The 71,725-nt window shown below is 46.7% G+C and overlaps 2 long non-coding RNA genes across 4 annotated transcripts; one reads left to right on the forward strand and one right to left on the reverse strand.

Moving 5' to 3' along the window:
- Window positions 1–20,641: 20,641 nt before the first annotated feature.
- On the reverse strand, window positions 20,642–45,903 carry LOC123479598 (uncharacterized). Of its 2 annotated transcripts, XR_008426028.1 has the most exons (7): window positions 45,832–45,903; window positions 45,419–45,742; window positions 38,497–38,609; window positions 35,889–35,964; window positions 26,304–26,488; window positions 22,500–23,417; window positions 20,642–21,851 (listed from the first exon to the last, which is right to left on the reverse strand). It is a non-coding gene; the product is annotated as an uncharacterized lncRNA (long non-coding RNA). The 2 variants fall into 2 exon arrangements; XR_008426029.1 differs by lacking the exon at window positions 35,889–35,964.
- Window positions 28,435–49,461, forward strand: LOC123479599 (uncharacterized). Of its 2 annotated transcripts, none has more exons than XR_006655257.1 (3): window positions 28,435–28,605; window positions 36,769–36,842; window positions 49,365–49,461. It is a non-coding gene; the product is annotated as an uncharacterized lncRNA (long non-coding RNA). The 2 variants fall into 2 exon arrangements; XR_008426030.1 differs by lacking the exon at window positions 49,365–49,461 and adding an exon at window positions 41,868–42,270.
- Window positions 49,462–71,725: the final 22,264 nt, after the last annotated feature.

The raw sequence follows: 71,725 nt of genomic DNA on the forward strand, positions 1-71,725 counted from the left end.
CTATTTTTATTTTTTATCTCCCAGCTGATTTTAAATTCTTAGTTTCCCAAAAATGTCACCACTGATTCTTCTTGGGGCCTTAGAGTTTCTATTGCTTTTCTCTACCTGTAACCTCTCGCCTGCAGGCACCTACAGGTCTACACTCCGCCTGCAGTTTGTATAAGCCTTGACTTCCAGATCGAAATCCAGAGGTTTCTTCTGCTCCTCAACCGAGCTTCAAGTCAGGCAAGACAGAAACCAGTAAGCCAAGCAGCCCATGAGCAACCCAAAACTTTCTAAACAACTTTTCCTCTGCTTCTTCCGTCCAATGGATGGAACCAGAAATCGGACTGCTACTTGTCAACTGCTCCCCCACCAAGGAGGGGAAGGGCCAAGGGTGAGAACAAAGGCCACAGGGTTTTCTACTGTTTTCAGTGTGACTTTTTTCTTAGTGGGGTGATCACTTGGTTGCTGCACATCTGTGACTGGTTTACAGAACTGCTATGAAGTAATTTTAGTCAGTCTTTGGTTCTTACTTTGACATTTCCACAGAAGAAAGAGAGTGTGGAGTTTCTTAGTCCACCATCTTGTAGAAATTATCCACTGCCTATTGATTTTTAAGATATGACACTTGGTAGAAATAATTGAAAGTATAAATTTTTTTTTACCTGTGAGAGACTAAAAGTAATTAATTAATTAATTAATTAATGGGATAGATGTCATACATTTTCTTTTCTTAACTTTCAATTTTGTTGCCTCCTGTTCATTAGATGTTTATCTTTTCTTTTTCATTTGTCATTAACAACTTAAGAACCCCCTCCTTTGTTTCCATACTTTAGGGAGTAATAAGCATCTTTCCAAGATATAACCTTACAATGGTCACTCACCTGACTTCCTGTTTAAACCAGCTATAGTCACCTTTTTGTATGTGTGTGTGGAACTGAGGTCGCCTGCTTTTATACCGTCTCTCAAAGTTTTAGAGGAAATAGATTTAGCTTTTTACTGTGTTAATTTTGTACATACCTGGGCCTGGCTTTTGCTCACTTTTGGTTTTTTCCCCTCTCCTTCCCTTTTTCTATCTTTTGGGAAATATTAATGTTTAACTGCTCAAAAATTGCTTTGTTATTATGTGAAAACTTTGGGAACATGTTTATTATAGATAAACAGTCACGAACTCTCAAACAAAAAAGAAAAAAACTAACTGTATGTGTTTTGCAGCATTAAATATGTTGGTGCTCAAAGTTTTTTCCTCACTAAAACTGTACACTGGATGTAAAACTTTAACTATAACTTCAAACAATGGCCTAAGTTTAGTAGGTAACGAAATAAGATTCAGAGTTTGGGGGATGACTTCAAATGTAAAGTGTTTTATTCATTATATTATAAAACAGTTCATGTACTATTCCTTTGGAGAAATCAGAGTGATTTAATTTTGGTGTAATAACCATTTTTGTCATCTCCCTGACTTTCCCACCATGTACAAATGATAAGGATACAATATTCTAGTTGGCATGAGACTTGAGTTCAATTTATGAACTCTTAAAATATTTAAATTTTTTACATTGTATTATAGATCAAATAAATTGTCGATTGGTTTCCAGAACTATTTGTAAATTACTAAAATATAAAATCTTGTAGAACTAAATGAATTTGCAATAATGGGTATATTTTAAAGCCTTTGTCCTGTGAATTTTCGTAATGCTACAAATCATGAAGACTAATTGCATTGGCTTAAATGATAAGTTCCACATGCTTAGTTAACTTTATGTCTTTAAAATTTTATTAAATTGAGTTCATTAGTAAATATTCTTTGGTATCTGGACAATTGCTAAGCAAGGAAACTGTATAAAGCTTTGGTTACTACACACAGTTTTCAACCATTTACACTTTTTAAAAATTTCTATAGCAGCTATAAATTAACAAGGTGAAAGGCTTTGGGTAGTATTAATAGATGTGTCTGTTGTTACTTTAAAATTGTATACATAAGCAACGTGGATCCCACCGGGAGGTCCCTCTCCCCCCGCTGTGTTTGGGTGGCTGGCCAGCACAGAGCTGTCCACAGCCGGGCCTGGACTCTGCACCTGCGCGTTCCCGCGGCTCCTCAGACGCTTGTGCATGATGACTGAGGAGACAAACCACGCAGGAGACATCTAGCAAACATTTTTTTTTTAATACATAATATGAAATGTGTGGTGGTGTACGAAAAAACTAGACAGCTCTTTGCTTCTTGGGTTCTAGTTTTCTCTGTAAGGAGACGAGGTTTCATTGTTTGGTTGGTTCTTTGGTAAAGGTGAACGGCTTCATTGGGACGAGAGACAATAGTTACAGAGAGAAATGAACATAGGGGAGAAAATGAATATAATTTGTGGGGGTTTTTATTAGAAGAATTATTATACCTTTCTTAAGATAATAACCTCAACATGTCATATACATTGTTTTCTTTAATGTTTATAAAGTCTTTTGAAAACCAGATGGAAAACTTAGCCTTATTACATAACTTGTACCTTTACATATATGTCTGAACACACACATATAAAGTTATGTTACGGTTAGAAATAAAGGTGGCTTATGAATTCTTTACTGGAAATCACCACATGAATGGTGCACCGAAAATGAAATCAGAATTTGAGATTGCTTTCTGTTCAAAGACCAACTCATTCTGTACACAGAATACAGGTACTTTTTCTTCTTGAAATATTTTGTAAACTCTCTGTACTTCTAGCTTATATTCAATTACCTTTTAAAAAGTTTCTTATTTTTGGCCCTGGCTGGTGTGGCTCAGGGGATTGAGTGCGGGTCTGCGAACTAAGGGCGGCTGGTTCCATACCCAGTCAGAGCACATGGCAGGGTTGCAGGCCAGGTTCCCGGTGGGGGGCGCGTAAGAGGAAACCACACAGTGATTTTCGTCTCCCTCCCTTCCTTTCTGTCTAAAAGTAAATAAATAAATAAATAATGTTTTAAGTTTCTTATTTTTGGAAAAAAGTGAAGTTTCTAACAATCGTTGCTCATCATTATGTTTTCAAAGTATTAGTCTTAAACATTTCAAAATTCATGCATATTGGTCATTGGCAAAAGTGTGTTCCTTCAATTACAGAATGCTATTTCAACTGTCTATGCTGCAAGTTTATTTAATGTAATGGTATTTTTCTCTTTTAAGTATAGTTTATTGATTATGCTATTACAGTTGCCCCATATTTTTCTCCCCTTTATCCCCCTCCTGCCCTGCACTACCCTCCCGCCAGCATCCACCCCTTAGTTCATGTCCATGGATCGTGCATAGAAGTTCTTTGGCTCCTCCATTTCCTATACTGTTCTTAACCTCCCCCTGACTATTTTGTACCAAAGCTCTTTTCCTATATTTCTTTATTATTTCCCTCCCCTCTTAAGAATTTTATTTATTGCGTTAACACACACAACAATCCACTCTGCCTCCTCCCAAAATCCTGGTTTGTGCTCTGAAAGGATGTTTCTTACAAACCTCTTATCTTTGTGGACAACTGTAGATGCAAATAAAAATGTGCATTTGCCTGGTAGTGCCTTTTCTTGGTTATACGCACAGGAAAACTATAACCTTGCATAACAAGCAAAAGGGAAAAGTGTCTTCTAGGTCTTTCCCTGTTCTAAAGACTGTTTCTTCTGCGTGTCCCCAGCAATGAGAGTTCAGCTTGAAGTCACTGTGAGAGCGTCTGCTTCCACAGGTCCCTCTGCCTTTATAAATCAACGTGGTCAGCGCAGAACTCACCCTTCTTGTTATTGGGTAAGTACTATGACTGTCAGAAAATGTGTGAGATGTGAAATATTGATTTTTTGAATCTTATGAAATGTGAAAGATTACTGTTTTTCAAATGTTATTAATTTTCAAATGATCTCAGAGCAGATACGCCTGCTATTACGGACCGTGACGGTGCGCATCAGACACTGGCAGGGCGTTGGCACTGATGGGGTTCCCGTATACATGTGCAATGTCAGCACTGGGTAACCGCCACTCAGAGCAAGGGGGAAGATCAAGGACACTAGGAAAGGACACATCGAGTTAGTGTGGCTTAGACAAATGGTTGAGTGATGAGAGGCTGTGGATGTGTGTCAGATAAAGAGAATGAGCACTGAAACTGTGCAGAAGAAAAGAAAGACGGAAAACAGCACCGTTGCTTCTTGGCTAATGGCTCTGGACAAACTAAACTCTGCATTTCCGTAGGCTGGCTTTACGTTGTAAAGCTACGCTGTCCAGACAGCAACTCCAGAGGACCACCTTGTTGTGGGGGGATGATGGGTAAACAATATATTCAACTGGATTTCCCATCAGAATCAGACTCACATGCTCACAGAATGTGCTTCTGGAGCCCTTGGGCAGGTCCCTGTGCCCTTATCTCACACAGGAAAACATTAACCCCCTTATGCCCAACTAAATTCCCAGTTTGTGAAAGCTTTTGTTTATTCCACGCTTTACACATAAGGCTTAAAACACTTCTCCTTCCGGAGACCTTAATGTATAATATGGTATTACATGACATCAATTCTTCTAATAATGTTGTTAAATATCTGGATTGCATTAGCTATGTGATGGGGTTGTGCTGGTAGAAGCTGATGAAAGGAGAAAACGAGTGTAATGGGGTGTGTCACGGAAGGGAGCAGACAGAGTCAGGATTGAAGGCACAATGAGGACATCAGGTGTCAATTTCGTCAGTTCTCCAGAGTTCCCCCACTACTTGCAACATAACAACATTGAGTTCGAAAATACCAGATTCTCCAGTTATTTGCTTCACATTATGAAATACTCGTGGGCCACATGGTGAATGTTTGCACACGTGAGATTTGTACATTATAGTTGGATGGCTGATGTGCTTTTCATGGTGACAGGAGTCAGATAAACGTATTTTGTGACATGGTCAGTTTATTTATGAAAGCGATTTGCTATCTCTAGTAACCTGCATAGCAACTCAATGTCCTTACATTTGTTTGTCATTTCTACTCCTTTCAAAGCATCTACATTTACATGTTTTTATTTAACTCTCCCAACAATACTGTGTAGTAGGTGGAAGAGGTGTAATTCCCATTTGACAGTGGAGGAAACTGGAGTAATTTAACAGCTTTGCTTAAGATCTCCGAATTAGTGAATTAACTAGGAACCTGGCTTCCTGATTCTGGCTCCTCCCATCATGCAAGCTCCATATGTTCGTCCTCAAAGAGAAGAATTGCAATTTACATATTCTATGGTGTTAACGTCCCCTTCTTGTGTTGAAGAGCTAAATGAATTGAGACATCCTGGAAGCACTTTACATAGACATTAAGTGTTTCAGTGTGTCTGCCGTCAGGCACATAGCCAGTCAACTCATCTCTCTAGTTGTGAAACCGACAGAGGATTTATCAAAGGGCGTCAAGATCTTGTTTCTGTGGTGTAAGTGTTTGCCCCTTTAGTTGCACTGCGTGGGCGCCCTCCTTTCTCTTGGGCGAGCTATCGTGTTTACACACAGCTGTGCCAACGCGACACATCTCAAGCTCACAGTGTAGAAGCTTCTGGTGTCTGAAAGCGGTGGGCCTATGTCCATTTGATTTTGAAGGGAAAAATATGAATGTAGATGAAAACCTTGGTGTCCTCAAATAATCTTTGCACATAAAAAGAAACCCTGTCTTCAAAGTGAATCAACAAGGAAACACCTTAACAAACCAGTGAACATAACCGCAGAGATAAGGTAAATGGTAATTGATATTACAATGGGAAAGATCTCCCATAGGATCATCTAAGTCATATATTTCATTTTATAATTATAAAAGTTACCCTAATGCTTATACGATATATCTTTAACACACTCAATAAAAATCCAGTGCAAGTATATTTGAATAATGCTGTAAAGGTTGTACAAATAGTTGCTATAAAGTAATTTATAACATCATAATATTTTATGGTATCGTTATCCTCTTTTGTACTGTATAGTTTTACAGGTCCATGAAATAGGTAGGAAGTTTGGTCAGTAGAGCAACCCCCATTCATACTCTACTTGAGATTTGATACCGTAATATTTCTTCTACTTCAATTAGGTCTAAAATAAGCTGTAGCTGAGACCCAAAATAATCACTTACACAAAGAAAAGCTGACTAGGAAACAAGTAGACTGGGTAGGTGGGATTCATAAAGGTACTGGAAACGTGTGGGGAACCGTTCCAAGCGTGGGAAATGTGGCTCAGCCCCCACTCAGAAAACCAGTGGGAAGCGAGGTTGGCGGGCAAGAGCCATGTCCATGGATAAGTTCTCCAGTGGGAAATCAGGCCTGCATTGTACCTAGACTGCTATGAGACTTGCTCTTGCTAAAACTCCCTCACCCTGAATTGAGGAAGCAAATGTTTACTGAGTATCTTTATCTTCCCAGAATCTGACCTAGACCCCCCAGGTATGGGACATAGCCCTTTCAACCATTTACATTGCAAATGTCCTCCTTTGATGTATTCAGTGACATCCTCTCCTGTGTCTGGAAAGATAACCACCCAAAACAAACCTTTGTATAGTAAAGAGGACCTTTAATGTTAAGGGCCTCAAAAACCTATAAAGGCTGGTCACCCCAAGGCTCTTGGCGCTCCCCCCTTGAGGGAGTGGCCGAGGCGCTGAGAGGTGCTCTCCTCTTGAGAGAGTGGCCACGCCATCCCTTTTGCCCCACAGGACGTCTGTAGTCCGTGTGTATGTGTATTGGAATACTGAAACCTCAACAGCAGATCTTGCGGGCCGAGGTCCGCGTCAGAAACACACGTTTTTTTACACTCTTGCTCTGTCCCCTTCAACATGTATCTTCCACCTCATGGTCCAAGATGGTTGCCTAAACTGCCCTTAGTTTCCAGGCTGGTGGAAACGGTGAAGAGTGCACCTCCTCCCTTTTAAAGACATTTTCCAAAAGTTGCATATGATACATGGTCAAATCTACCTGCAGGGGAAGCTAGGAAATATAGTGCTTACTGAGGGCACCAATACGCCCACAGGAAGTTTATGGTTATGCTACTAGGAAGAAGAGGAGGAAGAGTTATGGAAGAATGTCTGTCAATGTGTGTAAGACCTTCTAGAGAAGGAGATTCAGATTTTTGTCTCAGGATGCCAACATAGGCTTGCACCCAACACCCACAGGTGAACTCCATAATTGATGAGGACTTGGCTGATATTTGAAGATTAAATTGCGGGCGTCGGGGCAGCTGTCTGGCTTGTTCAGAATAGCACCCATCTACCTATGGCACCTTCCCTTAATTGAAATCGCCTAAAAATGCGTCTGCCCTTTCTATCGTTGTTCTCCCAGAGTGAGGCCAGGCTACGTCACACCCGTGCAAGGCCATGAAATAGAACTTCTGCAGTAACCACTTGTATTTTGATCCTTTTCCTTTTACCTTACATAATTTTATGTTGACTGCTATAAAAACATAAGAACACAAAACATGTATTTTATAAAATTAAATTAGGACATATTTTAAAGAACCCAATTTAAACTGACATAAAAATCAGCTGAAAACATGTGGAATATTTTCTTTAGGATCACGCACTCTCTAGTCACACACTTCATCAACAGAGGGCATTGCAGGTTGAATTTTTTTTTTTTTTTTGGTTACTCTGTACTTTTCAGTTGCAGCTTCCTTTAATATGGAATTGCACCGTGTTCTCTGGGGTCACACAATGGAGTGGCCTGTTGCACTTGGGAACTGACCACAGACTGCTGATCTACGACAGCACAGTCCAGAACCCCCTGCATGTAAACTGCCATAGTATTTTGCTCAGATCTTGCTTTTTAAAAATTTACCATAGTTAAAATGACTAGACCGTCTTTCCTTTGTTTTAAAAGAGAAGGGACACAGACTACAGATGTGATGATGACCCCTAGTCTGAGACCGGCTTCTGCTCCTCTACCCCCTTATCACCCTTGATGTTGTGATACGGGCAAAATAAAACAAGTAAAATCTGAGTGGCGATGCTGCAAACTGGTATTTTATTTTCAACGACATTGTTTTACTTTAAGTGAAATTTAGAGCTTGTTTAACTGACCTTTGGATCTGTCATATGTTCTGGAAAGAATTAAGGGACTTGGAAGAGAAATTGCTTTCAGCTTTTTCACTGAGAGAATGAGCTGCATGTTCATCTCAGACTGAGACTGTAACTACCCAGTGTGTGTGTCACTGAACGCCTGACATTCCCGTGACCTGGAAAATTTTCTTAAAATATAATTTGTAGCCATTTTATAACTTGTAAAATAGAAAGTATTGGGGAATTTTGATCGTCGTTATGAATGTCATTAGGAAATTTAAGTACAATACATGGTTTTCCGAGTAACATCTATACTGGAATTCTGTAAAGCAAACCACGTTTCTCCCAGGGTGTGCGCGACACACTAGGAGAGATTTGTAGAGCAAAACATGGGACAAATCAGAAACAATAAAACTTCCAAACAAAACCACAAAAAGTGTAGGGAGACTATTCATTACTTTACATGTAGTCAATGAATTTTTACTGAAGACCTGCCCTGTGCCGGACACTGTTCTAGGAAGTCGGGAGTCAGTAGTGAGCAAAACAGACGAAAGCCTTCCTTGTAGCTTATAGTCTATTTGAAGCTATATTTAAATCCCACACTGATTATTTATGAGGGTTTTTTTCATATTTTCATGGAATATGCAATTAGCCATTACTTTAGAAACTCAGATCATGGAGAGAGAGGGAGAACTCTAAAGCAATTTTTGAAGCTGACATAACCCTGACATGTCTTGCCAAATATAGCCCAGAGAATTTAAAAAATGATTTACTTAAAATGAAAAAGTCTAACATAAAGCACTAAGCAATATTAAAAAGAAAATATCACCAAATATAATGTGTTCCACATTGTCAGGATGACAACATGAAGAAATCTTTTAGGATATCATACCCATCGATCCGAAGGAAACTAAATTACAAAAAGGACATTTGCTAAATTTCAACACCCATTCCTGGATTAACAAAAGGAAGCATTAACTTTTTAAAAGCCTAGTCATGAAAAATGGGTCCTTAATATCGTGCTATTCAGATGAACCCAGTAACCCACGTGATCTGTACCAGTGACACACTAGAGACATTATCACCAAAAGCAGGAGCAAGACGAGCGCGCTGCACCACACAGTATCCCACATTCGTATGGTAATTCCAGCGAACGCAATAAGAAGTATGTGTTGAGAAAATCTGAAAGACTCTATGTAAAAAAAATCTTAGAACTAATGAGAAAGTTTAGTGAAGTGACCGGCCATACAGTAAATGCTCAGAGTAAAGAGCTCTGTTACACGCACACTGACAGAGACTAGTCAGACAACACAGCAGGAAAACAAGGCCATTTCAAATGGCCACATAATACACAAAACATCCAGAAACAAACAATAAAAAACTGGCTGAAGAAAGTTACAAAACTTTACTGGAAAGATACAAGATTTATGTAAATGTGGAAGAATAACATGTTCCTGGATAGAAAGACTAAACACTATAAACATGCCAAGTTTTCCAAAATTCAGATGTAAGTTTATTGTAATTCCGATCAAAATCCCAACAGAATTTTGGAAACTTGAGAAAATGATTTGAACATTCATCTGGAAGTTGTAAAACACTAAACAGCCAAGAAATTTTTGAAGAACAGAAAATAGAGGATATTTTCTTATTAAAAAAAATGTATCAAAGAAACACTTTCAGAAACAATGTGATGTTAGGAGTATGTAGACACGGGAAGAGACTGGAAAATTCAGAACAAAGATGAACATTCTTTTTAATTTTTTCAGTTACAGTTTACATCCAATAGTATTTTGATTTAGTTTCAGGTGCGCGGCGCAGCGGTTACACAGGCCTATACTCTGCCAAGTGTTCTCCCCGGAAGACGCCTTTCCTCCCTTCATGTCCCGTTTTCCTCCCCTTTTATAATATACTTGTCAAATATTTCTTCTACATACATTTAAAACCACATCAGAGGGTATACTTTTTGCTTAACCCGCAAACATAATTTAGAAAACTCAGGAGCAGAAGAAAAGCCTGTGGCATTTACCCGCATTTTTGCCTGCCATGTGCTCCTGCCTTCCTCATGTTCCAAGTGTCTTTCTCCATCGTTTCCTTTTTGTTTAGAGACTGTCTTTTGACCATTCTTTTAAAGTATGTCTGTGTTGGCAACAAAGTCTCTTAGTTTTTCTTTCTCTGGAATGTCTCGATTTTTCCTTTATTCCTGAAGGTATTTTTTGCTGACTTAAACAATTGCCAATTTTTTCCTTTCAGGTAATTCTGACATCTGTATCATCTCAACCTTGGCATCTAGAGATCATCTTTTCTCATTCCGTGTGAGAATATCCTGGTTCTTAGTGCAACGAGTGATTTTCTATTGAAAAAGACATTTTCTTATTATATTATGAGACTCTGGATCTCCTTGAAGGCTCCAGGTTTTCGCTCTCTCTTTTCTCTGACACTGCTGTGGCAGAGGAAGAAATGGTGCTGCCCCATCAGGTGACACAGAAGTGAAGTTTCCCAACTTGGCTTCCACTGATGTGCGCGTGTGGGAGGGGGATGCCCTCACTTCTGGCAGTAGGAGTCCACTCCCAGCTCCCCACACAGCCTCCTGGACACCATTGCGGGGGTTACTCCATTACCTTTACATGAGGTAAAAGCCCCGAGTCTCCAGTGGGCTCCTCTGGCACAGCCTCAGCAGGGAGGGAGCACAGTCGCTGTTGAATGGTGGGTGGGGAGCAAGCTCAGGTTCCTCTGTGCTGTTGGCTGACACAATGGCAGTGGGGTTTGTTACCAAAGAGCCGAGATGAAAGTCTCTACCTTCAATTTGGCTTTCTCCGAAGTACCTCATCCAGGGTATTAGAGAGCCTTGTTACAGCTTTGTGAAATTGGATGTGTAGGTTCCCCGTTTGGCCTTTGCTGTCATGGGTAAAGTTCAGGTCACAGTATCGGGTTTTGGGGGGGTTGTTTTGCGGTGGTGTCTGAGTGTAGTAGAATCATTACTGTCTAAAAGTTTGTCTTATTAAGTGCCCCCCTTTCTGGTCCTTTGGCAAGAGAGAGCAAGTTTGTTGACTTTTTTTTTTTTTTTTTTGCCTGTTCTCACTGGTATTCATGGGATAGAGAGATCTGTATCTGGGAATTCACCAATGTATCATTCTTTGCTGCCAAAAGTGCCCAGTTGATTTGCTTTCTTCTCCACTTTCCAGAGTCTGTATGTTTGTTTTTTATATACTTGCATTTTTTATCCTCAAGGTTTGGAATGCTTGTTAGATATGTCATTCACACTTCTATGTCTTTTAATATTTTCATGTAAATTCTGAATCAGTTTAGTTTTGAAATGCAGTGACCCTGTCTATTTTTATTCCTAGGAGTTTTATTTGTCTATTGCAAGTATTTTCCTCATTTTTCCCTATGTAACTTCTATCCCTTTAATGCCTGTAATCACTTTAAATATATTTATCTTTAGGATTTATTTGATATTGTTCTTTTATCTCTGGATTTGTTTTTTGTATCTGCAGAATTTCTTAAGAATAGGTGGCATAGAAAAGAAACCTTGCAGAAAAGAACTGGCTGAGAAAGAAGTATTCCAAGTCATGAAACGCAAGGACCTACATCCAAGATTACTCTATCCAGCAAAGCTATCATTTAGGATGGAAGGGCAGATAAAGTGCTTCCCAGATAAGGTCAAGTTAAAGGAGTTCATCATCACCAAGCCCTTATTATATAAAATGTTAAAGGGACTTACCTAAGAAATTGAAGAAGATCAAAAACTATGAACAGTAAAATGACAACAAACTCATGAATATCAAGAAAGGAACCTAAAAAAAGGAAAAACAATGAAAACAAAAACTATGCAAACACCTAGAACAGGAACAGAATCAGAGAAATAGATATCACATGGAGGGTTTTCTGTGGGGAGGGGAAGGGGAGGAATAGGAGGGAAAATGTACCCGGAAGAAGAAGCATAACTGGTAGGCCTAAAATGGACAGGGAGAGGTCAAAAATGGTATAGGAAACAGAAAATTCAAAAAACTTACAAGTACAACCCATTGAAATGAACTAAGGGGGGGAATGCTGAAAGGATGAGGGTGCAGGGCGGAGAGGGGATAAAGGGGTAAAGTTGGGAAAACTGTAATAGCATAATCAATAAAATATACTTAAAAAAAACAATAGGCAGCATACTTGTGTGACTTGCATTTTGTTACTGTTGAGTGCGCACCTCCACACTGGCATGTTTGTCATGGAGGCGGTATTTCGTTCCCTGTGGAAGTCCCTGGCTCCCTGGTTGTTGAAGCTATCTGTACAAATCATTTTTGCATTTGTTTGATAGAGGTAGCCTCCCACCCCAATAGCTGTCATCTGTTCTCCATCTATGAGTCTGTCTCCATTTTCCTTGTTAGTTCAGTGTGTTCATTAGATTCGACAGTGAGTGAAAACATATGGTATTTGTCTTTCTCTGACTGGTTTATTTCACTTAGCATACTGTTCTCCAGGTCCATCCATGCTGTCACAAAGGGTAACATTTTTCTTTTTTACAGCCGAGTAGTATTCCATTGTGTAAATGTCCCGTAGTCGTTTGATCCACTCAACTATTGATGGACACTTGAGCTGCTTCCATAGCTTGGTGATTGTAAATAACACTGCAGTGGACATAGGGGTGCTTGAGTCATCTCCAATTAGTGTTTTGAGTCCCTTTGGATATATTCCCACAAGTGGGATTGTTGGGTCAAAAGGCAGATCCATTTTTACTTTTTTGAGATATCTCCATATTGCTTTCCACAATGGATGCACCATTCTGCATTCCCACCAACAGTGCAAAATTGTTCTCCTTTCTCCACATCCTTGCCAGCACTTGTTTTTTGTTGATTTGATTGTTTGTTGATTTATTGATGGTAACCATTCTGACAGGTGTGAAATGGTATCTCCTTGTGGTTTTAATTTGCATTTCTCTGATGATTAGTGACATTGACCATCTTTTCCTAGGTCTTGGGCCATCTGTATGTCCTCCTGGGAGAAGTGCATACTCAGCTCCTTTCCTGTTTTTTTTAAAGAAGATTTTATTTATTTTTATTTTTATTTATTTTTTAAACATTTTTTAATGTTCAAGTACAGTTTTCTGTCTTTTCCCACCACCCCTCCCCACCACCCCTGCCCTCCCCATCTCCCTCCCCTGTTTCCACCCCTTCTTGTTACTGTCCATGTGTCCTTTACAGTTGTTCCTGCGAAGCCTTCACCCTTTTCCCCTATAATCCCTTCCCTCCTTCGCCGTTCTTTAAATTGGTTGTTTGTTTTTTGATATTGAGTTTTGTAAATACTTTATACAGTTTGGATATTAACCCCTTATCAGACGTATCACTGAATATGTTCTCCCATTCTGTGGGGTGTGTTTTATTTTGTCGATAGTTTCCTTTGCTGTGCAAAAACTTTTTAGTTTGATGTAGCCCTATTTGTTCATTTTTTCTTTTGTTTCCCTTGCCTGGGGAGATACAACCACACAATGCACAATCGCTATCTATATGCACCTTGTACAACAGAGCTCTGGAACTTTCCCACCTCATGAGACTGAAACCCACTGGACAAGTCTCCATTTCCCTTCCCTCCAGCCCCTGACCACTACTCTTTGTTTCTGTGAGTTTTACTAATTTAGGTAGCTCATAAAAGTGGAATCATACAGTGTTTGTCTTTTTATGATGGCTAATTTTACTTAGCATGTCCTCAAGAGTCATCCAGGTTGTAACGAATGCCCGGATTTCCTTTTGTAAGACTGAATAATATTTCATTTTTATAGGGAACCATTCCAAGCATGGGAAATGTGGCCCAGCCCCCACTCAGAAAAGCCAATGGGTGCGAGGTTGGCGGGCAGGACCCACACCCACCCCCGATAGGTTCTCCTGTGGGGAATCAGGCCTGCATTGTACCTAAGCTGCTATGAAACTTGCTTTTGCTAAAACTCCCTCACCCTGAATTGAGGCAGCAAATGTTTACTGAGTATCTTTAACTTTGTAAAATCTGAGCTAAACCTCCCGAGTATGGAGCGTAACCGGTTTGACCACTTTTCCCTTTACATTTGCAAATATCCTTCTTTGATGTATTTAGCAACATCCTCTCCTTTGTTGTCTGTAAAAGATAACCACCCAAAACAAACCTATGCATAGTAAATGAGGACCATCCTTCATGTAATGGGCCTAGAAAAACAATAAAAGCCTGTCCAGGCAGGGGTCGGGGCCCTCTCTCTGACTTAGAGAGTGGCCCTGCTGCCCCTTTTTCTCCACAGGATTTCTGTAGTCCATGTGTATTTGTCTATTGCAGCCACAACACAGGATCCTGCTGGCCCGGATCCGCGTCACATTTGATCTATATATCACATTTTCTGTATCCATTTACCTTTGATGGACATTTAAGTTGCTTCCACATCTTAGCTGTTGTGACTACACTGCAACGAACATGAGTGTGCAAATGTCTCCGCAAGATCCTGTCTCCTTTTTTGTTGTTGCTGTTTTCAAGATTTTATTTATTTTTAGAGACAGGAAGGGAGGGAGAAAGAGAGGAAGAGAAAAATCGATGTGCAAGAGAAAAATTCATGAGTTGCTTCTTGCCTACTCCCATCCAGGGACCTAGCCTGCAACACAGGTATGGGCGCTGACTGGGAATCAAAGGGCAACCTTCATTCCCACTGAGCCACACAGGCCAGGGCTCCGGAGGGACTTTTCTGTCTTTTTTTTTTAATTATATTTCATTGATTACGGTATTATAGTTGTGCCAATTTTTCGCCCTTTGTCCCACTTCAGCCAGCATCGGCAACTCCCTCAGGCTATCCCCCCACCATTGTTCATGTCCATGGGTCAGGCATGCAGGTTTTTTGGCTACTCCATTTCCTATACTGTACTTTACAGCCCCATGGCTATACTGTGACTGCTATTTGTGCATATTAATCCCCTCACCTCTTCACCCATTGCCCCGCACCTGCTCCCATTTGGCAACCATCAAAATGCTCTGTATCCATGACTCTGTCTCTGTTCTTCTTGTTCGCTTAGTTGGTTTTTTAGATTCAATTGTTGATAGATATGTATTTATTGCCATTTGATTGTTCATATTTTTTATCTTTTTCTTAAATAAATCCCTTTAACATTTCATATAATAAAGGTTTGGTGGTGATGAACTCCTTTAGTTTTTTCTTGTCTGGGAAGCTTTTTATCTGCCCTTTGATTCCAAATGGTAGCTTTGCTGGGTACAGAAATCTTGGCTGTAGGTCCCTTCTTTTTATTACTTTGAATATCTCTTGCCAATCCCTTCTAGCCTGCAGAGTTTTTATTTCAATTAGTTAATCCTTTGTTTCTGACTGGATCTTTTCTATGCTGCTGAGGTCCTCACTAAGTTCCTCTAGCATCCTTATAACCAGTGTTTTCAGCTCTGCATCTGATAGGTTGCTTATCTCCATTTTGTTTAGCCCTTTTTCTGGAGTTTTGATCTGTTCTTTCATTTGGGCCATGTTTCTTTGTCTCCTAATTTTGGCAGCCTCCCTGTGTTTGTTTCTATGTATTAGGTAGAGCTGCTTTGACTCTGTGTCTTCGTAGCGTGGCCTAATGTAGTAGCTGTCCTATAGGGTCCAGTGGCACAGCCTCCCTTATCTCCCAACCTGGGTACTCGAGATGCACCCTTCGTGTGGACTGAGTACACCCTCCTCTTGTAGTTGACCTTGGTTACTGTTGGCAGATTAACGGGAGGTATTTACCCAGGCCAGTCAGCTGCAGTGACTGGCTGTGACCACTGACCAGAAATCTCTGCCATCCTTGGAGGATCAGCTGTGTGAGGGGCAGGGTAGTGTGCTCCAATGTGGTCTGTAACCATCCACTGGGTGTTCAGGTTCTGGGGTTTTGGGGTGGTGTAGGCCAAGGTCAGCCCTTACTTGTGTTTTGCCCAGGGCCACTCTGCCTGAGCCATAAAGCAATCTGAGACGGCTGCTGCTAGTGCTGGGCTTGGCATCACATGGCAAGAAATATGGGGGCTGGGGCCTTACCAAGGCTCGTGGTTGCTGGTTTGAGAGGATTCGGGAAGTTGTGCAGCATGAGCCCAAACCAGCCATTTATATGGAAAAGCAGCTTGGGTGAGCCCCTAAGTTGGGTGGGAAAGAGTCTCTGTGTTACAGAGCAGAGGGGGGGTGGTTCACGATAAATTATTACAGAAAGGATTCCGCCTTTCTGTCTCTGGAGGTTCCTTCCCCCACGCCTCCACCTGCTAGGTTCGAAATGCCCGCCGCCAGAGGAAGGACGTCTCTCAATGCCAGAGACTGGTGAAAAGGAAAGGAATTGTTTATTTAAGTTACACAAACTTAGAATAATGACCTAATGTCTTCAATAAGATACTAAAGTCCTCTAGAATACCCACAGATGCACAGTCCTTCCCTCTCCCTGTGCCCAGTGCGGGGTACCGTGTCTCAGGAAAAGAAGTCGAAGTCCGTGATTCAGGCTCCCGGCACCATCAGCTGTGTGGCTGCTGCAATCTCCAGTTAATCCAAAGCCATGTGGCACCTTCTCATGGCCCACCAGCAAGAGTCCTTCCTCCCCTTTTCTTCCCGGCAAAGTCTCTCCTGCCGCCTAAGCCGCGTGGCAAAAAGAAGCACTGCAAAACCTCGTGGTCCTCTTCCTTTCCCTTCAGAACCGCATGGTCCTCTCTTCCCTTCACCAAAGCTGCCTGATCCTCGCCCTTCTCCTCCAAAACTTGTAGTCCTCTCTTTCCCTTCATCAGAACCGCGTGGACCTCTGTCTATCTACTTGCTTCAGAACCTCGTGGTTCCCTCTCTTCTATGGCTGCCGCGCCTCGGTTTAAATCCCAGTGCCCGTCTTCCTTCGCAGCCCCATTTCCGACTCCTCCTGCAGTCAGTTACACCTGCCAGCATCCCCGTATTCTTCCAGCTTTACTGGGCTGCCAGAGTAAGTCTGGGCAGGTGTGGCCCCATGGCATGGAGCCAATCATCTCCAAGCTCTCACGCAGGCCCTGTAACCAGGGGGAGTTGCCTCCCAGACCCATCTTGGGTGGAAGTCACTCCCATCTCCCTGGCTCAAAGCAGGGCCACAGCTATTTAACATATCCATGAAACCAGTTAAAGGTTATAGATACGTTAAATGACCGTGCCTGGGGTTAGCTGCAAAGCTCTTGCTACCCAAAACAGCTCTGAATGGCCCTGTTCCATGTGTCCCATACCCCTTGGCTCAGGCCTGTGGGGATGAGGACATTCTATATACATTTTTCTAATATTTCCTGGACACCCCGAGTCCTGGACCCCATTACAAATCCCTTCTTGGGGCCCTCCTCTTGGCTGCACCCTGCTTCATCTGGGGATCTCCAGGGCAGGACAACAGTGTTAGCCAGGTTGATGGAGTGTCAGATATGGCACCCGCCTGCTGGCTCTGTGGCTCTTCGTGTGAGGGTTCAGAAAAGGGACAATGGCCTCTGCCCGCCTTTCTGTTTGGGAGAAAGCTGTCCTCCAGCTCTTGCCTTGATGCCAGACACTTCAATTCAGTATCTCCCTTTATGCCACTGCTGCATTTCAAGTCGTTACCTTGGTGCTGGAGCACAAAAGTGAGTCTCTATAATTCTGTGTGTGAGTTCTTTAGTGAGAATGCTTGGGACTCCAGCAATTTTTTCCACCCACCGAATCCCCACTGGTTTTTGCAGCCAGAAGTTGTGGGGACTTACCTTTGTGGCCCTGGAACCCTGGGCTGGGAGTCCTGTTGTGGGGCTGGGACTCCTCACTCACGACATGCCTTTCCTGAAGTTTTCTCCATCCCCACGTGGAAGTGGGATCAGCTCTTTCCACGTCTCCACCCCTCCTACCAGTCTGGATGGATGTGGTTTCTTTAATTCCATAATTGTCAGACTTCCATTCAAGTCCATTTCTAACGGTTCTGACGGATGGTTGTTGTATATTTTAGTTGTAATTTTCATGTAGTTGCGCACGGAGGTGAGCCCTGCTTACCTATGCCACCATCTTGAATGGAAGTTGCCTATTTTCTTTTTGAAGTCCCGGACCCCGGCCTCCCTCTCCTTAGCCAAGAAGGGCATATAAGCCTCCACCACCCAGTGTGTCCTCGGGTCTCATGTTCTTATGGAGCCCATATGTACATATAACAAATTGGGTCATTCTCTCCTGTCCATCTGCCTCACGTTAACCTGATTATTAGTCAAGTCAGAAGGATTTAGAAGGGTTGAGGGAAAATTATTAATCTCCCCTCAGTTTAAATACCCTATGGTTTGCTCTGCATCATTTTCCCAACTTAGATGTGTATTTCCCCTGTGCGGAACTAATTTATTAAGTTAAAATTATGCCTGGTAATTTCTAAGTTGGTGCACCTCCACATAGCGGCCTGGAGATCTAAAATTATTAGATGGCCCGCCAAGCATACTTCAAGTTAGCGGAGTCGAAGAAGTGAGGAAACACAGTGAGGGACTGGGCGGAATGACCAGGGCGGGTCACGTGCAGAAGAAAGGTGGGACCCATCGTGGGCAGTTAGTTCATCTGAAGACAGGGAATCGTGACTGAGATGGAAATGGACCTGCCACAAGCAACCGTCAGTTGGGTGTTAGTTAGGATGAGGATCAGAGCCCACTGCCTATCTTGTCTGGAAAGAGCAGTCGCTATAAAATGTGAGATCATGCCTTAGATGCCTAAGCTCTACGGCTGGGCATTCTGCAATACATTCGCATTACAGCCTGCTCTGCACAGGAGAGGGTAAGCTGGACCCAATGAAGCTCTGGCCCACATTACACAATAAATTTGAAAGGTATGCTTGTCCCCTAGTTTCCATGTTGATCTGGCCCTGGAACTATTGGAGGATGAACTGAAATGAAAAGTGCTTTCAAATATGGGTATTTTGACTAAGGAGAAAAATATTTCAAAGAAATTGCAGTCGTTTCAATTGAAAAAATAGTTCTGCTTATGCTTGTTACTGAGTTTTATATGTTTCAAGATGCTAGTTCTTATGTTTTGTGTTATTTGTTCAACTTTAAGAAATGACTGTGGCTGACGGAATACAGAGAAGTAGGAATTGCTCCGTAAAATGAGCCAGACTTTTTCCTTCCCGTTATATCATATTTATTTCTTGGTCTCCTTCAGTCCTAAGCTGATATTGGGAACTATTTTTCTGGAGTCTGTTTTAAAATAAGTCTATAGTACGTTGGACTTGGAATCCTGCTATTATTGTTCCTTGACTTTGACTCTAAATTATGCTGTAATAATTTAGTAGGGACTATATTAGAATTATACTAAAAACAGAATAGTAAACCTTTAAAGAAATAAGTAATTAATGGAATTCTACAAATGGATAAGAAAATCTGAAGAAATTGAATGCTGATCATAAACTAATAAAACTCCAAAAACAAAAATACCCTTCAACAGGTTGTTACCTTTTTTAAATGAACGTGTAGAGTTTAGAGTTTTAATTAAATATAAAGTTTAAAATTTTTTTGTTTTGCCCTGGCTGGTGTGGCTCAGTGGATTGAGTGCCGGTCTACGAGTCCCCCGTTTGATCCCCAGTCAGGGCACATGCCTGGGTTATGGGCCAGGTCCCCAGTTGCGGGGCGTGTGAGAGGCAACTGATCAAAAGTATCACTCACACATCGATGTTTCTCTCCCTTTCTTTCTCCCTCCCTTCCCCTCTCTCTCAAAATAAAGAAATAAAAATCTTTAGAAAAATAAATAAATGAAAATGGCCAGGCTTACTAATTAGAAGTCTCAAGAGCAAGCTTTTAATATTCCCCCCCATTATGGACTTGCACTCTAAGTTCTAGTGATGTTAAATAACTGGCTTGAGGTCATGAGGATAATAATTGAAACAAAAAGAATTTGAATACTGATTTTTTCTCTCTAGAAAAAAACTATGCTGTCTCTACAATGTAACTGTGCCTATGTGATAACTGGAGAAATATAGCAGAGACCTAGACTAAAAACTCATTCTGTACATTTAAGATTTTTAAATGTAACTATCAGGTAGATGCAACTGGATTCCGGGGGAAGGGAAAACAGCATTTGAGAATTCATTTCGTAATAACACACACGTACACGGGGAAGAAAAACTCCTCTGCGACGTTCTAAATTACAATTACAGGTGTGCGGTGGGAGGAGAGAAAGAGAGGAGTGGACCCGCGCTGACAAGACTGCTCGCAGTCCTGTGTGTCTGCTGGAATTTAGGATGAACTTCCAGGCTATTTCTGAGATTATCTAACAGAGAGAACAGCCAGGCGCCATGGAACTCCAGGAGGCTTCACTGCTCTTTGACACCTGAGCTTCAGGGATCTGCTGGCTGCTCCCGGAACTGCCCTGCTCCACCTCCCCCACTCCCTTTGCTATAGCTGATGTAAATCCTTTCAGAATGGCTTACTTTTCTCTCCCCCTCCTTGATGTATAAAAGCGCTTGCAAACTCCTGGTCTTCAGACCTGTTGTCTTTTCTACGTTGCCAAGCTGCTGCTGGTTTACACTCTACCCGCCAAGACCAGTCTCCTTCTTCCTCCTCTCCTTGTCCTTTTTTGTTGTTGTTACCAACGGTCTGATAAACCTTACCTTTTAAAAGGACTTTCACCCATGAAAGTTAACATTTTTTAACACCATACACACACACGTGCATATAATACTAACAAAACACATTTTATTTTATTTTATATTTTTTTAAGATTTTATTTATTTATGTTTAGAGAGGGCAAGGGAGGGAAAATAGGAGGGAGAGGAACATCAATGTGTGGTTGCTTCTCACACACCTACTACTAGGGACCTGGCCTGCAACCCAGGCATGTGTCTTGACTGGGAATAGAACCAGCGACCCTTTGGTTCTGTGTCTAGCTGGCAACAGAGGTGGACAATAGTGGCAATGGAGCTTATATTTATCAAATGTATCCTGTATGTGACAACACTTTAAACATACAGATATTTAAGCATCACAACTCCTTATGTGGTAGGTGTTACCCCACTTTTTGGAGACAAAAAAATGAGGCTCACAATAATTCACTTTTCTGTGTCACATAGTGAGGTATAGACTACTGATCTATTTGATTCCAAACCCCATGTTTCTTAACAACAGCACCCAGTACCCCCATTCTCCCGATTTCTACTAAAGTGTTCCATGCTGACATCTTCCTGGGAATAACAGAACAAATTTGGTAGAAACATTTTTATCTGAAGGGCAGGTATGTTCCCACTGTTGCAAGCATGTTTTGCAATACAGCCTTTCCTATAAGTCAGCCCTCGGTACCCGCTCAGGTTGCCTGACCCCGGCCTCAGGAATCGAAAGCAACGGGCTGCCTGTATGACCACGAATGCTGCAGGTGACTACGCTCGTAACTCACCTTTATTAGTGCAGACTCAATCCAAATCCATACTAACCTAATAGCAATAATCACCACTCAGGAACAATCGTAGTAACATCACACAAGAGAACTGGGGAATAAGGAACTCCAGTCCCAGTGTAGCCGTGCAGACTGGGATTCAGCCACTTGTTGCCCTTATGTATGAGCGAACAACTAGTGTGGAAGGAAAGAGGTTTTATTTACAGGGCCCCCACTTTTGGGGTGGAGGGTGCTGAGAGCACCCCTGCTCTGAGCCCTTCTCTCGCAAGAGACCCAGAACTTCTCTAGCTCCCCAACAGACTACGAGCCAAAGTCATGCCTGGAAGTTCCCCATTTCCTCATCTGTCTTGAAGCCGGCCAAGCAAACAGATCTCCATCCCCTCTGGCATGTGCGCTTGTGGGTTTCTTGTGAGAGTCATCGCCTTCTCGCAGCAGCTCTCCCCTTCAGGGTCCAGGGTGCGCTGCTCCCAGTCTCCATGTAGTGGCCAGGACCCGCGTGCCATGCTGCACTGGGTCACAGTGTCCCAGAGGCTGGAGCCCAGTGAGGCTTGCCTCCCAGGACGGGTCCCTGCTGTTAGGTTCGGCAGAGTAAGGGGAGAGAAGGTGGAACAGGCCATGAGTTTATAAGATTTAATCGGTGAGCTGGTAACCCGCGGGCGGAGTCCAAGCAGACTGCAGCAGCGAGGGCACAAGGCTGGGCGTTTATATGAGTTTAGGGTTGAGTGTTAAGCGGTGGGTCAGGGGTGAAGCATGAGGTAAGCTGCCTAGGAAGGGGTCAGGGTTGACTAGCTTCTGCCCAGTTCTAGCTTATTCACCAGCCCATTGTTTAGCAGGGAATGTGCTGTGGTCAGGAACGACTGGGTGAGCAGGAAGTGTGTCCCCAGGCTGGGACAATAAACAGGGGGCAGGAGTTTGGGGATTACAGGGAGTCAGGCGTAACCACGGGCCAGTGCCTGTCTGATGAATTATTAGGAAGCAGGTCACAGGGCGGGCAGAATGGTGGCTTCTGGCTCTTACACCTGCCTCCAGGAGCAGGCTTCCACCCATGCAGGGTCTAAGCCCCTGGTGGGCCCAGCACCTGCCTGGTCCCACAAATACTCCATCCGTGCAGGGAGCAGGGCCAGAGGCCCAGCACATGAAAATGCCAAAAGCACAGAGAGAGAGCTGGCACCAAGCTCCAAAGCCACAGTCCTGAACCAAAAGAGCGACTTCTCCTTACCAAGAGAAAGCAAGCCTTTGCACATCCTTGCTTTTAAAAGAGCTTCCCCAAATCCCAGGAGCACAGGAAGCCAGTGGGAGTGTCCAGCTTTTCTGGTGGTGCATCAGTGTCCACAATTTTTGTCAGCTCCCCGGTGTCCTTGGCCCTTTCGGCTTCCATCTTTAGTAAGGGCGAAAGCTTCCTGGCCATGCACAGGCACACAGGCATCTGTTCATCCAGGGGTCCAGGGTGGGGCATCCACCCCTGCAGCTCAAGCAGGCACAGTGTGAGCTTCCCTCCCCCACATCACCAGGGGCTCTGCCTGAGCATGTTTGCAAAGCCACACTGTCTGTTTGCCCCAGGCAGCAGCCTCCTTGGGCAGCCCCTCCCTTCAGGAAAGCTCAGGCAGCTTAATCTGCCTGTTATGCAATGCCCTTAAGCACCATGCCCTCTGCTCCATAGGCACCCTTCCTGCCTTGGAGAAGGCTTGGTATTTTTAATCTGCCGCCTTGGCACCCTTCCCGCCCCCTGCGTCTTTGCAGGATTGGGGGGCTTCCCCTGGACCTGGGGTCTCCTGTTTTCTGTGGACCTCTGGTCTGACCTATTCTGTTACACCAAGAGTCCAGATAAGGTGTGGGTCCTGGAGGCAATTGGCCAGGCCAGGCCAGGCCAGGCCAGGTGGCGGATGTCTTGCAAGGCAGAGCCAGAGGGACGGAAGCGCGGCAGAGCTCTCTCTCCTGAGGGAAATGTGCGGGACGGCTCACAGTAACTCACTCGCTGGATGCATCCTCTGTGGTCTGAAGTCCTCTGCTTTTACGTTTGTTTTGGTTGCAAAGTCATGTTGATTTTGCGGCTTCTCCTAAACATGGTTTTCTTAACTTGGATAATAAGCACATGTTGTTTTCCTCAGTCCTGATAGGCACGTGTTGTATACGTTATCTGTGATAGGCACATATTTATGTCAGTTCTGATAGGCAAGTGTTGTGTTGAGCAACCCTGGCAGGCATATGAAGTTTACCTCACTCTACTGCGCATGTTCTGAGAGGGTGGTGTTACCCTTCAGATAAGCACCTGTTGTCTGACTCCCTGTGCTGCGCATGCTGAGGGATTGCATCATTCCCTCCCCCCCACCCCACCGCCAGTCATTGCTCTACTGAACATGCTCTAAACGTGGCTTCAGGTCCTGCTCTCCACAGCCACACTGTAAACAGATGGAGAATTTATGTGCTTATTGGCGAGGCTAGGGAGCGTACAGAGGTACGATCTGAGCGAGATGCAGCACGAACCGAGAAACACAGACTTAAAGAGGTGGAAGAAGGCAGCTCTGGATAGAGCACAGCCAGAGCCATCACACAGTTAGGGAAAGGTGGGTTAGGAGTTGGCAGATGGGCGGGAAAAGGGCAACTGGGAGTCACCAAGGAGGACTTGGTCTTTGTAATTTTTGTGCTGTTCTTTTTCTCCTGATCTCTTTCTTTCTTTTTATTGTTGTAAAATAGGCATAACGTGAAATTCACCATTTCAAAATGTGCAGTTCAATGACATTTAGTGTATTCACAATGTTGTGCAACCATTGTAACAGGGTGCAGCCAAGAGGGGGCCCCCAAACAGGGATTTGTAATGGGGTCTAGAACTCAAAGTGTCCAGAAAATATTAGAAAAGTATATATAGGATGTCCTCACCCCCACGAGCCTGAGCTGGAGGAAGGGACATGGAGCAGGGCCATTCAGAGCTGTTTTGTAGAGCAACAGCTGTGCAGCTAACCCCTGGCACGGTCATTTAACGTATCTATAACCTTTAACTGGTTTCATAGATACGTTAAATAGCTGTGGCCCTGCTTGGAGCCAGGAGGATGGGAGTGACTTCCACCCAAGATGTGTCTGGGAAGCAACTCCCCCTGGTTACAGGGCCTGCACGCACGAGAGCTTGGAGATGATTGGCTCCACGCCATGGGGCCACACCTGCCCAGACTTACTCTGGCAGCCCAGTAAAGCTGGAAGAATACGGGGATGCTGGCAGGTGTAACTGACTGTAGGAGGAGTGGGAAATGGGGATACAGAGGAAGATTGGCCCTGGGATTTAAACCTAGGCGCGGCAGCCACACTGGAAAGAGGATCATTCGGCTTTGGCAGAGTGGGGACCCCATGGCAGCAACACAGCTGACGGTGCCGGGAACCTGAATCACAGACTTCTACTTCCTTCCTAGATACGGTACCCCAGACTGGGAAGAGGGAGAAGGAAGGACTGTGTGCATCTATGGGTATTCTAAAAGACTTTACTATTTTAATGAAGACATTAAGTCATTACTCTAAGTCTGTATAACTTTTAAATAAATAATTCCTTTCCTTTTCACCAATCTGTGACACTGAGAGATGTCTTTCCTCTGGTGGCAGGAAAGGTGGACCTAGTAGGTCGGTGGGGGGGACCCCAGAGAGAAAGAGGGAGTCCTTTCGGTAATAGTATATTGTTCCCCCCCGCCCCGGGTCTGTTCTGTAACACCATTACTACTATTTAGTTCCAGAACTTCATTGTCTTAAAAGGAAATTCATACACATTAAGCATAGATTCCATTCTTTTTAAAGTCAAGTTAGGGAGCATCAACTCACCCTGGGACAAAAACATTTAGCTGTAAGTAGAAAGCTTCCTGCTGAAAAAAATCCAAACCATCTCCATGTTTCCCAGTTATTCAACATCTGCCCTCTTTACATCCAGCCCCTAAACTAAAGGTAAGTATCAGGTGAAAGGGTCAGGCCAGTTTCCCAGCCAGACAAACTGCTTATGACCCAGTCAGGCCAGTTTCCAACCCACTGGACTGCCTATGACTCAGTTGTCCCGACTCGCTTGATAGCCCGTGGCTAAGTCAAAACTCTCTCCCTCCCCACACAGAGACACCTGGCTCCGGCCAGAATGGCCCGTGCTCAGACTGACCCTCCTGTACCTGGGAACAGCCCGCCCTTTACCTAACCTTTGTCCCGGCTCACATCCTGGAACCCTGAGGCACCCGCCTGGAAGAACAACAAACTAACCCCTCCTCTATCCCTTCACAAACACTCCGCGCATTTTCTTTTAAAAACCCCATTCCTGCCTCCCTTCGCTGCTGCAGCCATCCCCAACTCAGCCCCCGGTAAGCGCAGCATCAGATAAAGGCACTTAGATCAGATCATCTGGTTCCTCCTGCCTCCATTTCTCGTGCATTTCTAACATCAGGGAAGCCATTCTCTCCCATCAGTCCATCAGCATAGACTGACAGAGAGGGGGAATTTAAGAAACCAGGTTGGTTAAGTCCCCATTCTTGTCCTGAATGAAGAGAGTCCCCTTTATAATGTGACATAACACTCTGTTGGAATAATGCACCTTGGTCATTAAAACCTTGCCCCCCACACACATAGAAAGCCTGACAAAACTTGGTGTGTATGAGTGAGAAGATGTAGAATCTCTTGTAATCATTGCTTAAAATGAGAGAAAAGAAGATTGTGATGGGATGTTAACACACGGCTTAGAGTTTCCAGACCAAAAGAAATAAAGAAAGCACCTACATGGATGGGACTTGGCAGGCTGGGTGGAAAAGGGTGAGGGATTAAGAAGTACAGATCAGTAGCCACAGAGTAGTCGCAGGGGGCGAAGTACAGCAGAGGGAACGTAGTCGGCAATGTCGTAATAACTGCACGGTGCGCGGTGGGTACTCGGGTTAAGGGGGGGGGGGACACGACTCTGTAAAGTACGGGATTGTCTAACCACTGTGCTGTGCGCCTGAAACTAATACAAAGTAATATCGAATGTAAACTGCAATTGAAAATAAAAATTTAAAAAAATTTTAAAACAAATCACCCAAAATTTTGGAGACATTGTGCACGGTAGTGTACATGCAGGAGAACAGAGACCAGTGGAATGAGGAGGGAACCGAATGAGGAAAGCGGGGCCTGTATAGCTGAAGTCCGACAGGAAGCTGCATGGAATGGAAGCTACAACACGGTCCACGGGAAGGTTTCTTCACTGGAGCAGAGCGATCCTGCCTGCAAAGAGAAAAAGAAACTGATAATTGATTTTCTTCCCCAAAAGGCAACACTCCATTCACAGGACAGTGCAGGGTATTGTCTGCAAAAACTCGCCAGATGGTGCGAGTAGGGAGGGAAAATAACAAGATGATATGAGGGGAATACAAACCAGTCCCTTCCATTGCCGCGTTGTTCAGGGTTTGATGGGAATGGCAGACGGCGAGAGGGTTTTCGTATGTGTTTGATATCTTTCTTTGGGGAACCAATTTATTTTGATATTTTACCTCAAACATCAAAATGATACACAGAACCCAAGGCTCTCAGCAGGATTTCTTAGCTTGTCCCCAGAACTGGGTCAGATCCAGGGTCACAGCCTCTGGGTTGCAATTCACTACAAAGCAGAACAAGGTGACTAACAATTTGAGACAAACGGATCGAACATTTTAAAAATTATTCTACCACTCTGCATATTATTCTTGGAAATTTTCACTAGGAAAATAGAGAACAATTTTGACTGTAACATGGCTTCGAGAATGTTTTTTTAATGGACAAAATAATCCTAAATATTCACCTTGAGAATGCCGGCAAAGAGTATGTTTGCATCTTCCCACATCGGGTCACGCCGGGGAAATTGAAGTGTAGTTCTCAACCTAAGAAAACGGGGCGGGGGAGGGGTGGCTCCAACAGGCCCCTGTGTGCTGGTTACTTGGAATTTGTAATACGTTTTCCTTGTAAGGCTATTAACAGAGTCAGTACCCAGGTCAACCTCCAGGCCCGGAATGTAATGCCAAACTCAGTTTGAGGTCCTGGTGTGTGGTAATAAAACAATGAGAAAATGGGTGAATCATAGTTCGAGGTAAAATTTTAAAACAAGCAAGCTTAGTCTTTGGTTGGGAGCACATACCTTGTCCTCAGAGCCACATAAAACAATGCGTCTCGGCTGCCCTGCACACTCCTCTGCCCACTGCTGCGGGATTTCAAGGACACCTGACCTGCTTCTTAAAGTGCTGCAGGATCCAAAATTACCTATTTTATTTGCCTCCAGTAAAATTGCCATTCTTTCATTTCAGGTAATTCATCTTATACTCCAATGTCGAGAAGAAAATCTGCTTTAAGTTCCTCTTAATGCGTGGGTGACCAATGACCCCCCCTTTTTTTGGCGTGGATGTTTCAGTTACTTCAAGAGAATTCCTGTTACTCCAAAGACATCTCTTATCAACAGGCTTCGTTTGTGTTAATAACATGAGGTAAAACTTTTCAACCAGTGTAGGCAAAACATTCGTTTACGCTGCAGGCAACCAAATGGGTTAGTTATCTCTGAGTGGTTAGCTCTCTCAGAATACTTTTCTCTAAGATGTTTCTGATTTTTAGGTTCTTTCTCTTTTGTTACTTTTGTGTCAATAAACCACCCCAGCCCTGGCTGGTGTGGCACTGTGGATTGAGTGTTTGCCTGTGAACCAAACCATCGCTGGTTCGATTCCCAGTCAGGGCACATGCCTGGGTTGTGGGCCAGGTCCCCAGTAGGGGAAGCATGAGAGGCAACCACACAGTGATGTTTCCCTCTGTTTGTCCATCCCTTCCCCTCTGTCTAAAAATATATAAACAAAAAATCTTTAAAAAATTGTTTTAAATCATTTAAAAAAATACACCACCCCAAACAACTTTATACAGTGACATCGTGACTCCTAAGGCAGCACTGGTGACAACATCACTCTCAGGGACTCTCGCAGAGCTGAGGCAGGGACAGGATAGTAATCTTGATCTGTGAGGTGGGTATTTCAACGAGGAGAAACTGATTGCACACCCTCTCATGGTCAAATTCACTGGCTTTCGAAATGAATCTAAGAACGCATGAGGGAGGGAGTTTCTTTTGTCTGACTAGATCCCAGTGAGTCAGCAGCAGCACAAAAAATGCATGTGTAGCGTTTGACAATAACAAGCTGTGGGATGGCAGAATCGTGTAGCATCAATCCTGCGTGAGGCAGAGTTGTTCCCCCCGGTGGGGTTATTTTTGCTGGAACGCACCGGGGAAAGTCATGAACAGGCAGCATGAACTTAGTGCCTCTTCAGCTGCCCTCCAGGATCAGGGGTTCTCAGATGGAGCTCCGCTTATTTTGCCTTCCAGGTGGAAACTTGTGAGTTGTGAGAGTCTCCAGATTTTTGCCAGTGACACTTAGTGAGCCTCAACATTTAGGTTTGTGGCTGACCTCACCTAAACATGTGGTCAGTGCCTTTGGGCTGCTGTTTGGGGTTTTTTTCCCCAAATTATAAGAGAAAGTTTATTTACAAAGTTACAGAAGTAGTGGGAGAGCTGTGGGAGAAATGGGCTAAGAGAACAAGTTACAGAGGCAAAAAAAAAAAAAAAGGAGGGGCCCTTGGAGCTTAGGAGAGTATGCTTGGAAGATTGGAGCGGGCATGCTCTGGGAAGGGAGAGAGAGAGAGAGAGAAGAGAGCTGGGCTGTTGTTTAATCCGGCGTGTGCTTGTGTTTTTTCCATTCTTCTAGTTTTGTGTTAGTGTGGCCACAAAATGCTCTTCATATAATTTCAATCTTCTTGAATTTACTGAGTCTTGCTATGTGGCCTAATATGTGGTCTATCCTGGAAAATGTTCCTTGTGAGAAAAGTGTGTAATCTGCGGTTTGGGGAGGAAATGTTCTATAAATGCCTAAGTCGATCTGATCTGAGGCGGCATTAAAGGCCATTATTTCCTTTCTAATTTTCTGTCTGGATGATCTTTCCATTGAGATAAGTGGGGGCATTGAAGCCCCCAACTATTATTGTGTCAGTGTTCATTTCTGGCTTCATGTAGAATAATATTTACTTTTTATACGTGGGTGCTCCTGTGGTCGATGCATAGATAATTACAATTACTATATCATCTTCTTGGATTAATCCCTTTATCATTCTGTCATGTCCTTCTTTGTCTCTTTTTACATCGTTTGCTTTAAAATCTATTTTGTCTGATATGAGTGTTACTACCCAGCGTTCTTTTCATTTCTTTGTGCGTGGAATATCGTTTTCCACTCCTTCACTTTCAGTCTGTGTGTATTTCGATCTAAAGTCCGTCTTTTTTTTTTTTTAAGATTTTATTTATTTATTTATTTAGAGGGGAAGGGAGGGGGAAAGAAGGAAGGAAAGATCAATGTGTGGTTGCCTCTCTTGTGGCCCCCACTGGGGACCTGGCCTGCAACCCAGGCATGTGCCCAGACTGGGAAACGAACTAGTGACTCTTTGGTTCATAGCCCGCGCTCAATCCACTGAGCTACACCAGCCAGGGCTAAAGTCCGTCTTTCGTAGACAGCATATACATGGATCTTCTTCTTTTGTCTATTCTGCCTGTTTTGATTGAAACAGTTAATCTACTTATATTTAAAGAAATTATTGACAGGTACCTATTTATTGCCATTTTGTTAATTGATTTTGATAGTCCTTCTCTATTCCTTTATTCTAAATTCTTTACTTCTAAATTGCTGGTTTTCTGTAGTGCTTTGTTTGGGTTCCTTCCTCTGTATTATTTTTTGTAGGTTTTTGGTTGTGCTTACCATGAAGTTCATGTGTATCCATCAGTATCTATAGCAGTCTTGTTTTTTAAAATATATATTTTATTGACTATGCTATTACAGCTGTCCCAATTTTCCTCTTTTGCCCCCCTCTGCCTGATGCCCCCTTTCCTCCAGCATCCTCCCCCTCTTAGTTTATGTCTACAGGTCATGCATGTAAGTTCTTTGGCTTCTCCATTTCCTATACTGTTCTTAACCTCCCCCTATTTTGTACCTGCCAATTATGCTTCTTATTTCCTGTACCTTTTCCTCCATTCTCTCCCTGCCCCTGCCCCACCGCCACCCTGCTGATAACCCTCCCTGTGATCTCCATTTCTGTGGCTCTTCCTGTTCTCGTTGTTTCCTTAGTTTGTTTTTCTTTTGGTTTTTTAAGATTCAGTTGTTGATAGCTATGAGTTTGCTGCCATTTTAATGTTCATAGTTTTGATGTTCTTTTTTTTTAAAATAAATCCCTTTAACATTTCATGTAATAATGGCTTGGTGATGATGAACTCCTTTAGTTTTACCTTGTCGGGGAAGCAATTTATCTGCCTTTCCAGTCTAAATGATAGCTTTTCTGGATAGTGTAATCTAGGTTGTAGGTCCCTGCTTTTCATCACTTTGAATACTTCTGGCCAATCCCTTCTAGCCTGCAAAGTTTCTTTTAAGAAACCAGTTGACAGTCTTATGCGCACTCCTTTGTAGGTAACTCTCTGCTTTTCTCTTGCTGCTTTTAAGATTCTCTCTTTATCTTTAACCTTTGGCATTTTAATTATGATGTGTCTTGGTGTGGTCCTTTTTGGGTCCCACTTGTTTGTCACTCTCTGTGCTTCCTGGACTTGTATGTGTATTTCGTTTACCAAATTAGGGAAGTTCTCTGTCATTGTTTTTTCAAGTAAGTTTTCAATTTCTTGCTCTTCCTCTTCTCCTTCTGGCACCACTATGATTGGAACATTGGTATGTTTGGAGATGTCCCAGAGGGTTCTTATACTATGTCCGTTTTTTTTAATTTTTGTTTATTCTTGATATTGTGGTTGAATGCTTATTTATTCCTTTTGTTCCAAGCCGTTGATTTGAATCCCAGCTTCCTCCCCTCCACTGATGATTCCCTGTAGATTTTTCTTTATTTCACAGTGTATCCTTCACTTCTTCCTTTGTGCTGTTGCCATACTCAATGAGTTCTGTGAGCGTCCTGATCACCAGTGTTTTGAACTCTGCCTCTGATAGGTTGGTCACTTCCATTTCATTTCATTCTTTTTCTGGGGTTTTGTTCTGTTCCTTCATTTGGGCCATATTTCTTTGTCTCCTCAGTTTGGCAGCCTCCCTTATTTGTTTCTGTGTATTAGGTAGAGCTGCTTTGACTCCCTGTGTTAGTAGTGTGGCCTAATGTAGAAAATGCACCTGTAAATTGTGTGGGGAAGAGCCTTAGGTAATCACCAGGGTGAGGCAACCCACTTTACCACTTTGTGGCTCTGTGTGGAAGGAGGGCTCAGAGAGGGGACAATGCCACTACCTGCCTTCTGGAGGTTTCCCTGGCACTCGCCCCCTTTTCAGTCACTTCACCCACTGCCCATATGTGACTGGCGCCCTTCCAGCTGTTCCCCTGGTGGTGAATCCCAGAGTGTATGGCTTTGCGTATGTTCTAAGGCCATGTGGCCCCTTTAAATGGAGACTCTTAAAAATCTGGCAGTTTCTTCTGCAGCCCCAACCCCTACTGGTTTTTAAAGCCAGAAGTTATAAGGATTTATCTTCCCTGTGCGGGAACCCTGGGATATGCAGTGTGCCCTGGAGTTGGGATTGCTCTGTCTCAAGGTGTCCTTCCCAATTATTATCCAGCACATGTGAATGTGGGAGCATCTGTTCTGCTGCCACTGCCTCTGCCTCTTTGCACCACACTGTGTCTCATGCCCCTGCGCCCATTTCCATGACTCCACCCCTCCTATTTGTCTGGATGAATGTGGCTTCTTTAAATACTTAGTTGTCGAACTTCCATACAGCTTGCTTTTCTGATGGTTCTCGGTGTTATTTGTTTTGAAATGCAGTTGCAATTCTTTCTGTGGTTGCACAAGGAGGCGAAGCATGTCTACCTATGCCTCCATCTTGACCGGAAGTGTCCTGTAGTAGTCTGTTTTAAACTGATAGGTGTTTAAGTTCAAATGAATTCTAAAAGCACTATCGTTTTAATCCCCCCGATTTCTTTATGTTTTTGACATCATTTTATATATTTTTGTTTAGTTTATCACCTATTTATTATAGTTACAGTTAATTTTGCTACTTTGTTGTATAGCATTTATATTAGCTTTTTTAAAGACTTTATTTATTTATTTTTAGAGAGAGGGAAAGGGAGGGAGAAAGAAAGGGAGAGATACATTGATCAGTTGCCTCTCCCAACTGGGGAGGCACATAACCCAGGCATATGCCCTGACCAGGAATCAAACCAGCAATCTTTTGCTTCATGGGTCAATGTTCAACCAACGGAGCCAAGCAGGTCCGGGCCATATTAGCTTTTTAAGCACTTAATTCACTGTGTGGAAAGTAACCTCATAGGGTGACCCGATCATAAATTCCTAACTGTACAGGTCAGGGTGGGTAGTCATGTTGCAGACATATAACTTTGTAGTAAAAGGTTTATCTTTTCCTTAAGGAAGCCCTGGCCATTGTTTTTATTCATCTAGACTAACACATCTTTGAAATGACCACCCTCAAGAAAGCACATAATGTTATTAACTATTTTCTAATCCAGCCCCTATCTTGCTTTCTCCCTTCATTTAATTTCCCTTACAGTACCTCCTTAATTTTAAATGCATAAAAGAAATTGCAAAACTGTCATTTTCCAAAGCTTTTGAGATCTTCTTGGCAATTGTCATCACTTTAGCTCAAATAAAATCTTATTTAAAATCTTTCAAGTTTAGAAGTTCCTTACATTAACAACTATCCTTTTTATGTATTTGCCTTTACCGGTGAGGTTTTTCTTCTTTCTTTTATTTTCTTATTTCTGATTTATGCCTTTTTCTTTTTGACATTAAAAAGACCCATTAAGGCTAAGGGAACCAAGATGGCGGCGTAGGTAGACACACTGCGCCTACTCGCACAACCAGAACTGACAGAGAATCGAACAGCAAGGGGGACCGACACCAAGGAAATAGAAAATAAACATTCATCCAGACTGGTAGGAGGGGTGGAGACGGGCACCAGGGTGGACAGGACTCGCGTGGCTGTGGCGGGACTGAGACTGGCGGAGTGTGGGACAAATGGCGCAGGCAGTCCGAGCACTAGCAGACCCTGCGGCCCCACATTTGCACAGATAAACCCAGAGGGCCGGACTCAGAGTGGCGGAGAGTGGGGCAGGCAGAGTGGCGGGTAGCACCCTGCGCGGCACCACATTCGCCCACAGATAAACCGGACGAACGGCGGCGGGCAGCGAAGCAGACCGTGCAACCCAGGGCTCCAGCTCAGGGAAATAAAGCCTCAAACCTCTGATTGAAAGCGCCCCTGGGGGTTGGGGCGGCAGCAGGAGAGACTCCCAGCCTCACAGGAGAGGTTGTTGGAGAGACCCACAGGGGCCTAGAGTGTGCACAGGCCCACCCACTCGGGAACCAGCACCAGAGGGGCCCAGTTTGATTGTGGGTAGCGGAGTGAAAGATTGAAATCCGGAGGACAGTGAGGCGGGCGCCATTGCTCCCACTCGGCCCCTCCCCCACGTACAGCGTCACAGCCCAGTGACCAGCATTACCCCGCCCCGGTGAACACCTAAGGCTCCGCCCCTTAAAGTAACAGATGCGCCAAGACAAACAAACAAACAAACAAACAAAAAAATGACCCAAATGACAGAACACTTCAAAGCTCCAGAAAAAATACAACTAAGCGAGGAAGAGATAGCCAACCTATCGGATGCACAGTTCAAAGCACTGGTTATCAATATGCTCACAGACTTGGTTGAATCTGTTCAAAAAACAGATGAAAAAATGAAGCCTATGCTAAGAGAAACAAAGGAAAATGTACAGGGAACCAATAGTGATGAGAAGGAAACTGGGACTCAAATCAATGGTATGGACCAGAAGGAAGAAACAAACATCCAACCAGAAAAGAATGAAGAAACAAGAACTTGGAAAAATGAGGAGAGGCTTAGGAACCTCCAGGACACCTTGAAACGTTCCAACATCCGAATTATAGGGGTGTCAGAAGGAGAAGAGGAAGAACAAAAAATTGAAAACTTATTTGAACAAATAATGAAGGAGAGCTTCCCTAATCTGGCAAAGGAAATAGACTTCCAGGAAGTCCAGGAAGCTCAGAGAGTCCCAAAGAAGCTGGACCCAAGGAGGAACACAACAAGGCACATCATCATTACATTACCCAAGATTAAACGCAAGGACCTACATCCAAGATTACTGTATCCAGCAAAGCTATCATTTAGAATGGAAGGGAAGATAAAGTGCTTCTCAGATAAGGTCAAGTTAAAGAAGCTCATCATCACCAAGCCCTTATTATATGAAATGTTAAAGGGAGTTACCTAAGAAAAAGAAGATCAAAAATAGGAACAGTAAAAATGACAGCAAACTCACAGTTATTAACGGCCACACATAAAACAAAAACGAGAGCAAACTAGGCAAACAACTAGAACATGAGGGTTGTCGATAAGGGAGTAGGAGAGGGGGGGAAGGTACAGAGAATAAGTAAAATAGATGATAGGTGGAAAATAGACAAGGGGAGGGTAAAAATAGTGTAGGAGATGTAGAAGCCAAAGAACTTATAAGTATGACCCATGGACATGAACTATGGGGGGGGAATGTGGGAGGGAGGGGGGTGGGCAGGATGGAGTGGAGTGTGGGGCAGAAATGGGACAACTGTAATAGCATAATCAATAAATATATTTTTTAAAAAAAGACCCATTAACATTTCTTGTAAAGCCAGTTTAGTGGTGGTGAACTCCCTTGGTTGTTTGTTTTTGTTTTTTTTTTTAATTTATTGAGTTTAGAGAGAGAGAGGAAGGGAGAGAGAAAGAAACATCAATTTGTTGTTCCACTTGTTTCTGCATTCATTGGTTGATTCTTGTGTGTGCCCTGACTGGGGATAAAACTTGCAACTTTGGCATAGCGGGACAACGCTCTAAACAGCTGAGCTACTTGGCTAGGGCTACTTTAGTTTTTCTTGTCTGGAAAGCTCTCTATCTCTCCTTAAATTCTGAATGATAACTTGTTGGGTATAGTATTCTCAGCTGTAGGTTCCTTTCTTTCAGCACTTGATATATTTCTTGCCACTTCCTTCTGGCCTATAAAGTTAATGCTGAGTGATCAGCTCGTAGCCTTGTCAGAAATCAGCTGTTTACCTTGTACATGACTTGTGTTGCCTTCTTGCTACCTTCAAGGTTGTCTCCTTACCTTTAAGTTTTACTACTTTAACTACAATATGTCTTGGTGTAGCCTTTTTAGGTTCAGCTTGTTTGGAACTTTCTGTTCTTCCTGGACCTGGATGTCTCTTTCCTTCCCCAGATTAGGAAAGTTTTCAGCCACTATTTCCTCAATTATACTTTCTGCTTCTTCTTCTCTCTCTTCTCCTTCTGGAACCCCTATAATGTGAATTTTGCAGGAATATGTATTCTTATAGGAGAGAGCAAGGTGGATTTCACAAACAGACGCACAGAGGGGATGGCAATGTGAATATGGAGCAGAGAGAAATGTTGCTGCAAGCCAAGAAATGCCAGCAGCCACCTAAAGCTGGAAGAGGGAAGGAAAGGAGCCTCTAAAAGGAGTGGTACCAACACCTTGATTTTGAACTTAAAGCCTGCAGAATTGATTTTAAAAATTGTTGGTTTTTTGAAGCCATTTAGTTTGTAAGAATATATTATGGCAGCCTTAAGAAATGAACACAATTGTCCTTACCTACTTTATTAATTCCTCTTTGTCTTCCACATGAATTTCATATTCTCGATGGGGTTTAAATTATCGGGATACTACACTGAGAGAGAAAGATAAGATGGTGAGCTCACAAAGGAAATCAACAGTCAGCAGTCACTGCTAGGGCTTAGGGGCAGGGTGAAAGAATGACTATATAGGAGCAGCATGAAGAATACAGGGAGTTCTTTGGGATGAAATAAAAGCTCTCCATATTGATGGAAGTGCTGCTTATATGAATGTACACATGTGTTAAAATTCATAGAACTGTCCCTTCCAAAATGTCAGTTTTACTATGTAATTTAAAAAATTTTAAATTGCCTATTAGGCCCTGGCTGGTGTGGCTCAGTGGATCGAGCACTGGCCTGCAGACCACAGGGTCGCTGGTTCAATTCCCAGTCAGGGCACATGCCTGGGCTTCGGGTCAGGTCCCCAGTAGAGGGTGCATGAGAGGCAACCACACATCGATGTTTCTCTCCCTCCCTTCCCCTCTCTCTAAAAATAAATAAATAAAATCTTTTTAAAAATTGCCTATTAGACAGGTAAGAATACTTGCTTTGTGAAAAACTGTTTTAACATTAGTATATGCAAGCCCGAATACTAGTTTTGTTTGCTTTGTGTTATATATAAGATAATCTTACAGTCAAAAAAAAGTCAGCAGTCATATTCTCTAACCTTATATAATGCTTATACACAGCTATGCATTTTCACACATTTATGACCAGTGGCCAGAAGGTGCCAAAAATTCTACTTAAAGTTTTCTTTTTGATCAGTTGATTCTCTTAAAGGAGAATCAAGTCATGCATTTCAAGAATCAATGCATCGACTTCATGTTTGTACATTTATTTCTGCTTTGTTTTATAAACAGCACTGGGATGATCCTACAGGAGGAAATCCTGGAACAAAAGTAATGGTGGCGGTGGGATTTATCACCTATTCCAGGTAAAGGAGTTGGAGTTGGAGGAGCAATTCCTCTGCGTAGAGGTGGTGCTGGCAGAAGTAGGGGTGGGGGTGGCCCTCCATATGCTGTGGATGCAGTGGAAAATGTCCTGAAATTTAAAAGGAACCTGAGGGGCCATGTGCCTGCAATATAGGGAAATCTACTGTTTAAATGCTTGTAAGAAAATAAATACGCAACAAATAATTCCTAACAGTAGACATTTGTGTTTTCCATAAATTATACACTGCTTATTTATCAACATTCGAGAACTTCACAGTACCTGGAAGAGACTTGTACAGATATTTGGTAAGTATTTTAAACACTACACAATGACTACTTCTGCTAATGCTCTAATGCTAGGAGAGGTGGTACACCATAAAAGCTTTGTGAAATACTACTCCAAAACAATTAAAAATCTATTTCATGATAGACACATACAAAGAAGAATTACTCTAAATTCGTGAAGTTAGTGTGAAACATGAGTAAGATTTTTAATGAAGTTCTTAATCAAAATTAGTTCCCTTACTATAGCTGGCTATCTCCTCATGGATGCATGTCATTTGTTATGAGCTGAGGACAAGTAAATGCTCTAATTTGTAGAGCAAAAAGAGAGAGAGTAACTGACTTCTTACAGATGTGAAAACTGTAGTGAATAAGTGAACTGTAGGAAAAAGTGAAAGCTTTATTTAGAACAAACTGTCAGCCCTGGCTGGTGTGGATCAGTGGATTGAGCACCAGCCTGTAAACTAATGGGTCACCGGTTCAATTCCCTGTCAGGGCACATGCTTGGGTTGTGGGCCAGGTCCCCGGTTGGGGCGTGTGAAAGGCAACCGATTGGTATTTTTCTTGCACATGGATTTTTCTCTCCCTCTCTTTCTCCCTCCCTTCCCTTCTCTCTGAAAATAAATAAATACTTTTTTAATGGGGGATTAGTTTAAAAATAAAAATAAAAATAATAATAATAAAAGAAATTATCAAATATAATGAAAGAGAATGAGGCAGGGAAAAGGCCAGTAGATTGGGTCATTGGAGTTTACTGGTAACTTTTGATATGATTTTTAGTAGAATGGTAGAAACAGACCATTTTAAGAACTAAATGTGTGGTGAGCATCTTATATTAAGATACAACTTTCTGCATATTCCTTCTAAACACAAGCTCTCTTGAAGACAGTACTTAATAGGTTATAAAGTTTAGACGCCCTGATAAAGAGTTTAAGTATACATGGGAGCTTTTGTCAAAGGCGGATATATTGATATAAAGTGTATAAGTTGTTAAACAAAAGCCATTGAGATTCACAGAGGTATACAGACTACTTTGGGGAACCACTAAAATGAGGATTTTCTTTTTGAAAGGAAATAATGTAAACCCAATTATTCACATTGTGAAAGTTTCCTCTCAAAAATGGTTTTGCGGGTGTAATACATTCTGTCACAAAACTTTCAATGAAGTTTAAGAAACTAATGCCCGAGGTTTTTTCCACACATGAAAGTTGTTTATTGTCTTGGAAAATCAAATCCATAGAGCCATTTAAAATAAAGTACTAATTTGCCAGGAAGTCTGCTTCTGCTCACATTTTCCTTCCATCTGACAAACGCATTTTCTACCATAGAATTAACTGTATTCAATGATGAGACAATACATGTGTAGTTTATTACCTGAGCTCAACATTGCTGGACTTCCATTCCAGGCTCTTTGATCTTTGCTTCCTTTTTTTTTTCTTTTCCATCTTGGTTTGAGCTTAGTATCAGGTTCTGAATTCTTCATTTTCCTGCAATGATCAGCTTCATTAATGCACACCTAATAATGTAGTTTTACAAAAGCTGCAAACAATATTATATATAAAACAGAGTATTCAATTTCAGGCCCTCAGTCATGATTATTTTCATGACAATTAAGTACCCACGTGGGAATGAAGCTAGTGCTGGTGGTGATACTGGTTGTTATGAATAGGTCCCCAACCCAAAGGCCAACAAACCCGTGTTCACCCCTGGAAAATAAAAAGGGGCAAACGGGTGAACCAAGGAGTCTTCCTTGATTTATCATAGACATTTGTACTGGTTTTTCGGTTGAAATGTTAATCTCAGAAGTTTAAGTAGAGTTTTTTTTAATATTTCATACCATACATTTAAGTTTAATGAATTAGAAAATGGGACCTAAAAATAAGATGTCCTTCAGCAAGTGCATGGATAAACAAACGGGGGTACAGCCACGCAATGAATTAAAATACATTAGTGTAAAAAGAAACGAGCTATCATGCCAGGACATGGGGAAACCTTAAATGCTTATCGCTAAGTGTAAGAAACCAATCTGCGCAAGGCATACAACTGTAATCGAATAACAATACAAATTTTTTTAAAAAAGAGATCTCTGCTGACACAGGAGCACAGATTGGAGGCTGGGAGATGACAGCCCGCCCACTGCTTTCCCCTGTGAATTTGGGAATGGAGTGGAATGGGAAGAAACTGAAAGGATGGTGGGAATTAATCATTCGCTTCTAAGGCTTCCTAGCTCTCTAGTCTCACACTAACCATTCTGGGTCACAACCCACCCCCCCAAAAAGAAACCAATCTGAAAAGGCTACATACTGTAGGATTCCAGCTATATAACATTCTGAAAAAGGCAAACCTATGCAGGTATTTCAAAGGTCAGTGGTTGTGAGGGGTTCAGGGTGGAGGAGAGAGAGGGAGAGGAAGAAATCAGCAGAGCACAGAGGACTGTTAAGGAAGCAGAGCTGCTGTGTATGATACTCTAGTGGTAGATACACATCACGTGTTTGTTAAACCCACAGAATTTACAACACAAAGAATGCTCGTGTGAACTATGGATTTGAGTTCATCATAACGTATTAAATGAGCTCATTAATTGTAACGAATGTATCATGCCAATTAAATACATTAACCTTTATTTTTGCCGTTTTTATTCTTTATTACAGTTGTCCCATTTTTCCCCTTTTGACCCCCTCCACCCAGCCTACCCCTCTCTACCCCAGTCAGTCCCCTCTCTGATGTCCATGTCCATGAGTCATTCACACATGTTCTTTGACTAGTCCCTTCCCCTTCCTTCCACCATAATCCCCCCGTCCCCTCCTACAGCTGTCAGTCTGTTCCACATTTCCATGTCTCTGGTTCTATTTTTCTCGTTAGTTTATTCGGTTCATTAGATTCCAGTTATAAGTGAGATCATATGGTATTTGTGTTTCACCAAATGGCTTGTTTCACTCAGCATAATAGTCTCTAGTTCCACTCATGCTGTTACAAAAGGTAGGAGCTCCTTTTTTCTTTCTGCTTTGTCGTATTCCATTGTGTAAATGCACCAGGGTTTTTAATCCACTCATCTACTGATGGGCACTTGGGCTGTTTCCAGAAATTGGCTATTGCAAATAACACTGCTATGAACATAGGGGTGCATAAGATCTTTTGAATTGATCTTTGGGGATTTTATGGTATTATTCCCAGCAATGGAATCACTGGGTCATAAGGCAGTTCCATTTTTAATTTTTTGAGGAGATTCCATACTGCTTTCCACAGTGGCTGCACCAGTCTGCATTCCCACCGATAGTGAACAAGGGCTCCCTTTTCTCCACATCCTCGCCAGCCCTTGTTTGTTGATTTGTTTATGATGGCCATTCTGACCAGTGTGGGGTGGTATCTCACGGTGCTTTTAATTTGCATCACTCTGATGGCTAGTGATGCTGATCATTTTTTCATATATCTATGGGCCCTCTGTATGTCTTCCTTAGAGAAGTGTCTATTCAGGTCCTTTGCCCATTTTTTAATAAGATCGTTTGTCTTCCTGGAGTGTAATTGGGTGAGTTCTTTATATATTTTGGAGATTAAACCCTTGTCCAATATATCATTGGTAAATATCTTTTCCCATACAATCAGTTCACTTTTCGTTCTGATGGTGTTTTCTTCAGCCATGGAGAAACTTTTTAATTTGATTTAGTCCCATTTGCTCATTTTTATTGTTTATTTCCCTTGCCCTAAGAGGTCCATTGGCAAAAACATTGCTATATGGGAAGTCTGAAATTTCAGTGCCTATGTTTTCTGCTAAGACTGTTATGGTGTGACAACTTATATTTAAGACCTTTAAATATATTAATAATAGAGGAAACTGGGAGTAGGGAGAAGAGTATATCAGAAATCTCTGTACTTATTTCTACTTGTTTTTTAAATTTTTTTTTTATTTATTGATTTTAGAGAAAGAGAGAAAGGGAGAGAGAGAAACATTGACTTGTTGTTCCACTTACTTATGCATTCATTGGTTGGTTCTTGTACGTACCCTGACTAGGGATCAAATCCACAACCTTGGTGTATTGGAATGACGCTCCAACCAACTGAACTTCCTGGCCAGGGCTGCACTTATTTCTAAGAAGTCTATTAATTTTTTTAAAAGCTCTCAAGCAGTTCAACTTAACTGTATTTAACCTTGATAAGAGATTGCACTTCCAGAAGGCTCAGATGGACTCACATTAACATATATTAGAAGCTCCCTACTGCACTGTGAATTATCTACCATGCAAAAGAGAGGTGCTCTACAAAATCAGACCCCAAAATGATACATTTGCTGCAGATGCATTGTCCTTGAGATGGCTAACCAACGCATTTGTATAAAAGGTTAAAGGTGGAACTGTGAGCAGTTAAGATGCAGTGTTAAGAGGTCATCTGGATGGTAGACATTCTTCATTTATGACCAGTTCCACCCCCAGCTTCAGTCAAGCAGGCAGGACTCTCAACAGGTCCAAACAAGCCTGAAGTCTTAGAAGGAACCCTGTCCAGTCCAGCTCTAAAAGACAATATTTACATATTATTTGACCTTTGCTGTCAATGTCTTTTCAAGGGATTTTAGAAGAGTATACACCTGTCCAAGTGATGTTACTTCTGTTTCTAAAAGTGGCTCATCTTCCTATCTAGAATTGTCTTCAGAATTTGGGGAACAACATGTAAATATTAATTCACAGGGTAGAACTGACCTTTGGAATCTTTTTATAATTAAAAAACAAGATTTTATGTATTTATGTTTGCAGAGAGGGGAAGAGAGGGAGAGAAAAAGAGCGAGAGAAGCTTTGATATGAGAAAGAAACATCAATCAGTTGCCTCTTGTATGCACCCCAACCTGGGACCGAACCCACAATGCAGACATGTGCCCTGACCAAGAATTGAACCGGCAACCTCTTGCTTTACAGGAAAATGCCCAAGCAACTGAGCCACACTGGTCAGGGTGCTTTGGAAATTTTTAAATGTCGTACAATGTCATTTGTATCCAAGTTTGAAGAAAGAGCATGTGAGCAATATGGACAATGATAGAGTTTGGAGTCAAACCTGAAATGCTACTTACTAATTCATTAATTCCTGCTCACCTGAGTCCTGGAAAATATCTCATGTGGCTGCTCCAGAACTTTTTTAGTCTATTTAAATTTCAAATCCACCAAAGAGCCTTCAGGGACAGTAAATGAATTTATTTGCTAAACCAATAAAAAGGTGGAGACCTTCCAATGTGAGCTGCTTCAGGTTGACTGTTATCTACATTAAGATTTCTCCAATCCATTCCCTCATCTTACTTCCTAAATTTATCTTCTCCGTGTGTTCTGGGCTTGTTTTTTGTCTTTTTAGCGTGGTGCCTACACAAGCACACTCTGCACCATGTCCTTCTGAACATGGTTCATCAGTACATTTGCAGAGAGACGATCAAACTTTCTGCCTGTAATTTAAATTAGTTAAATACTCTGTAACCACACATACAATCAGAGTGACCACATCTGCAATATGTGAACTGGAAGCAGCTATCCCAGCAGTCCGCTAATCTCATTCTCTCCTGTTAGTGATGAAGAAAATAAGATGCAAGAAGTGTAAGTGACTTAACGCTACAGCTAAATAGTGACAAAGCTGAGACTTCTTTTTAGGACTTCTTTTAACTACTTCATGTTGTCAGGGAGCCTCTGGGAGAACACACGTCCTTTCGTTATTATTATTTTTCAGTGTTTCTTTTCCCAAAATGTATGTTTACAGAAAGCTGTGAGAAATAGCTAGTCACCATTTGCTCCATTCTTGAATGTGGTGACAGCAACAGCCCCAAATTAAGTGGGTTCTAAGATTCTCCAAGGGAATTTTGGAAGTGCTCCTTGAAACAAAAACATTAAATGTGTGAATATCTATTAATCAAAAAAAAACCATGCAGTTTCTTCAACCAACAAAACTGACAATTTCATGCAAACATTTTATGCTCAAAATCTTAAAATTTATTCTAGCAACAGAAAAAGTAAGAAAATCCCGAAGTAACTTCAATGAGACTTTATAATTTCTGGAATGATAGAAACCTTGATTATCTCCAAGATAAGTCAAACTCTAAAGAGACGGAATGGGTAGGCACTTTATCTTACTGTCAGTGGCTGAAAACAAGAACTTTCAAACTTGTGCTTCTCTGTTCCGCCAACAGAACAGAAACAATATACTACAGTTTCGTAAGATCTAGAATAAAAAGAGGAATGAAACTTTTGGTAGAACCGAATATAATTGCAGTTATGCTTTCATGAATAAAAGCAAAAGAAAATCCAGATAGAAATTACATTAAGATATCAACAAAGCCACATAGCATTGCAAGGCCTTTGTGTAAGTCATTCCCATGGAGAGAAAAGGCAGAGTAAAACCTCGGCCAGTCTGCCTGAAGTAGCATAAGCATTCGAATTTGTATTTAGAAAGTTCAAGGAAGCCAAGTGGGTTCACTCTAAGCAGAAAAAGAAAAAGATTTTGTTGCTATCAAGAAGAGTGGCTTTACAATAGTATTGTAGTAACTGCGTATGGAGATGGGGGTCACTTGAAATAAGAGAGGGAACACTTTGTAAAGTCTATCATTGTCTAACCCTACGGTGTGCACCTGAAACTAATACAACATAACATTGAATGTAAAAAAAAAAAAAGAGAGTGACTTTAGACACCATAGCAGATAGAACTAGGTAACTATCTCAGTTTCATGAGAAACTACTATTGTAGTCATAAGGAGCTGGCACACCACACACAAAGCCCATGTCTGCTGAATCCTGACCTGCTCACCCAAGTCAGCAAGAGAGAGTGTGACAATGATATGTTCATAAGAGGTGACAAGTCAGTACAACTATTGGAGAAGCGTCCCTACAACACCCTTATCAAACTTGTATCACTTTCTAAATCACCTACATGCATGTTACTATTAAAATCACAAAAGAATAATACATCATAAATAGTCACAAGCTACTCATCTTTGATATTACTCTGAGCCTCCATATAATATAGACCAAAAGAATAACATACATAGAATTGGCATTTGATAAGTGTACTTTTCTTCCTGTAAAGAAATAACAAATGAGGTCATGCTGGATCCTTCCCAACAGAGATTTCAACTAGGAGTAAATAAACCTGCTGAACTAGAAGGCCCGATAGCAAAGTGCCTTTCACAAGGGAGGCTGCACCACATCATCCTTAGGGATTCTGATAATACACGGTCCTTCCCTCAGCAATCAGACGGACAAACAGGATCAGCTTGAATGCTTTCCCAGCTCTAGGGCTTGTGAAACTATCAGGCTACTCTGATAGCTTTAAAAGGCCTCAGGTTATAACAAGTACCCATCAGTAAATGAGTGGATCAAGAAACTGTGGTACATTTACACAATGGAATTCTATGCAGCAGAGAGAAAGAAGGAACTCCTACCCTTTGTGACAGCATGGGTGGAACTGGAGAGCATTATGCTAAGCGAAATAAGCCAGGCAGTGAGGGACAAATACCATATGATCTCACCTTTAAGTGGAACATAATCAACAAAAGAAAAAAGCAAGCAAAATATAACCAGAGACATTAGAATTAAGAACAATCTGACAGTAACCAGAGGGGAGGGGGAGGGGATAATGGGGGGAAGGGTTTTCAGGAACTACTATAAAGGACACATGGACAAAACCAAGGCAGGAGGTGGAAGCAAGGGAGGGAGGTGGGTTTGGCTGGGGTAGGGGGGAGTGGCGGGGAGTAAATGCAGACAACTGTGATTGAATAACAATAAAATATTTTTTAATTAAAAAAATACAATATTTTTCAGACTATAAGATGCACTTTTTCCCAAAATTTCAGAGTAAATGGGGGTGTGCCTTATAGTCCGAATGTAGCTTACCTGGCTCACTACAGGATTTCTGCTTTAAAGGATGTTATTAAATATTTTACCACATTTTTGGTTCAAAATTTTTTTTCCTATTTTCCTCCTCTAAAACTTAGGTGTGTCTTATGGTCCAAAAAATACGGTAAATAAAAGGCCGCAGGTTATTGAAATAATCCTGTGTGCCTTCCTTTGCTCAAGCCTGAGCACTAAGAACAAAGCTGTAACACTTGTCGGAGCCTAATGCACACACTATTTCTAGCAATGGCAAGCCACCCTGGCACCGCTCGAAACTGGATGAAAACATTTGAGAAAGTCACGCTTGTAAAAATCGAGGGGGTAAAACACAGAGTACAACCGATATAATCCATACCTATTAGATGTGTGAAATCAGTTCTAATAAAATAATGGCCTTTTCTGGGCGTTGAGATTGAACTGAGGTCAAGGGCAGTGGAACTTACCAAATGGACTAATATCTCCAAGGGCGCAGGCAGGACTCTCACGATCGTCAAAATGAACCAGGCAGCAACAGAGGATGCCCTGGCACAGTGCCCAGCCAGATCTTCGCAGGGGTAGTTCAGCGAGAGACCTACCTTGAAAAAGGAGCTTCTCTTACCCAGGGGGGTGACGCGGAATCCAAGTAGATCTGAGAGCTGTGTTACAAACCTAACACAAGAGTGAGATCAGCATGCGGTGTTCATCTGGGCTTCACCTTTGGGTCAAGCCCACGGCAGCACCGCAGGACCTCTGGGTCACGCTCTTCGGTTTCCTTACAAAACTGTGACCTGAAAGGGAGAGAAAGGATTTTTGAACACCTTTGCTACAAATCAACGTCTCTAAGGAAATAGCATAATTATAAAAAGAAAAGACACACCAGTCTATTCCAAGTTCTGTAAAAGAAGCCCTTCCAGCTACTGCACACACCCCCAGAAGAAATGAGCCCGGCCTCTGATTACCCACTGAGATGTAGTCGAAGGTGACCATGAGTCACATCACACAGTAAACCAATCGCTGGGGTTCAGGCTGTGGCCAAAGATATTCTCAGCCTTTCTGCTGACTTTGGCTATTGTCCCCGAGGTTAATGAGATAAGGAACCTGTTAGTCCCACATCCAGGGATACAGAACTCATTGATTCCAGTGAGGGATGAGTATCCAGGCACCGGGTGCCACTTGACAGCTGGGTTTTGTACGCCACTGGCTCTCAAGTAGCTCTGAACAGCTTACAAAACTGGGCCAAGCCACTTAACATGCTATGCAAAGACGAGTTTATACGCGTATTCCAAAAAGACCCATTTTATAGAGGCACCCACACTGAGTATGTGTGGCTAGAAGCTCGGCTTATTCAGAATGGCAAAGGTCTTAAACCATATCCTAATTATGTAAACCATCGAGGTAATTCTGGCCTTAAACCTGACCAATCACATGCTGCCAAAATACAACAACACAGCACCTCTTGCACCGAACAAACCTGGTGGGGAAATGACTGTTTGTCAGCGGCTGAAAGATTGTTTAACAGAGTCACAACATCGCTAAGAAGCACAGGGTATTCCCGCTCATTGCAACTTCATCCCCAAGACCTCCACAGGGCTCTCCCTTCCCCTTGCTTCCTTTTAGGTCTTTATTTCACCTTCCCAGTGAGACCTTTACCGCACAGCCCAACAGAAGGTGTGAATCCCTACACCGTCCCCAGGACCTGTTCCACCCCTCACCCGTGGTTTGTGCAGAGCATGTATCATTATCCAGCATGATATTTGTGTCTTATTGATCTTATTTTTCATTCCCCCCCCACTAGAATGTGGGCCCATCTGAGCAGGTAGCTTTTTGTCTCTGTGCTTGCTGTTTTTCCAGCATTAAGAACAGTGTCTGGCACATATTAGGTAACCGGCGAATAGCAGATGTCCCCTTCGTCTACCAGCTGTTACTAATGCTCATGCCCTTCCCAGAGGCAACCTGGTTAATTGTACAGTGTGCATCTTTCAGAATTTTATTCCACATATTTACATTTTTGTAAAAGGGATCATTAAAATAGCTACCCTGCACTTTAATTAAGTGGTAAAATATTTCTATAATACTTAAAACAAGTATCACCTGTCTCCAGTCCCAAATGGAGACACAACCAACTACAGTTCTGTGAACGTAACCATAATCAATTCTCTTAGTAGGTATTTTCACCTGTAATCTCAATGACATACTCAAAATAGGGTTACTTAATTAGTTTTCATTGGCATAGTTGTTTTTGTGAATCTTTTCAGCTCTTTAACATGGATCATTTTAAACAAAGCAGTAGAACAATATAACAAAAATCTAGGTATCAACCATCTTCAATAAAATAATCAAGACCCGAAACCATAAAAATCCTAGAAGAAAACACAGGCAGCAAAATCTTGGACACTGCTCATAGCAATATTTTTTTCTGATATGCCTCCTCAGACAAGGGAAAAAAAGAAAAATAAATAAACAGGACTACATCAAACTCAAAAGTGTTTGCACAGCAAAAGAAACCATCAACAAAATAAAAGACAACCTGCGGAATGGGGGAACATATTTGCAATACATCTGAAAAGGGGTTAATATCCAAAATTTATAAAGAACTTACAAAGCTCAAAACCGAAAAAACAAAGAATCCATTGAAAAAATGGGCAAAGGGCCTGAATAGACACTTATTCAAAGAGGACGTACAGAGGGCCAATAGACTCGTGAAAGATGCCCAATGTCACTCATCATCAGAGAAATGCAAATGAAAACCACAATGAGATATCACCTCACACCTGTCAGAATGGCCACCATCAATATATCATCGAACAACAAGTGCTGGTGAGGATAAAGAAAAAGGAACCGTTTTTGCACTGTGGGTGGGAATGCAGATTGGTGCAGCCACTGTGGAAAGCAGTATGGAGATACATCAAAAAAATTAAAAATGGAACTGCCTTATGGCCCAGCGACTCTGCTTCTGGGAATTTATCCCAAAGAAACCCAAAACACTAATTCAAAAGAACATAAGCACCCCTGTGTTCATTGCAGTATTATTTACAATCCCCAAGATATGGAAGCAGCCCAAGTGCCCATCAGTAGATGAGTGGACAAAACAACTATGGGACATTTACATAATGGAATACTGCTCAACCGTAACAAAGAAGAAAATTTTACCCTTTGCGACAGCCTGGATGGACCTGGAGAGCATTACACTAAGTGAAGTAAGCCAGTCAGAGAAAGACTAATACCATATGATATGTGGAGAGACACCCACCACCAAATTTGGGGAGTCCTGATTAGGAGCGATTGATCTTGGACATTAGAACATTCCAAAAGGTTGTGTAAACAAGCCCAATCAGATCCTTCCCTGCTTTGCAGTCCTAATTTACCAACCCCCTTGTCAGTTGGTATATAAACCTCTCTAACGAACAAACTGAACTAACAAGCAAAACAGAGACAGACTCATAGAGAGCAGGCTGACAGCTCTGGGGGTGGGGGTTAGGGGTGGAGGGATTGAGCAAAAAGGAAAAAGGACTCACAGACGTGGACAACAGTGTGGTGATTGTGAGAGGATGGGGTAAAAGGGAGATAAACAATAATGGAAAAATACAATAAAAATAAATAATACTCATCAACATTTTGCCGGTGCTTTTTATTTGCTGGCATATTTTGCTGGCATATTTGAAAGCATATGCCATATACCACACGGCTTCATGCATAAATAAATCCACAGACGTTACTTCCTGCCCATGCTCTACTGTAGCATACCAAAATTACAATTGTTGCCTAATGCCCCGTGAAAACATCCATGTCCAATGAAACTGCTTCATCTATAGATGTCTCTTAAATTTGATTTGTTCTTATTTTGATCCAAACACGAATCATACATAGAAGTAACTGGAGTAGGATTTTATCCTGTTTTAACCGATAACAGCCCATGCACTTTTTTCTTTGCCATTCCTTCGGCGAAAAGACGGGATTGTTTATCCGGTAGAATGACTCACATTCTGGACAGCTGTGCAGGCCATGTTCCATTAGAAACAGAACGTTCTGTAGGGAGACCTAGGGACTTGGGTAGATTCAGGCTCAATTGCTTCAACAAGAACAAGTCCCGGTGGATGCTTTGTACTGTTCTTACATCATATCAGAAGCACGTGATAGCTGTTGTTCACGTTTTTTGTGATGTGAAGGTTGATCGAATGGTTACAGTATTCTTACCTTGATTCCCCCACACTGTAAAATTCCCTGCTCATCTTCAACCTGAACTTTATTAAAGTCACGTGCTGGTTTACATTTTTATTATCAATATGCTATTCACACATTATAATTCACCATATTAAAGTAAACAAGTCACAATACAAAATAATATTGAATGTAAACTGTAACTGGAAAAATAAATTTAAAAACTGAAATATACAAGTCACTCTTTTTTAGTAAATCCATAACATCGTGGACCCATCACCCCAAGGAGGACATTTTCACCCCCAAAAGAAAATCCGTGCTTATCGTCAGCCATTGCCCACTCCCCTGATGGGACCGACAGCCCAGCTGAATAGTATGAAGATACTTCAGAGTGAAAACCTCTGAGCTACAACAGAAGCGGAAGTAAGCCTTTTCTGAGCTTCCCTTATCTGACTAAAGCACAGTTTCATAAGAGACACCCACCACCAAATTTGGGGAGTCCTGATTAGGAGTGATTGATCTTGGACATTAGAACATTCCAAAAGGTTGTGTAAACAAGCCCAATCAGATCCTTCCCTGCTTTGCAGTCCTAATTTACCAACCCCCTTGTCAGTTGGTATATAAACCTCTCTCTCTAGCTGTTTAGGGAGCCTCTTCATCTGAAACTTCCCACACAATAAATAAACTTTTCTTCTGTTAATTTACTGTTAATTAATTTGCAGAACCCCAGCCGCTGGAGCCTGAGATGGTAGAGGAAGCAGGTTTCCTCCCAACATGCTCCTGTCACTACCCCCTGGGCAAACAGTAATTGACTTTGTGTCTCTGTAGATTTGACTGTTCTAGACATTTCTGCAAATGCAATCTTACAGTGTGCTGTGTGGTGTCTGGGTTTTTTCCCCATATGTCATCATGTTTTCAAGGTTCATCCATGTTTTGGCATGTGTCAGTACTTTATTGCATGTTTTACCTAAACATACTCTGGTTTCTCTTCAGATTGTATAAATCTTTCGCCTTTTACTAAATAAAAGTCCATGGTGTGGATGTGGCACATTTCGTTTACGCATCCCCCAGTCAATGGGCATTTGGTTTGTTTCCCCTTTGGGCTTTTGACCAATAAACATTCATGTGCAAGTGTTCCTTTGAGTGTGTTTTCAGTTCTCTGAGCTATATGCTCTGAGTGGAATTACTGATCACGTGGTCACTCTGTGTTTAACTTTTTGTGTGAAAATGCCAAACTGTTTTCCACACTGTCCACACACCGCTCAGTATTGTCACCAGCAGTGTGTGACAATACTGAGCGGTGTGTGGACAGTGTGGAAAACAGTGTGTGTCAGTGTGTGTCAATTGCTCCATGTCCTCATCACACGTGTGATTTTCCATTTTTTCTATACTGGCTGGCCCATGATTTCAAATGCCCCGTGACCGTTTGATGATAGTCTTTGGGGCATGCTCATTGGCTATTTGCAAGGAGACAGCAATGGGTTTGAAGCCTGTGTGTGAATCGATCCTTTGCCGCCCTGCTACACAATGGCAAAGCCATTTAGACCTCAGTTTCCTGGCATAATGACCAGTTACTGAATCTGTGACTGTCCAAGGGAATGGGGACACAGAAAAGGCTCTGAGCGGGATCTCTGCATGCGGAAATGGCCACTACTCCCTAAAGTGAAGGACAAGAAACACGGGGAGGAATGCAGCGGGGCAGCTGACACCCAGAGCCCAGGCATTGATTGGTCAGGCAATTCCACCTGGGGAGGAGGTGGAGGCTCTTTCACGTTCCACTGCACAAGGCAGGGAAGTTGGGGCAGAGCATTAAGCCCTCCCTTCACCCCCTAGGAGTTGAAGGCAGCTAGGTTTTGGCTACTGTGTTGACCTGAAATGTAAAGACGCAGCTTCCTGGCCAGGACAAAGCACCTCACGCCTCTGGGTCCTCACAGTCCTCCTCCCTCCAGCCCTGGAAAATCCCACCCACCTCTGCCCAAACTGCAAAGGAATGGGTGAGAAAAGAGCTGAGTCAGAGCCTGACCGCTAGGCTGGGAGTAGCCGGACAGCAGGTGGTCTGGGGAAACCTGAGCCTGCGCAGGTTCTTTGTGGCCAGTGTACTGGGAGCAGGAACTTCGGACGCATTAGGAGCCGTCGGCACGCTGGCTGTGTTGCCCGGGGTTTGATGTAATGCCCCTTAATTTCTTGTAAAAGTGGTTCACTTAAGGGTGCTTACACTGGAGAGTGGATCTGGGAAAGGGTGACTTCAGTTCTCCCTTGAAACCGTTCTGTACTCCTGAAGATGTATTTTCCTTAAAGAATAATCAACGAAGGATTACATGTCTCACAGGAAAGAGTCAACAAACATCTTCTCAGTCAATTACCGATTAACCAAATAGATGGAGGTTACCCATGGGCCCACGGAACTCCTTAGACTATTGTTTTCAAATATCTTTATTTGCATCTCTGGCGCTCTCTCTCTCTCGGTACACGCCTGGAAGGAACACCTCGTCTCCGAGTAGCGGCATTACGTGCTGTCTTCATTTTCCTCTCTCCACTACACCCTTCTCCCTTATGTGAACATGAATTTTCAAGAGGAGCGTGTTCCTTTTCCAATAAGAAGGGAGATATAAATCAAGGCACTGGTCAGGCAGGAGAAACCTGCGAGTCGCTGTGCCGCTTTCGGACCCAGCACATGCCCCGACCCCCACCTAGGTGGCGTGGACGCCAAGTGCAGCAGCCCCGGGGGAACGGAAGAAGGGGCACTGGCTCCCTATCAGGTCCTTGGCAAGAAAGTAGGTGACGGAGCGCGGGGAGTGCCTGCTCTGGGGCATCTGCGTCTCACCTGAGGAGAGAGTACTGAAAGTTTTGATAACTTCAGGCACAGGAACGATGCAAACCTGTAACACCGTTTCCAAATATTACTCGTTGAAACATTTTTTTTCCTCTAGTTTTGCGATTGTTGAACAGTACATTTCCCGTTATATTGTTCCATCACATTCACCATTTGCCCTCTGGCTGGCAGGGCCCCTACAAGAGGGACAAATTTGTTCTCCTAAGAAAATGGCAGGGGACTGGAGGTCTTCCCCCTGACTTTCCCAAGCCCACCTCTCCCCGCCCCTTCGGGCCCCAGGGACCATCTGAAGAAGTTCCAACCCCTCCCCTGGGCGGGGCCAAGACCGCAAAACCGGCTCTACCCCCTCCGAATACCTGCAGTCCCCACCCCCCAGAGGAACCGGAGGATCGCGGCCGTGGGGGGGAGGGGTGGCGCCCTCAGCTTAAGGGCAGGGCTGGGTGAGGGGCGCAGAGAGTCCCGCCGGCGCCCGCGAGGAGCAGAATCGACCCGCTCTTTCCCTCCGGCGCATCCTCAGCCAGGTGGGTCCCCGCCGCCTTTCTTCCTTTGCCTTTCTTGGCCTTTCCGTGACGCGGGGAAACGCGGGGCTAGGGGCTGGGGTCTGGAATTGGGTGGGACCTTGCCGGTCCTGCAGCGAGTGGGCAACGTGCAGCCTGGGCCAGTGGTGGCTGCTGCCCAGCCGGTTGGGCCGAGGGGTTTTCGGTGGGGGTCTGGAGTTTCCTCGAGGCTAGCTGAGTTCTGGACCGTGATGCATGTAGGGAGAGCCTCTAAGTAGATCGCCTCGGGTGTCCCGCGTCCTGGGCCTGGAAGCGGCTTCCTGTGGCCTCAGAGAGCGGCTGCTTGAGGATCGGGTGCGCCTGCAATCCCATCTCTCCTCTCTCTTCCGCCCCGTTTACAGGACCACCCGAGGGTCTGCCTCGTGGGTTTGGGTGGAGTGCGTTGCGCGTAGAGACTGAGCTCCCGGGAGTGTATCTCTAGAGAAGGAACCTTTCCTTTAATAGATATTGGGACTGAAATATTAAATAGCTCTCTTTCCTCACATGCATTTAAACTACATGGAAGAACAAGTCTCCAGATCTTTAGGGGCTTCCCCGCGCGATGGGAATACTGGTGGGTTACGTTTTCATCTATTCACAGCTCTGTGCAATAGGAGGGATCTAACAGAAGGATGATTATTAATGAAAGAAACGATGAAGTTTTTTAAAGAAGTAATTTCAGCCTTTGCTGGTGTGGCTCAGTGGACTGAGCGCAGTTTGATTCTCGGTCAGGGCACGTGGGTTGCGCGCCAGGTCCCCAGTGGGGTACGCGCAAGAGGCAACCACACAGTGATGTTCTTCTCTCTCTTCCTCCCTTCCCCTCTCTAAAAATAAATAAAATATTTTTTTAAAAAAAGCAATTTCACGTTGTCAAAGATAATAAAAGAGAGTGGTAGTAACACTAAAATATGTTTAAGGAGAATCAATTTAGATGTACACAAAAAAGCCCAGGAGGAAAGAAAACAGTAGGGGAATTGTTCAAAGGCATTGTTAAGGGTGTGCGTGTGCGTGTGCGTGTGTGCGTGTGCGTGCACGCATACGTTTCTAGTTACTCTAGTTACTAATGATGAGGCAGACGACTGGCTTTATTTCCAAAACTTAAAAACTCAACTTGTGCAGAGAAGATCTGATGACAGGAGAGGGCGATCGAGATATAAGAGTCAGGGATTTTCACATAAAGGATTTCACCATGTTCGCAGAGGGATTATAACCATTTCATGGGTGAAATAGTCTTGGGGCCACTTGAGAAGAGCCAGACCCAAGAGACGTCAAGAAATGGCAGGTGATTCAGGCCCCTCAGATGGGCAGGTTTTGGTCGGGAACTCAGTTATATAAGAAATTACGCAGGAGTGTAGTTTTTGTTTGTATTTTCCTTGTATGAGTGGCTGGGGAACCTTTTTTATTTGCCTTGTGTATGTGTGTGTGTTTTCTGTGAACTGTTAATGTCTATTTCTTTTTTTTAAGATTTTATTTATTTTTTAGAGAGAGGAAGGGAGGGAGAAAGAGGGAGAGGAACACAGTGTGGTTGCCTCTCCAGCGCCCCTTACTGGGGACCTGGCCCATAATCCAGGCATGTGCGCTGACTAGGAATCGAACTGGTGACCCTTTGGTTAGCAGGCGGATGCTCAATCCACTGAGCCACACCAGCCAGGGCAGCATCTATTTCTATTGGGTTGCTACTCTTTCTCGTAAGTGGTATCTAGAACCTTGCTATATATGAGGAAGACCGGTGATGTGACTTGAAATATTTTTTCCCATTTATCATTGCTTTTCTAACTCTGTTCTTCAATGTGCTGAAATTGATGTGTTCACATTTATCTGTTTTTAATGGCTTTTTGAGTCAAATGTACAGGAGGCTTTTCCTGCTCCATGTATTTTCCTGCCCAGTATTTCATCTAGTAGGTGTAGGGGTTCATTGTACACTTTTTAATCTTTCAAGCTTTTATTTAAGGGCAACGAACTATGATGGATTTTTAGATCTTGTTGAAAGCAGCCACATGCGTGGACTGTACATAGACCTCAGGAGCAGTGTGCTGCTCCTCCGGCATACCCTCCCGAATGTATTGTCTTGTCCTGCACACTGTATTTGCACTATTCAAATTCCATACGCCTGGATCCAGTTCAGAAGAGCCCCGGACCACGCTGTCTAATCTAATGCTCCTGGCCCACTCCTCTAACGTTGCTGTACCTGTCTCCCCATCCCAAGGTTTCGCACCTAATAAGATGGAAGACTGGACAGCAGGTGCACGGTTTTTGATTTCTCTGACTCACATTCAGCAAGGGGTTTTCCTCTTAGCCTCCTTGCTTCTTTCCTCCTCTTCATGAGATCCGAAGAGATCAATGACACTTCCTGTGGTGTCGTCCACAGGGGCCAGGCCATGCTTGCCCAAAGCTTTCTTCACTCCGGGTAGGTTGGCCTTTTACTTTTCGTAAGACTTGATGTGATTATGCCAGTATAGGGCATATAGCGTGATATACGTTGTCAGGTGGTGGGCCGGAAACTGCTTCAAATGCTGCCACATCTGCTACTCATGGCACACATAGCCCTCGCTGTAGCACCTGGTAGTTTTTGAGCACCTGGAGGCCTGCGGGGCCTTTCACGTCTCCAAAGCCTATGGCCTCCGCTGCTCCAGGATCTGGGTGGCAGCAGAGGAAAAAGGAGCACAGGCAGTTGGCGCCGAGCGCGAAGAGGGGGAAGAAAGTGTTTGTTGTACATTTAACTCTTCAATCTACGCAGAGTTTCTCCTGGCTTATTGTGACGTGCGTAGAACTAAGAACTTATTGTAGATGGCTACCCCTCGTTCCAAGACCATCTTTATTCTCAGTGATTTGGGAGGGTGTCGAATTGTGTACTAAATTCTTGTGCGTCTTCAGGTCTATTCTGGACTTTGTGCTCTACTGTATACAGGGGTGGACAAAATTAGGTTTACAGTTGGGAGTTTTCTCTTCTGTTATTTATTAGTGATCATCATAACCTGCGTGTCTTTTTCCTGCATATAAACAGCTCACCCTACTCCCCCCTCCTGCCCCACCGTGTTTTCGCATATGGCAAGGCTAGTTCTCTGATGCCATGGCTATTCATTGTCATAACTCTCCTGGATATTCCCGCCTGTTTGTCTTTCTTTATGAACAATGGACAACAACAAAACCTACAGAAAGCCTTTTAGATTTTGCTTGGGATTAGTTGATTAATTAACTGATGAAGAATTGATATATGTTCATGGGGTTAAGTCTCTTTATTTGTGAATATAGCACATCTTTTCTTAAGGATTTTTTCTTTATGCTATTACAGGTTTCTCAATTTTTCCCCTTTTATCCCCCCTCTGCCCTGATCCCTCCAGCATCTCCCCTCCTTAGTTCATGTCCATGGGTTGCACATATAAGTTCTTTGAGTCCTGTTTCCTATACTATTTTTATCTCTCCCCATGTATTCTATGCCTACCAATTACGTTTCTTCTTCCCTGTACCTTTTCCCCCCATTCCTCCCTTCCCGCTCCCCACTGAAATCCCTCCACGTGATGTCCATTTCTCTGATTCTGTTCCTGTTCTGGTTGTTTGCTTAGTTTTTGTTTTTGTTGTTTTTCTTTTCTTTTAGGTTCATTTGTTGATAGTTGTGAGTTTGTTGTTATAGAATATAGCTCATCTTGACTCTTATTTAAATCTACTTTTCGATCCTTCAGAAATTTAAAAGTTTTCATCAGGTAGATTTTCATGTGATTTTTTAGATTACTCCTAAGCATGTAATCAGTCATCAGTGCTATTTCTAACTGGATGTTTATTCATGGAATTGGCTTGTAAAGGTATTGTTAAAGCCCTTGATGGTCAAGAATTCCTTTAACGTTCTCAGTATCAGCCGGTGGTACAGTTTCCATATTATAATCAATCCTGGGGAAGGTTAAAGCATTTTGAAGCATGCCACTCTGAACGTTGGCTTTTGAGCACTGGGTGGATAAAAAGAAGTTATAAATAAATGTCTCGGAAACGTTTTCCCTCTTACGTGCACTGTTGCAAACATTGTTCCAATGTCACTACTTTTTTAAAAAATGCCTCATTGGAAAGAGTGAAGCCCTTGAATTGCCCATATTTTTTAGAAACTTCCAAGATCGTAACCCGTTAAAACTTAACATAAAGGGGGAAAGATGTTGTCTGAGACCTTATTTATTAAGCCAGCAAGTAAGCCCTGATCTACAGGAACACATGGTCCCTACCCCATTGCTGGGAGCCAGGTGGTCTCAATGAGCCCCTTTGCCCGAAGCTAACACTGGTCCATGATGGAGGTAGAGAATATAAACCACCTGCTTGAGTTCCCAGGTGTCTTTCCAAACAGGTCATACTTTATGTCAACTGGAAGCAGGGAAGTAGAGGACCAATTGACTGTTATGGACAAGTTTGGACAGCAGTTTTCATGCAGTGACTCCAGAAGATGACGACTATCTCACTGAATGCATAATGAAAGGGTATAGACACTTATTAATACATAAGATTGGCTGAAGAAACCATGGATGAGATGGCACATAGGTAAACAAGGCTCACCTCCTCACACAACCACATCAAAATTACAACTAAACTACAGAACAACCATCACTCAGAACCATCAGAAATCAAGCTGAATGGAAGTCCTACAACTACAGAATTAAAGAAGAAACCACATCGACCCTGGAAGGAGGGGTGGAGACAGAACAAGCTGGTCTCACATCCATGTGTGGCGGATAAAAATCGGGAGGGGTATTGCAGGAGTGAGAGGTCCCAGCCCCACATCAGGCCCCCCAGCCCAAGGTTCTGGTGCCAGGAAGTGATAACTTCCGGTTGCAAAAACCAGAGGGGATCAAGACTGTGGAAAACAAACTGCTGGAGTCTCAGGCAGTTCCTCTGAAAGGGCCCACGCACAGACTTACCAGAACTTACTGCCTCTGAGCTCCAGCATAGGAACAGCAGCTCGAAAGGCATCAGAGACATACAGGGAAGACATGAATCGTCTGGCATCAGGGCGAGAGCTGGGAAACAGATTTGTCCCAGACAAAAGTGCTGGCAGAGGCCATTGTTCTTTTTTAGAGCACTCCCCCCACAGAGCCACAGAGCCGGCAGGCAGGGGCCATATGTGACGCTCTGTCAACCTGGCTCACACTGTTTGTCCCACCCTGGTGATTCCCTGAGGCTCCCCGCCACCCGACTTTTGGGCCCACCCAGGCTGTTTCCAGTGGCTTTTCCATACAAATGGCTTGTCTTGGCCCATGCTTCACATCTTCCTAAATTCTTTCAAACAAACAGCAGCTGGCCTTAGTTCACATCTTTGACTCACTTAGGCACCTCCAAGCCCAGCATAAGTAGCAGCAACCTGCAGATCACTTTGTAGCTTATTTGGGTGGCTCCAGAGAGAACACAGGAGGTGGCTGGCCTTGGCCCGCACCTCTCAGGAGGCCCCAGAGCCTGTGCACCCAGTGCACAGCTACAGACCATGCGGGAGCACCACCACCAAACCACCTCTACAAGCGACACACTCAAGGGCAGACTCACTGGGCGCCAGAGCCCTGCTGAAGGAAGTCCTGCTCTGCAGAGTGGGGGAGTGGGCCCCTGCACAGCTGATCCTCCACTGTGGTCAGAAGTAGGTTGTCAGCAGTCACTGACAGTCCTTGCAGGTGATAGGCCTGGTAAATCCCTCCCATTGACTGGCCAACAGCAACCAAGACTTGGATGCAGGAGGGGGGTGTACACTGGTTATAAGGATGCTCAGTGAACTTGGTGAGAACCTCAACAGCATAAAGAAGAGCATGGAAACCTTAAAAAATACCCAGTCAAAAATGAAGGATACACTAACTGAAATTAAGAACAATGTACAGGGATTAACAGTGAAGGGGATGGAGCCTAGAATCTAATCAGAGATTTAGACTATATATAGAGGCAAAAAACACCCAATCAGAACAAGGAGAAGGAAAAAGAGTCCAAAAAAATGACGGTAGTGGAAGGAGCCTCTGGGACAGCTTGGAGTGTTCCAACATTCACATCATGGGACTGCTGGAGGGAGAAGACAGAGAGCAAGAAATTGGAAGCCTACTTGAAACAATAATGACAGAAAACTTCATGGCGAATGAAGTAGACATACGAGTCCAGGAAGCAGGGAGAGTCCCAAGTAAGATGGACCCAAAGAGGCCTACACCAAGACACATCATAATTGAAATGTCAAAGATTAAAGACAGAAAGAGAATCTTAAAAGCAGCAAGAGAAACGCAGTTAGTTACCTGCAGGGGACTTCCCATAAGACTGTCAGCTGGTGTCCCAAAAGAAACCTTGCAGGCTAGAAGGGACTGCCAAGAAATATTCAAAGTGATAAAAAGCAGGGACCTACAACCAATATTATTCTGCCCAGCAAAGCTCTCATTTAGAATCAAAGGGCAGATAAAGAGCTTCCCAGACAACAAAAAGCTAAAGGAGTTCCTCATCACCAAGCCAGTATTATACGAAATGTTAAAGGGTCTTCTTTATGAAGTAGATCAAATATATAGACAATAAAATGGTGATAAATACATCCCTATCAATAATTGAATATAAAAACCAAATAAATGAACGAGCAGGACAGAAACAGAATCATAGCTACGGAGAACCGTTTTGACGGTTGCCGGAAGGGAGGGGGTCTGGGGAATGGGCAAAAAAGGTATAGGGATTAAGAAATATATATTGGTGGTTACAGAATAGCCATGGCGATGTAGAGTACAGCATAGGGAGGAGAGCAGCGAAAGAACATACAGGCACGACCCGTGGACATGGCATGGATAGCGGTGTGGGGGTAGACCGACGGAGTGGGGCGGACTGGGGAAAATCTGAGACCACTGTAATTGCATAAACCATAAAATACAATGTAAATTAAAAATAAAAATGGAAAACTAAGTAAATCAATAATACATTGTGGTGATTACTACCCAGACATTAAAGAGAATTAAAAGAAAAGAAACTGTAATACACTTCCACTATCCTGCTTTTTTTCATGGGCTGCTGGAATGGGAAAACATCTCTATGGAAACGGAAGCTGACCAAATGCTGATCATTTTCTTCTTGAAAGTCTTCCATTGATATTATTGGCTCTTTTATGCTACACTAACCTTTCTCTAGTAATTAAAACTAAAATAATAAATACACAAAAAATTTTTTAAAAAGAGAGGCTAGTTCTAACATCGCATAAAGGCTAGGGCTTTTAATACTTATTGGGAGCTATTTATATTTAATTAATGGTCTTGTATTAAAAGTGAATAAGATAGTGAACTTCTCCCAGTGCTACTTCCCTTTTGCGTCTCTAGTAGGAAACCCCAACTCCTACACAGAAGACATCTGCATTCAGTCTTCCCTCTCAGTGACCCTCGAGCACGCCGCCACTGAGGAAGTGCCCAGCACAGCACTGGCTGAGAGTGGCGTGCACTGTGTGCCCGTGCTCAGTGTGTTTCCTGAAGTGTGGTACAAACTTTCTCCTCTAAAGATATAGCCGCCCATAGGTTCAGGTCCACTGCTAGATGTCCCGATGAGGGGCTGTTGGTTTTTGGTCACGAAGGCAGGCTAAGAGGACTCACAGGGTACGAGGCACTGCTCCATGGAGCCCTAGAAGCAGGTGTTTTCCCCCAAAACTGGCCAAAATGGCGAGCTGCCACATTGCAGCGACCTTGGTCAAGGGTTGGCGTTTTTTCTTCAGCAAAGGGCGGAGGGAGATGACTTGGGGAGGGTAGATTGGCATTTCTGGTGCAATACTGCCACCAAGCGGAACTCGTTTGCTCATCCCGTGAGCTTTGGCCCCTTGCTTCCGGGTTAGGAGCCTCAGGGCTGAGAAGTCAGAGGTCCAGGAGGAAGTGGGGACTGGCCTTCCCTCCACACCTCTTCCGCCAAGGCCCAAAGCTCCGCCAGCCATAAGGTTTGTATAGGCTAAGTCCCAAGGGCCTGGTAACTGGCGGGTCCAGCACAGGAAGTGGAGTCTTGGTAGGAACCTGGTGGACACCATGTCTGGGCTGCACCGGCACAGGCCACCCTCCCAGAAGGAACCCAAAAGCTAAACCCAGGTGCTGTGTGTATTTGGCCAACCACCCCTTCCACTCATAGCAAGAGCACATTTGACCTCGGGCAGGCTTAGGGCCCTGGAAGCTTCTCGTGGCTGCCCTGCAGCCTGGCCACAGACCACTGCAAAGCTGCTCTCATTGGCCACTTGGGTGGAGGCAGACAGTGATGTCCTTCTGTCTGTCTCTGCAGATCAGCTGTAGAGCCTGCCTACCCAGTGTCAAGGGGGCTTGCGGTGCTTACTGGAGGTGTGTTTTTTCGGCAGGGGTGTGCGGGTGGGTGGGCAGCACTTCAGGGCAGTGTAACCTGGAGTTGGGGGTGAGGGGTGATCTCCACAGCAGAGGCCAGCAGGCACAGGCCCTAAATGGAATGAGTCAGTGAGGAAGCAGCAGCAGCCCCTCCTTTGAGGCCTGGGTAGAAGAAGCAGTGCCTAACACAGGCGGGACGGCTGCAGTGCCATCTCAAGGAGTTTCACCCCTCTCGTGGACGCCTGTCCTGAGTGCTCCAGACTCAACTCCGGGTTAACGGGTCCCAGAGGCCATTGCCTTTTCAGACTTCAACTTCCTGGGCCATTCCTTCCGAGATCCCATGAGAGTCTTCGGGACATGGAGAAAGAATGATTCGTGTTTCTGCATCTTAATCCAGTGGTTGCTTCAGAGGGGGTGGTCAATGCACCAAGATAGAGGCTCAGCACTGTTGGATGTGGCCCTGAGCAGTGGGCACAGCCGCTTTTCACCATATGTACCAAGGGTCAGGCATGCCTGGCAGACCCATGAAGGGGACCCACACCCCTGGACACACGGACCTTACTTCAATAACCGGCTGTCCCACTTGAGCATTTCTGAAGTCCTATGGCCAGAACTGCTCTGTGTGGGGGAGTAGAAGGTCAGCATTTCTGGTGCAATACTGCCATTAAGTGGAACCCCTTTGACAATTCCCTGAGCCCTGCACTTGGCTTCCGGGGAAGGAGCAAGGAACCAGTGAAGTCAGAGAAGCTGAGAAGATTAGGAAGGAGCTCAGCCTCCACCACTCCTCTGAAGTCCGGATCTCTGCCAGCCAACGTGGATGGGCTACAGCCACATTGGCTCCATGCACGTGCACTGAGAAAAGGCCCAAGGCTGAGGTGCCTGGTTGGTGGGGCACAGGAAGTGAGGATGGAGAGCCTTGTGGCCGCACTGTCTGCTGTACCGACTGAAGCTGCACTTCAAAAGGGAACTTGGCCAGTGGCTGTGGGCATTGGGCCAGCATCCAACCCCTTGGAGTAAGAGCAACTCAGCCCGGGTCGGTGGAGTGCCCTGGAAGCCTCTCTTGGCCACTATACAGCCCAGCCAAAGAAAGTGACACTTTCACTTCAGAGACTCTGATTACCTGGCAATTATACCCATTTTAAGTGTAAAGGGCACAAAGGGACTGGCCCCACAGTCATGCAAACACATCTGCCTGCCTGGTGGCATTTAGCTCTGTGTGTGTGTAGGAAAATTCCCTGCAATAGAGTAGCAAGTGATGACTTGGGGACACTTGAGACACATCCATGACAGGGCAAGAAACAACAGGCAATACAGGCCCCTCAGAGGATCAGGTCATTATATACGAGAACTTGAACAACACTGCAAGTTTTGTTCACATTTTCCAGATAGGAGTAAGGGGGGAGTATTGTTGCAACATTAGCAACTATTCGAGTTTCTTTCCCTGGGAATGTTCATATCTCTTCATATTTTCCTTGATACGTTTTCAGTCAAGGATACTGACATTCCCTTCCTATTGAAAGATTATAAAGGAATCAGCGCATGGGTTTCGTTTCCTACTAGTTCCATGATACTGTTTATTATATATTAAATTTTTGTAGCTTATACTACTTTCTTCTGTAAAGTATAAGAATAGGATAATTTTCTACATGACTACCTCTTGGGCCTAAATTGGTCATTACCCTAAATATTTGGAAGACAACCTTATTAGGTCAGAAACCATTTTTGTCTTCTTAGGCCTATTCCTGGACTTTGGATTCTCCTATATAATAACAGGAGAAAAACTCATCACACCGCTTTGCACTTCATTGGCAAAATTAAAATGTAGACTCATTGAACTTTTATTAACATTTGCACAATATACAATGCCCACATATATTCCTAAAACTTCATAACACCATTGTTTGTTGTAACATGCAAAGCATCTAAATAATCGTACAAATTGGCTCCACCAACACCACCAAGAAATTCTCACTAAGGACTATAAAAAGAGGCCCGTAAATAGCAAACAACTAGGCCAAAACCTTCCCCCTCAAAACCCGTATCCCTGGCGGCCTGCGGCGGGAAGGATGAGGGGGACACAACCCAGGGAGACCCCCAGTGGACCTGGTCAATTCTCCCACCCTCCCCCCACACCCCTGACAAAGATCCCGGCCACCGCGCCCCGCAGTCGCCAGCTCCAGGGAGCTTCAGCCGGTTGCTAGGGAACATGGCGCCCGCCGAGGCCACGCCCCCTCAGCCCCCGGGAGCCTCCCGGGCCCAGCGCCGCCCCAGCCGGGTGGCTTGCACAGCCCGGTTCGCTTCGGGGGAACATCCCGGGGGTGGGCAGGCGGCCCGGCCGGGCACGGCGAGTCCCCTGCGGGGCCCCAGACCCTCGGCGCCTGCGCCGCAGGCCCTGCGCCCGCACCGCCGGGACCGGGAGCCGCAGGCCGAGCTGCAAAAGATTCCGCTTGATGGCACTGCTGCTCCACAAATGCCTGCCGCCGGGACAGCCCGGCCTCTCCCTCCGCCCTTTGTGCCTGAAAAAAGGCCGAGTGAGGCTCCAGAAGGCGCCCGGGCCTTCCAAGCGTGGGGGTGCCACTCCGGGCGGGCGTGTTGGGGAGCGGCCGTCTCGGCCTTGGGCCTTCTGGCGCGCAGGAGGAAGGCACCCGCAAAGGCGTCCACAGAAGCACCTGAGTCCGGGAGACCCCTCCCCAAGTGTCTCAGGGCGGCCAAGGCCACCCACCCACCCGGGAAACGGGGGGGGGGGGGGGGGGGGGTGGCGGCGGCGGGGAGGGACACCTTGTCATCACGTCGCTGCCCACTGGTGGACTGGTGTCTGTCCCAGGGGTGTCGAGACGGCGGGGGGTGGGTGGGGGTGGAGGTGGAGAGGAGGTTGGGGGGGGCGGCGGCGCAGGCTACCCTGCGAGGCTATCAGTGCTTCCGAACAGAAAATCGTACATTTCCTGCAACCATTATGAGATGTTTTTGATTTCTTTAGTGTTTGTGTGTTCAATGTGTGGCCCAAGACAACCCCTCGCGTCCCTGAGTGGCCCAGGGACAGGGACACCTCTGCTTCCGAGGTCCGGGGGTGAGGGGTGGAGGCGCACAAGTGTGGCTGTCCCCGGGACATTGGTTGCCAGCTAGCCGTGGCTCCGTAATCTGGACTTTTCCCCTCTTGTGCCCGCGTGCGTGCAGGACCAGAGGGTGGTGGGCCATTGTAGCGGCCGGGGGAACTGGGAGGGCCCGGGGCCCTGGGCCCTGAGCAGACTGGGAGGTGGATCGCACCCCCCCCACCCCCCATCCCCCACCTCCAGTACCCTCTGGTAGTCAGCCCGGCCTCGGTCTCCCAGGTGTCATTGTGGGCCAGGGGTGCGGCGGGGCGGGGGGGGGGGGGGGGGGTGGGGGGGGCGGGGGGGGGAGGGCGGTCCAGGGCCCTGGGGCCCCGCCGGACAGACCAAGGGCTCCGTCCTCACAGGGAGAGGGCCTCAGTGCGGGCCACCCGAGCAGCAGCCCCGTCTGGGAAGCTGACCTCGGCAGTCTGTCTGTCCGTGATCGTGGCCAGCCGGCCATCCTTTTACCCACTCATTCATCATTTGTTCATCGCCCTCGCTTTTGTTCATTGGTTCACTGGTCCACTGTTTCATCCGTAAATGCAAGCCTGGCCCTCACGACCTATTCGCCCCTAAGCGCCCCTCTCGTACTGATGCGTGTCCGCCTGCGTGTGCGCGGAATTCTCCCGTCCCGTTCCCGGTCACCTGGGACGTGCCACTTGTAGGTAGCCATTCCTCCCGACGAGAGCAGGAGCCCTGTACCTTGCCTGCCGCCCACTCGGCGCGGCGTTGTCCGGCCCGACCCCGCAGCGTGAACCTCCGGTGGTTTTCCCTTCGCTGCGTGTGCCTCGTGTGTTCAGCCCGATCGGCCGCCATCGGGCTGCGAGGGCCCTCCCTCTGCATGGGGCCACTGGCACGGCGCACACCGCCCCTGGCCCGGGGTCACGCCCCTGGCCCGGGGTCACGTCCCTGCAGAGCGGACCTGCCGTCTTGCGGCACGCCCTCCACTTGTCCTGCGACGGCTCCTCAAGGTGGGGTGGCCTCGTCCCTGCCTGGGGCCAGGAGCCTAGGGTATTTTCACGTGTCCCTTCTCCTCAGACACCCGGTGCCCCTTGCCTCCGTCCGCCCCTCGTCTCTAACACCTTGACGCAACTGGCTGGGTGGGGGGGGGGGGGGCGCGGGAGGCGACGGTGGCGGCGACCCCAGTGGTGGTGAGGCGACTGTCAGTGTGTGCGCGCGCGCGGGCCGTGCGCCTCAGGCCGGGTTGGGCTTCTGGGCGTCGGTGGGCGCGCCCCGTCCGCCCAGGGCAGTGAGGCTGGGTAAGGAGTAAGTTGGGCACCTCCTGGGACGGGCGGCCGCCACCCTCCTGAGACAGTGCGCCCCGTGTGCAGGTGGGCGGCCCGGCAGGGGAGAGAGCCGGGGCGCGCCTCTTTGCCCGCGGGTCAGGCCGACGCCTGGCAGGTTGAGGGACTGGGCCTGGGGCCTGTTTCAGGCCTCGGCTCCCTGGTGCCGGCCAGCCGCCGCCCACGGGACCCCGCGCCTCCCCGTGGTGGGGGGCGCCCGCCGAGGAGAGGCAGGCCTGCAAGGCCTTTCTCCTCCTGTGCCTCGAGTGGTGCCCTCCACAGCCACAGCGTCCCGCCGCGTCCTGTCCCGTTGGCCCTCGGGCCTCGCTCCCAGTGAACCGAGAGTCCCCACAGTGCCGGGGAGGACCGGGGCGCCGCTCCCGCGGGAATGTCGCGAGCACGCCAAGGCGGAATGGCTCTGGCCAGTGCTGGGGCCCCGACACTTGCCGCTACTCCCCTTTGCACCCCACAGCTTGGGACCTGGTGGTCTCCTGAGCTGGCCCCGTTGACAGTGAGTCCCAGGGGCGCCCCCGGTGTGGGGGACGGTGTGCCTCGGTCCCTGCGTGTCACTTTCCAGGACGTGCCGGGGGTGGGAGAGGGGGGGGGGGAGCGTTCCGGTCCGCGGCCAGGGGTCCTGGATGGGGAGCCGTTGCCTCCCGGTCCGGAAGGCCGCCTAGGAGGACACCACTCAGAGCAGGGAGGCCCTGCAGGGTGGAGCCCCGGACTGGGGGGCTCCAGCCCCACGCTCACGCCCGCTCTGTGGACTGCAGCGGGTGAGCCTGGGGCCCCGCCGGTCCTGGAGACTGGACACCGCCACTGAACCCGCTTTCTGTTTCGTTTTTTTGGCGTTTCGTTTTGTTTTGTTTCGTTTTGTTGTTGTTACGTTTTTTTCCTTCGCGAAGGGCGGAGGCACGGGACCTGGGTGGTGGCGGGGACAGGCCAGGTTGGCATTTGTGGTGCAATACCGCCATCAAGAGGAACCTATTTGCCGCTCCGGCGAACCCTGCAGTGGCCCTGGCCGGGGAGGAGAGTGACGAGAGAGGCAGGGCCGGGAAGAGGGGGTTTTCGTGTCCGTGGGGGCGGGGGGAGGTGCGGGCTGTGCCCAGTCGGGGTCTGGGGAGGTCAAGAGCTTGGCCGGGGCCCGGGAGACCCTGGAGGGCTTCTTAGCCGGGAAGAGGCGCCGGGGCCCGGAGCCCGGCCTGCGGGTGCGGGTGGCCCGGAAGCCAAGCCTCGGGACTCTGGCGGCCGCCATGTCACAGCGGGACTAGAGGAGGCTGCATTGAAAGAGCCCTGGTCGCGGCTCCTGGCCATCTGGCCTCCTGCCCCTCCACCTCCTTCACTTTCCTAGGGAGCACGGGTTTGGCCCCGGGGCGCCCAGCTCCCCGGGAGCCTCCCTGGGCCCCTGACCAGAAGCCTAAGGGCCAAACGCACACACGCGCACGGGCACACCAGCCCGCACCAGCCCGCACCAGCCCGCACCAGCCGCGGCCCCCAGTGAGGGAGGTTGTCCCGCGCGGCTCTGCGAAAACGCGGGGAACCTGGCCACCCTGTGCCAAGGGCGCCTGGCATCCGGCAGGAGCAGGCCAGCAGAGGCTGCGAGGGGAAGGCCCGCTCCAAGAAGCGGGAGCCGGGACCGAAGGCGCGCTTCACCCGCGCGGTGCCACCCCTCGGGGTCGCCAGGGTTGCAGCGCGGACTTCTCCGAGGAGGCGCCGGGCTGCGCCTCCCGCTCGGGGAGAGGAGAGGAGGGCACAGGAAAGGAGAGGACAGGAGAGCCGGGCAGGCTGGAGCGGTGGCCCCGGCCGGCCATACATTGGCACACCTGCCCCTTCCAGACCACCTTCCTCCAGGAGGCCCCGAGCCTCGCCGGGGCTGCAGAAAGGAATGGCCCTGGCTGGCCTGCACTCGGCCCTGGCTCTCCAGGTCTCGAGCCCACGGTCGGCCCTCCCTCCAGGAGCCAGCGGGCAGGCCCGGGAAGCCACTAGGGGTGTGAAGAGGCTCCCTCCAGCTCGCCCAGCGGTTGGCGTGACAGAGAGACCCCGCCTCCCTCTTGAGGGCCCTGCCCCCGCCCCCAAGGGTGCAGCGTGTCTGTCGAGGCCTGGACACTGGGGGCCTTTCCGTCTGGACCCCGGGGCCTGGACAGCCCCAATTCGGGAAGAACTTGTGGGGTGGCTCCTCCCTGCTGGGGGTTAGATGGCGGGCGGGGACGGGGGTGGGGGGGTGGTCTGGCAGCCGGATCTCCGGGCCCCCGCAGTGGCCCTCCCAGGGCACACACCCTTTCTCTGCCGTCAGCTCTCCTGCAAGGGGGCGGAAAGGTGACCGCCGGCTCCGTGTCCCTTCTTTTCGCACCGGCCCCTGGGCCGCTTTTGCCAAGCCGCGTGGGGCCTTGTGCGGGCACGGACGGCCCCCGCCCCCCACGGGGTCCGCGTCCTGACCTGCAGGGTCCCGGGCGTCCGCCTCACTAGGTGGGGTCAGCGTGCCCCTCTGGCCAGGGCCCGCCCCCCCTGGGGCACCTGCGGGACACCGACCCCTTGCCCCCGAGGGGCCAGGCCAGGCGCCCCGCCCCGGCGCGGGGGGGGGGGGGGGGCTGTGTGTGTGTGGGGGGGGCAGTGGGCGGACCCCCGGGGTGCTCCCCCGCGGAGGGGTGGCCCGAGAGAAGGGAGATCAACGCTCCTCCTTGGCCTCCCTCCGCGGGTCTCTGCCCAAGTCAACGCAGGGGTCCCAGCCCTGAGTGATGTGAGCCGTGAGGCCACGCGATGCAGTGCCCACTGGGGATGGGGACCCTGCGCCTCCCGGGGCCGGCCGCGCCACCGTTGGGGCCTGGGACCCGGCCCGCCCTTGGCGCGAGCCAAAGGCAGGCAAACCGCGGCCTTCGCCGTCACCTGCCGGGCACCCCTTGCGCGACCCTCCCCGGTGTGTGTCCCGCTGGTGGGGAGGGGCGGGCAGGGTAAAACGCGTCCCCTGACGGGCAGGCCCTCCCCCTGCCCCTCCGTTTCCCTGGCGGCCCGGGGCGGGGCTCACCCCAGGGAGGCCCCGGGTGGACCTCGTCCTTGCCGGCCCCTCCGCCCCCACCCCCGCCCCACCCCACCCGGGTGCAAAGATCCGCCGCCACCGCGCCCCGCAGTCGCCAGCTCCAGGGAGCTTCAGCCGGTTGCTAGGGAACATGGCGCCCGCCGAGGCCACGCCCCCTCAGCCCCCGGGAGCCCCGGGCGCCTCCCGGGCCCAGCGCCGCCCCAGCCGGGTGGCTTGCACAGCCCGGTTCGCTTCGGGGGAACAGTTCCGGGGGTGGGCAGGCGGCCCGGCCGGGCACGGCGAGTCCCCTGCGGGGCCCCAGACCCTCGGCGCCTGCGCCGCAGGCCCTGCGCCCGCACCGCCGGGACCGGGAGCCGCAGGCCGAGCTGCAAAAGATTCCGCTTGATGGCACTGCTGCTCCACAAATGCCTGCCGCCGGGACAGCCCGGCCTCTCCCTCCGCCCTTTGTGCCTGAAAAAAGGCCGAGTGAGGCTCCAGAAGGCGCCCGGGCCTTCCAAGCGTGGGGGTGCCACTCCGGGCGGGCGTGTTGGGGAGCGGCCGTCTCGGCCTTGGGCCTTCTGGCGCGCAGGAGGAAGGCACCCGCAAAGGCGTCCACAGAAGCACCTGAGTCCGGGAGACCCCTCCCCAAGTGTCTCAGGGCGGCCAAGGCCACCCACCCACCCGGGAAACGGGGGGGGGGGGGGGGGGTGTGGCGGCGGCGGGGAGGGACACCTTGTCATCACGTCGCTGCCCACTGGTGGACTGGTGTCTGTCCCAGGGGTGTCGAGACGGCGGGGGGTGGGTGGGGGTGGAGGTGGAGAGGAGGTTGGGGGGGGCGGCGGCGCAGGCTACCCTGCGAGGCTATCAGTGCTTCCGAACAGAAAATCGTACATTTCCTGCAACCATTATGAGACGTTTTTGATTTCTTTAGTGTTTGTGTGTTCAATGTGTGGCCCAAGACAACCCCTCGCGTCCCTGAGTGGCCCAGGGACAGGGACACCTCTGCTTCCGAGGTCCGGGGGTGAGGGGTGGAGGCGCACAAGTGTGGCTGTCCCCGGGACATTGGTTGCCAGCTAGCCGTGGCTCCGTAATCTGGACTTTTCCCCTCTTGTGCCCGCGTGCGTGCAGGACCAGAGGGTGGTGGGCCATTGTAGCGGCCGGGGGAACTGGGAGGGCCCGGGGCCCTGGGCCCTGAGCAGACTGGGAGGTGGATCGCACCCCCCCCACCCCCCATCCCCCACCTCCAGTACCCTCTGGTAGTCAGCCCGGCCTCGGTCTCCCAGGTGTCATTGTGGGCCAGGGGTGCGGCGGGGCGGGGGGGGGGGGGGGGGGTGGGGGGGGCGGGGGGGGGGGAGGGCGGTCCAGGGCCCTGGGGCCCCGCCGGACAGACCAAGGGCTCCGTCCTCACAGGGAGAGGGCCTCAGTGCGGGCCACCCGAGCAGCAGCCCCGTCTGGGAAGCTGACCTCGGCAGTCTGTCTGTCCGTGATCGTGGCCAGCCGGCCATCCTTTTACCCACTCATTCATCATTTGTTCATCGCCCTCGCTTTTGTTCATTGGTTCACTGGTCCACTGTTTCATCCGTAAATGCAAGCCTGGCCCTCACGACCTATTCGCCCCTAAGCGCCCCTCTCGTACTGATGCGTGTCCGCCTGCGTGTGCGCGGAATTCTCCCGTCCCGTTCCCGGGCACCTGGGACGTGCCACTTGTAGGTAGCCATTCCTCCCGACGAGAGCAGGAGCCCTGTACCTTGCCTGCCGCCCACTCGGCGCGGCGTTGTCCGGCCCGACCCCGCAGCGTGAACCTCCGGTGGTTTTCCCTTCGCTGCGTGTGCCTCGTGTGTTCAGCCCGATCGGCCGCCATCGGGCTGCGAGGGCCCTCCCTCTGCATGGGGCCACTGGCACGGCGCACACCGCCCCTGGCCCGGGGTCACGTCCCTGCAGAGCGGACCTGCCGTCTTGCGGCACGCCCTCCACTTGTCCTGCGACGGCTCCTCAAGGTGGGGTGGCCTCGTCCCTGCCTGGGGCCAGGAGCCTAGGGTATTTTCACGTGTCCCTTCTCCTCAGACACCCGGTGCCCCTTGCCTCCGTCCGCCCCTCGTCTCTAACACCTTGACGCAACTGGCTGGGTGGGGGGGGGGGGCGCGGGAGGCGACGGTGGCGGCGACCCCAGTGGTGGTGAGGCGACTGTCAGTGTGTGCGCGCGCGCGGGCCGTGCGCCTCAGGCCGGGTTGGGCTTCTGGGCGTCGGTGGGCGCGCCCCGTCCGCCCAGGGCAGTGAGGCTGGGTAAGGAGTAAGTTGGGCACCTCCTGGGACGGGCGGCCGCCACCCTCCTGAGACAGTGCGCCCCGTGTGCAGGTGGGCGGCCCGGCAGGGGAGAGAGCCGGGGCGCGCCTCTTTGCCCGCGGGTCAGGCCGACGCCTGGCAGGTTGAGGGACTGGGCCTGGGGCCTGTTTCAGGCCTCGGCTCCCTGGTGCCGGCCAGCCGCCGCCCACGGGACCCCGCGCCTCCCCGTGGTGGGGGGCGCCCGCCGAGGAGAGGCAGGCCTGCAAGGCCTTTCTCCTCCTGTGCCTCGAGTGGTGCCCTCCACAGCCACAGCGTCCCGCCGCGTCCTGTCCCGTTGGCCCTCGGGCCTCGCTCCCAGTGAACCGAGAGTCCCCACAGTGCCGGGGAGGACCGGGGCGCCGCTCCCGCGGGAATGTCGCGAGCACGCCAAGGCGGAATGGCTCTGGCCAGTGCTGGGGCCCCGACACTTGCCGCTACTCCCCTTTGCACCCCACAGCTTGGGACCTGGTGGTCTCCTGAGCTGGCCCCGTTGACAGTGAGTCCCAGGGGCGCCCCCGGTGTGGGGGACGGTGTGCCTCGGTCCCTGCGTGTCACTTTCCAGGACGTGCCGGGGGTGGGAGAGGGGGGGGGGGAGCGTTCCGGTCCGCGGCCAGGGGTCCTGGATGGGGAGCCGTTGCCTCCCGGTCCGGAAGGCCGCCTAGGAGGACACCACTCAGAGCAGGGAGGCCCTGCAGGGTGGAGCCCCGGACTGGGGGGCTCCAGCCCCACGCTCACGCCCGCTCTGTGGACTGCAGCGGGTGAGCCTGGGGCCCCGCCGGTCCTGGAGACTGGACACCGCCACTGAACCCGCTTTCTGTTTCGTTTTTTTGGCGTTTCGTTTTGTTTTGTTTCGTTTTGTTGTTGTTACGTTTTTTTCCTTCGCGAAGGGCGGAGGCACGGGACCTGGGTGGTGGCGGGGACAGGCCAGGTTGGCATTTGTGGTGCAATACCGCCATCAAGAGGAACCTATTTGCCGCTCCGGCGAACCCTGCAGTGGCCCTGGCCGGGGAGGAGAGTGACGAGAGAGGCAGGGCCGGGAAGAGGGGGTTTTCGTGTCCGTGGGGGCGGGGGGAGGTGCGGGCTGTGCCCAGTCGGGGTCTGGGGAGGTCAAGAGCTTGGCCGGGGCCCGGGAGACCCTGGAGGGCTTCTTAGCCGGGAAGAGGCGCCGGGGCCCGGAGCCCGGCCTGCGGGTGCGGGTGGCCCGGAAGCCAAGCCTCGGGACTCTGGCGGCCGCCATGTCACAGCGGGACTAGAGGAGGCT

This window comes from Desmodus rotundus, chromosome X, assembly GCF_022682495.2.
Source record: "Desmodus rotundus isolate HL8 chromosome X, HLdesRot8A.1, whole genome shotgun sequence".
Classification (NCBI taxonomy): domain Eukaryota; kingdom Metazoa; phylum Chordata; class Mammalia; order Chiroptera; family Phyllostomidae; genus Desmodus; species Desmodus rotundus.